The sequence below is a fragment of the Furipterus horrens genome, unplaced genomic scaffold, assembly GCF_987537825.1.
Source record: "Furipterus horrens unplaced genomic scaffold, mFurHor1.1.pri manual_scaffold_8, whole genome shotgun sequence".
Taxonomy (NCBI): Eukaryota; Metazoa; Chordata; class Mammalia; order Chiroptera; family Furipteridae; genus Furipterus; species Furipterus horrens.
The window spans coordinates 39,760,630-39,832,718 of NW_028327178.1; the positions used below are offsets into that span (position 1 = coordinate 39,760,630).

General features: G+C 42.2%; 1 non-coding gene and 1 pseudogene across 1 annotated transcript; both read right to left on the reverse strand.

The window, feature by feature from the left end:
• Positions 1 to 37,687: 37,687 nt before the first annotated feature.
• LOC150002773 (U6 spliceosomal RNA) lies at positions 37,688 to 37,794 on the reverse strand. The gene has a single exon (XR_016512813.1). It is a non-coding gene; the product is annotated as a U6 spliceosomal RNA (small nuclear RNA).
• Positions 37,795 to 38,542: 748 nt separating this feature from the next.
• LOC150002774 (heterogeneous nuclear ribonucleoprotein A1 pseudogene) lies at positions 38,543 to 39,279 on the reverse strand (annotated as a pseudogene).
• Between the last annotated feature and the right edge of the window lie 32,810 nt (positions 39,280 to 72,089).

Genomic DNA, 72,089 nt, shown 5'->3' on the forward strand with positions numbered 1-72,089 from the left:
CTTTTTCCTATATCCCACGGTCCATTAGCAAGTCCTAAAATGCCTTCATTTGTTTTCAGAACCCATTCCATATTGCCCTGCTTCAAGCCATCATTATCTCTTACTGGTTTTACTGCAAAAATTTCTCAACTGGGCTCCCCACTTCTACTCTGCCCTTCTTGACCCAGCAGCCAAAGAGATCCTATTAAAACTGAAGTCAGGACATGTCATTTCTCTGCTCAAAACCCTCCAATGGCTCCCCATCTCATGCTGAGTAAAAGATGAAGTCCTTCTATGTCCTACAAGGCCCTACCCCACGCAGCCTCCTTGTGCCTTTCTTATTTCATCTACTGTTTTTTGTACCCCCTTTCTCAGTATTTCTGCAACCACACTAGTCTCCTTTTGGTTCCTCAAACATCCTAAGCATGGCCCCACCTCAGGGCCTTTGCACATTCCATCTGCTTAAATGGTTCTTCCTCCAGATAGCCAGATTATTTACTCCCTCATTTCCTTTAGCTCTTTCTTAAAATCCTTCCTGACTGCTCTATTTAAAATTGTAACCCCTGCTCTCATAACCTATATGTTTATTTCTTGATTTATTTTTCTTCATGTCAGATGTCACCACTTAACTAATAAAGATTTGATCATTTCTTTTGTTGATTTTATATCTCATCTTACTGGATCTCACTAGAATGTAAGCTGCAGGAGGGCAGGGGTTTTGTCTGCTTCGGTCCTATATCTCCAGTGCCTAGAAAAATGCCTGGCATCCAGTTGAAGCTCTGGTCATATTTGAGCTCAATAAATGTATGAATAAGATAAATGCCTGTCATTCAATGCCTTGGTCCTGTGTGGGATTAACATAGTCACTCTAGTAAGATGGGAGTCAGAGAGAACTGATGTTGAATTCTATTGTCCACCATTCACAAGCTGTATGATCTTGAGTACAACACCTAACCTCAAAACCTTGGATTCTCATCAGTGAAATGGGGATAATAACAGCACCCACCTCATGGGATTGTGTGTCTATCCCATTTGTAGAAAGTGCTTTGTGCAGTACTTCGGTAAGTGCTAGATATATTTGTTGTTATTATTATTCTCTGATGTCATAAACGCCCAAAGTAAAACTCTTTAGGAAGAAAAAGAACATAGAATCCTTTATTAAACTAATTACCAAATAGAGCAAACAGCTACAACTTTTGGCTAGGAACCTGTTGGATTTCTCATTAGAAATTGCTGAATTATCAAGCACACCATCAATAACTTCTTCAAAGAAGAAAAAAAGAGGCCTGGTGGGAATTTACAATATATTTTCCAACCACTGTGGATTTCAAAATAGACCCCCTGCATTAATCAAGTGTTTTCTTCTTCCAGTGGGATAATCTCAAGTACATGACACAAGATAAACACAGAGCCATGCTCCATTAAACTTATGAAAAGATGTTGTTTCTTTTTATCACATTTATTATACTTGAGAGATATCCTTTAGTCCTCAAATCAACATCAGCATGCATGTTTATTTCTGGGTTGCTGAGTGCTTTCACAAATAAAAAGGACTGATCTTCTCACCTCTTGTAGGCACGTCACATACCAGAGGGTGAGGGCTTAGGATGGTTAGGCTGGTGGTGCACCGTAGTGATTTGCTGAGGGTTTGAAACAGCTTTTTCTGGTGGTTTAAGGCAGCCTTAAATTCTGCAAGATTCAGAAAATGGGAGTGGGGAGTGGGAAGTGGTTCTACCTGCCAGGAAAATGAACAATTCCATTAGGCTGTCTGGAGCCTTACTGAGGCTTCTCCTGAGTGGTAATAACACTACCCAAAATTCAGGGAAGTTTGGTGCTCTTCTAAGAAATACCCCTACCAGCACCGCTACCTTCCCTTCTGAATAAGCCTAACAAATGCAGACATCCTAGCTAGGACACAGAGGGGGATCATGCACTTGTCCCTTTCCAGCACCGAGATTCTGCCTGGTGGTGCCTGCACACTCACACTCCATTTCTGAGCTGAAAAGGGGATCGGACAGTTGGTAGGCAGTGAAAAGTTCTCCCTCTTACATCCTTCACTAACCTCTTCATAGCAAAAGTATTAACATTGTTTTAATTCCAAATAAAAGTAAAACTGGAATCTCAGATATTTTTACCTTGTTGTTGTTTTCTGGAAAGACAATTTGGTAGGGTTTTTAATGCCCTAGAAGACTTCAAAATATTCTCCAAATCCTAAGCAACAGACACAGCATGACTAAAGTACTGAGACCTGAGGGGACCTGCTTTGGGTACTTGGGGATTTCTGTGTCTTGTTGCTCAAAGAACTTCTTCTCTTAGCTGGGTGATTCTGTAAGCTTCCTCCCCTGATCCTATTCCCATTTCTAATAAATATCCTTTCCAAAAGATTTAGTATAGGACCAGACCAGTATCCCCCCACCTCTATCCCTGCTGGTATTATCAAATCTCCCCATCCTATAGCTCATCTCAAAATCTACCTTCCTGGACAGTCACACCACAGATGCCTGTGATCGGGTCCCCCCAAAAAAGTCACTGCTCCCAACACAGTATTGATTAGTGAGTTTTCCCAAAGATATTCAGTCTGTTCTCAGAAAAGGTGCCCCTGTTGTGGAAGGACCAGCTTTCTAGTCTGAAACTTGATGGACACCACATATTTAGAGTTAGGCCATAACAAGATAATGACCAGCATCTGGAAAAGCTAGTCTTAGTCATTTACTTTCTAAGAAAAGGCTGGGTCTTCACATTTCACTTGAAAGAAAAGGTCATCCTGGAGAAATAGGACACTGAGAAATAGACATTCTTCACTCACACCTGGGAAGGCTCTCATCCTGAGTGAGACACTTCATGATTAAAACAACATTTAAGATTAAGAAAAAGAAGCTTGAAACTTCCTGGATGTGCTAAGAACACTTGGGGAACTATGTAAGGCTGTGTTTCTTTTTTTCTCTTTTGTCTTCTAATGCTCCTGGGGCCCATATCATTTTAGGGATGAGACCCATGTGCTGCCAAGCACAGTAGACTCGTTCTACAGACTCGTAGTCCTGACTTGGGAATGTCACTTCATCAGCCCAGGCTTCAGTGTCCTCAGCTATGAAATAGAGACATTGGGATCATGAGCTTTCCAGCCCCTTCTCACATCTAAGTTTTGTGATTCTGCTAAAGCAGTTACTTCCCTCGTTATCCTTTCCATCATGGAGGGAAGTCATCAGGGTGGTAACTGGTGACCCTTGAAATCTAAAAGGTCTTCTCCAGAACTATGTATCCACCACTCTCAGAACTGGCCCTCCAGGAGTGAGCTCCACATGACCCACCCAAGACCCCCAGGAAGGAGGGAACTTCCCCAGCATTAGCGATCCCACCAGAAAGGAGACCCCCATGAGTTTAGCACAGTGTTGTCCCTGGTTTATTGATCAGAACCCCTGAGATAGGGCCTTCCTTGTCTAACAGCTTGGTCATTTAATCATACTCTTTTCATTTTTCTTTTTTTTTTCAACTACCAGGTTCTTTCCCTGAAACTAAATGTGGGGAGTAACTGTGGGTCAGAGGCACAAGAACAAAGAACACTCTCCTCCAAAGAGGAAATATTGAAAGGATTATCCTTTTCCAAAGGTGTAATAATGAAATATTTTCCTTTCCCTAAACAGACAATTTTATCAGGGTTCATGGAAGGAGGAACAAGATTCTATTGTTTTGATTTAAGTGGCATAATATATCTCCCCCCCTCCAAGTGACCCTTCAGATGTTGCTAAATACTTTCTATAATATTTGAAGGTGAAACCCTTTTCAACTTGATGCCTTTCATCTCACCCAGGATCCTCATGGGAGCCAGTCAGTTGAGACAGTCCTTGCTTTTGCCAGCATGTGACTCCTTCCTGAGCTGATGGATGCTGGATTCCAGGGTTCTGGAAGACTCTCTGGCCCTATTATCTCTAACCCTCACCTCCACACAGCATGGACACTAGACTGGTCAACAGGGGATCAGTTCCTATGAAAGTCACAGAATTCCAAAACTAGAGTCCTTTCTGGATCTTTGCTGAAACTTCAGAGATGTAGTACAGGGGTGGGGACCCACAGGAGGAGAATTTTACATGAAAACCCTGATCTTTCTGTGCCTTTGGAGTGGAAGAAAAGAAAGAGTTGAGTATGTTATCAGCACAGAGTTCTGCTGTCCAGAGCTTGCGTGGTCTGATAGATCTTCCTCTGTGGTCTCTCTCCTTTAATGCTCTTGCCAAGCACTGGCCAGCTGTCTCCTCAGCCAACAAAGTCAGATTGGCTCTACCAGGGCATGGCTGAGCGGGTGGCCACCTTTGTTACCTACACCATCTTCTGGCTAAGAGAACATGGAGGCAAGCTTTCAGGCATCATGGCTACCTGCCTTCTCCTCTGGGAGTCTTATTTCCAGAGGGACTGGAGAACAGAGAAACTCCAAAGGGGATCAGGTGGTGTGTTGGAAGGTGTAATCTTACCAGAAGAACAATGGGAAGTCCAAATATCAAGCAGACAGATAGCAGAAGACACTTGCATACAGAGCCACACTTTGTTCTTGGACCAATTCTTAGCTTTCTTGATAACTGAATCCATGACTAATGTACCTTCTACCCCACCCATCCCCTAATCGAGCATATTACTGAAGAAACTCTTAGATCTCAAGTTAGAACTTCAACCCAATAATAAGTTAATACATTCCTAAAGGTCAAATAAAACTTACTCAGGTTACAATTCATTCCCGCCATAATACCTCTTCCCCACCCATCCCAACCACCCCATTCCAAAACAAAAGAGAGAGAGAGGATTGAATATCTAGGTTTTGTTTGCTTGTTTGTTTGTTTGTTTTTTATCTGGACTTTCTGATCAAGAGCTTCTCTAACCCAACGTGTCATGACTGGGCTTGGGCATAAGTGTCTCAGCAGCCCTATTCCTGGTGTGCCGTGAAACCGACAAGAAGACCAGGTCTCTGAATTGGACAGTTAAACCCAACATGAATGACCCCAAATAGACAGCAGGCTTAAATGTCAAGGTTCAAAGGTGTTTACTTCTTGTGGTGTTTGGTTTTTTGGGAAGTCTGGTAAGCTCAGAAAGACAGTCAAAAATACCTATAGAAGCAGAGGAATTTCTAACATTTATTCCACCTTTTCAATTGAAGAGCACCTTTTACCAGAACTAAACTTCACATAAGATATCTAAGGATACCTCCATAAAAAATATATATATTTATTTTATTTTATTTTGTTTTTATTTTAAACTACTTCAAGAAAAGGAGCTTGTTTTCTGCATTTGGCTAGAAGAATATGATGAAACTTCATTTTAAAATTTTAATTCTGGAACATAAGATTACATCATAAGCTGCTCAGGATAAAATCAGTGGCACTTACCTATGTATCAACCTGCTGTGATACAGGTGTTTTGACCTAAAGGAACTTTTCCAAAAGCTCTACTGAATCAAGGAAAGGTTGCATAGGGTCATGTCTTAGCAAAGCTCTCAGGCTTCTGATTGGAAATGAATCCTTCCCTTTGAAGCCTTCTCCAGACTATGTGAGCAGCTTAGAAGGTAGAGTGATAGTCCCTTCATTATAAAAAGATCCTGGAGCCAAAGTTGTCTCAGGCCTAAAGTGAATCCCACCTTATACCACAATGATGTGTAGCCCCCATTCACATTCCAACATACAAACTCCCACAGAGCCACAAACAGTCATTAGCTGCTCTGAGAAGGGATATGGGATTAGAATGGAAACATGTCTTAGTTGTAAATTATGGGTTTGGCCTTCCAGTTGTAAGATAAATAAATCCTAGGGATGTAATATGTAGCATGGTAACTATAGTTAACAATACTGTATTATATATTTGAAAGTTGCTAAGAACATAGATCTTAAAAGTTCTCATCACAAGAAAAAAAGTTTGTAGCTATGTGTGGTGATGGATGTTAACTAGACTTATTGTGATAGTCATTTTGCAATGGATACATATATAAAATCATTATGTTGTACACCCAAAATGAATACAATGTTACATATCAATTATATCTCAATTAAAAATATATGTATATGGGCTTGGAGCTGAGCTTCATTTAATGAGAATTATAGTTCCCATCAAGCCTTTCCCTGCCAGCAAACCAAGGTTGGAGAAGGATGTGGGACGGTGGGGAGCTGTTAATATCCTCCCTCAACCTGACTCCACCTAGAAAAGGGTTCACATCCACCCAGATGCAGCTCCAGGATGAAGGATAGAGGGGAGGGTTGGTGCCCTGGTTCTAAGTTTTGAGTAAACAAATTTACTTTTCTTCTCTAATACTTTTTACATTTAACATCTCCCAACCAGCTTCTGTTCAGGTCTTCCTCTCTTTAAACCACAAATAAACCCATCAGTAAACCTCTGTTCTGCCCAAAGGGTTAGGCAATGACCCTCCTGACTAGGTGATTGGGTTTTTCTCTGGCAGCAGGCCTGCTACATGAGAAGAAAAAGAGAGGATGGAGGGGCAGACATGACAGGTTTACCTTCCAAAACCACAAGACAAACTTCATAGGTCTTTCTGTGTTTCAAAATATGATTGAAAGTTCATTTCAGAGTCCTGCCCATGAAACGATGTTAACTATTTTTCAAAAAAGAAAAAGAAAAGCACAGCTATTGGGTCTGAGAGCAAAATCCTGTTGTAGAATGGAAACTGTAATGTTGTTACCTGATAATAAAACAGTAAACAATGATGAAGTTCCCACGGCCACATAACTGGTGGTTTTCACTTGGAACCATTCTGTCCACTCCCAGGGTGGCCAAGGACAGTCTGCTACTGCTGCTGAGCAAATGGACAACTCGCCACTTCTAGGCAATTGGATATCCGTTATCTTCCACAGATGGGGATGACCTTGATTATTCTCCAAAATTCTGACTCATTCGGATGTATGTATTTTTATATTGCCACTTACTACTACTTTTTTCTACCACCAAAAAATAATGTTTCATAAATATAAAGTCGTATTACTTAAAATTTTCATCTCAAAAAAATATTTTAGGCATCAGATTTTTATTTTCTTTTCCGCTCACCCAGGACTCTTTTCCACGAAGGCTGCTATACTCTGCTCTTCTTTGTTGACAAGCTTCAGCCTTTCTGCTGCCCTCCAGGGCACAGTCACAACTTGGTTCTCCTTTTGCTTTTCCTTATAACAGGAGTGGGTTAGTTCCCCTTTTGTAGACATCTAGAACTACCACTGACCTCTTTTGTCATGAGGCTAATGCTCTTATTTCCTCAAACTATCTTTTAGGATTTTGTTGCTTTTTAAATACTTCTTCAATCACAGAAAATTAACATACTAATTCTAGACACACAGTTACTAGTATTTATGTGTTGATTACAAAAAAAAAAAAGTGGAGGTGGGGATGGGTTGTGAGAGAAATGTTAATACCTGAGCATAGATTGGGGTTGGGGGTTTTAACATATTGTTTCCAAAAATGTGTTCTCAAGGGAATTAACAGTAAATTGTCAAACCCTTTTGAGGCTACTCTTAACTAGCAAGTTCCATAATTAAACAATTTGTCTGAGGAGAGTTTATACCCAACATTTGTTACTTTAATTGCAATTTGGTTATTTAACACAAGGCAATGGCTCCAGCCTCTAGGCCAGAGCAGTAATTTTCAACCAGTGTGCTGCAAGAATTTTTAAAGCATGCAATATCTGACTATGTATTTAGTTAGTTAGAGGCACTGGCCTTTTTTCCCTTAGACTGCTAAATAAAAAAATAACAACAGCCAACACAACAATAGCCATCTGGTGTGAATGAATCAAAATTATACCTTTTGTTTGTCAGATTGACAAAAATCATATTTTTTGATGTGCTGCAGAACTTTAGTAATTAGTTTGTGTGTGCCGTGAGATGAAAAAGGTTGAAATCATTGGGCCAGGGTGATGGAGGGGAAGCAGGAGGCTGAGTCAGCCACCCACTTCCCATCTCAATTTGTTGTGTCACTGGGTAATTCATTTACCTTCCTGGGTCTTGGTTTCTTCATGCAAAGTGGACTTTCTTTCTGCCTACCCATAACTCAGGACCATTGCAAAAGTAATAGAAGAGTGGTTGCAAAGCTGCTCAGAAGAAACAGGAACCATTAACTTACTCATTCAGTCAATGTTGCATGTGGACCTGAAGTATCAATCAGACACTTAGCCTGGCACAAGGATGAGGAGATGGGGTGGGGCCTGGAGCCTTAGACTGTCTTGCTGTCATCAAATGGGCTTCCATCAGGTCAGAGAAATTCATGGGGACAGTTACAGGAGAGAAGAGAGCTGACTATTTGGAGCAGCCCCAGCTATGAAAGCAGGAGTTCTACATGTGAGCAATTGTTCTGCTTTTAATCCTTCTGAGCTGTTGTCAAATGATTATCAAATAAAAGATCATCACTATCAGTTTTAGATGGAGGTAATTTGGGCACTGCATCCTGATAAATGACCAGTCTGATCTGTTGTGGGTCCAGCCACAATAGACTATCTCCTTGAGGGTAGATACTTCATTCTTTGATTGATTGATTCATTCATTCATTTACGTTTACCTCTAGTTTCTAGCTCTGCCCCAGGCATTTGGTAGCTGCTCAAAAACTGTTGAACTGACCTGAGGTCCGAGTTCTGGGAGGTCCAGGGTCACATGGTCCCCACAGGCCTCTATATCTTTCTGGAGGAGCAGGAGGGAGCCTTGATATCCTTAACATTGGAGGTCATTTTGTCCTCCCATCTCCATTTCATAATTGATGTTATAAGGGAGGTGCTTTCACTTATCTACAGAAACTGAACTCCAGGACATAGTATGTCCTTTCCTTCAACATCCCAGCTTTTCTAATCACAAGGATTAGGCTGAGCTCTTGGGGAAAAGGCTCCTGGTTCTGTGCAGCCTATCTCCCTGGTTCTCCAGCTCCTAGTAGCCTCTCTGAATGAATGAATGATAAATGGTGGGGCCTAAAGTTCTTCCTCCTCTTAGGTTCTGGAGTAAGGTCCAAAGGACACAACAAGAACCCCATAACCCAAAGTCACAGTGCTTAGAAGGATCCCACACTTGGCTCAATATTCTGCTGTCGCTCTCTTGAAATTCTTAATAATTTTTAAATAAGGAACCCTGCATTTTCATTTTGCACCGGGTACTGTGAATTGTGTAGCCAGTCCTATTTCTCAGGCACAGGGCATTAACAATGAAAAATTGAAGGGCAAAAATCAAAGTGTGCTTATCAAACAACGTCTTTGAAAAGAAAAGAGGCCCCAAGTTAACTTTCACCATTGGCTGATGGTGAGCACAGAGAATGCATACTTTGCTGCATGTAATACTTTTTGGGTTTGACTTAGAAGTTTGTTGGCCATAAACATAAAGAAATTTAAAATTTTAAAGTTGTGGTGATAGGGAAGCAGAATTAAGGAAAATTTATTTTGCCTTCAATTTTAAGAATTTACCTTTACTTTAATAAGAAACAGACATTTCAGTGGAAGAATCATGGGCTTCAAGGAGAATAGCAATGGAAGGTAACATAAAATGTACTATGGGTTTAACCTGAGCTGATAGACACTTACTGTTGTACTTTTTTAAAAAATACATATTTTATTGATTATGCTGTTACAATTGTCCCAATTTTTTTCCCTCTGCTCCCCTCCACCCAGTGACCCTCCCTCCCTCCAGTTGTCCCCACCCCCTTAGTCCATGCCCATTGGTTGAGCATATAGTTCTTCTCAACATCTTCCTGTCTACTCCACTCCCTCCTACTATGCGTCTTAATTCCTGCATCATCTTCCTCCTTTTTCCCCCTTTCCCCTCCCTGCTGACCTCCCCCCAATATGTTCCCCGTACCTATAATTCTTTTTCCACTCTCATTGCCTACTTATTTTGCCTTTGTTTCAATTCCCTAGCTTCTGTTGGTTATTGTGATACAGTTTTCATTTTAATGTTCATAGTTTTGATCCTCCTTCTTCTAAACAAGTCCCTTTAACATCTCATGTAACAGTGGTTTGGATCTAATGAACTCCTTCAGTTTTACTTTGTCTCGGAAGCATTTTCTCTGCCCTTCTGTTCTGAGTGACAGCTTCGCTAGATGGAGTAATCGTGGCTGTAGGTTTTTGATTTTCATTACTTTGAATATTTCTTGCCAGTTCCTTCTTGCCTGCAGAGTCTCCTTTGAGAAATCAGCTGATAGTCTAATTGGGACTTCTTTGTACATAATTCTTTTCTTCTCTCTTGCTGCTTTCAAGATTCTCTCTTTATCCTTAATTTTTGACATTTTGATTATAATGTGTTTTGGTGTGGTTCTCCCTGGGTCCAGTTTTTTTGGAACTCTCTGTGCTTCCTGGACCTGCAAGTCTATTTCCTTCCCGAAGTTAGGGAAGTTCTGTTTCATTATTTTTTCATATAATTTTTCAATTTCTAGTTCTTCTTCTTCACCTTCTGTCAACCCTATGATTTGGATGTTCATTCGCTTATAGCTGTCCCAGAGGTTTCTGAGCCTCTCCTCATGTTCCTCACTTTTTGTTTCTTCTTTCTGCACTGGTTGACTGTTTGTTCCTTCTCTATGTTCCGATTTGTTGATTTGACCCCTGGTTTTCCTTTCCTCACCACTTGTCTCTTATGTGTTTTCATTCATTTCAGCATGACTAGCCTTCCTTCCTTCCCTGTCTTGTTCAATATTTTTTGTTCATTCTGTAAGCTGCCTTATGACTATAGCTCTGAACTGAGCCTCAGAAAGATTATCTATTTGTCTATCAGTTAATTCACATATTTGTTTTTTGGTCAGCTGCATGATTGGTATTTCAATCTTGATTCTTGCCATCCTGATTGTTTTTGTTTATCTTTCTTTCTTGGGCAGAGCTGTCACACCTCCGATGCTATCAGGGGCAGAGCCCTGTGCACTCATCACTACTGGGTGACCCTTCTCACCACACTGTGGCATTTTATGTGGGGGTCCAAGATGGATTCCTGCCATTCACTCTCTGCTGAGAGACCAGGAGCTTCCTCCTCCATCCCCACACCCTCAGAGGCAATGAGGGTCTGCCTTCCCCAGTGTTGGAATCGTGAGCTGTTGGGTCTGGACTGCAGCTGGGGGTGCTCCTCTGGCACTTCTCGCCTCCCCTTAAATATGGGTGTCTATGCTTATCGCAGTCCTGCCACCCATTGCTGTGGCTGCCACTGACAGCACAGCTTGATATCTCCACCCCGGCTTCACCCCTCCTACCCACCCAGACGAGCAACACTTGTTTATAACTTCATAGGTTGGGCTTCCCTGTAGCTTTATTTTCTAGAACTTCTGGTTATTTCTGTTTTTTTGTAGTTGTAGTCCTTTTTAGTTGTGGAGGGAGACAGAGCATGTCAGTCTAAGACACCATCTTGAGCGGAAGTCCTACTGTTGTACTTTAACCGTGCAGTTCCAGAAAAGAAAAGATGGTGATAGAGATGAGGGTCCAGGAAAACTTGGCTGGTTATATCTTTAATGATTATCAAAGGAGTTGTGAAGTGTAACAAGGAAAAGTTATTTGAAATTTCTAGAGGGACTTCTTAAGATGTGTGTGTGCGTATTTTTTCAGGTTAAATTTCTAAGCCACAGAAAAGAAAACGCTACAATGTTCAGTATCAAATAAAGGGAGATGGAAATCATTGGGGATCTTGGTACAGAAATTCTTTTTGGTCAGCTCATTCTTTACACCTGTCCCCATGGAGTGCCTTTCATCAAAATTGCCATAGAAACGTTCATCACCTTCTATAATAAATTTCATAGCATTCACTCATCTTTTTTAAAAAGTTTTAAAAATAAAATTTGTATTTTAAAAATAGTTTTAGACTTATAAAAACATTACAAAGGTCATACAGAGAGTTCCCACATACTCTTCATCCAGGTCCTTTATTGTTAATATCCTCAGTCATGGAAGGATGCTGGAGGGACAGGGGCCAGAATAGTTTAGCTCCTCCTCTTTGCAGGAGAAATATTTATGTGAATTATCTGGAATTCTACAAAAAAGCTTTGCGTCTCCTCCTCTCATTTATTTTTATCAGTATGGATTCATAGATATTTATATTATCCTTTGGGTTATAACACAGTAGTACATTATTTATTGCTCAAATCTTTCCAGCATTGGCCACTGGGAGCTCTTTCCAGTTTTGCTTGTGTCCCTTTGACATGCCCCATCCTCCTGTTTTGTCTTCTTTTGTTTTAGTACTTTCTTACTTTCCAGCACTACAAGATGCTTCAGGCTTACCATGTATTTCCCTGTCCAGTTTTAGCATCAACCTTTTCTGCAAGGAGCTCTTGTTCCTTTTACTGGAGAACAGTATTAGAAACCAAGCTCTGCATGCTGGGTTCACCTGTCATTTTGTTCCTGTTTAGTCACCAACCTAATTTCAATAACTCCTCTGCTTAAAGAAATCTCCATGGATATAATTATCTGCAGAACAATGTCCAGACTCCTTGGCCTTGTATCAAGGCTCTCTCAAAATTAGTTTACAATTCAGCTCCCCTAGGTCTTTCTTACCTCAGCCAGATACCTTATAATCACAGGGTCTTAAACTCCCCTTATCCTCTTCCACCTCCCCAAGTTGGCTTATTCAATTCCTGCGACTTAGTCCCTCCTTTTTCTACAATCTCATAGTATCAAAATCTTCCCCGCCCCTCTCCCCCACAAACTTACCTAGGATAATCTCTCTTCATCCACTAGCCTTTGGAGCCTCCCCAACCAGAAATGACTTCTTTCTTTAAAATCAGAGATACCAGCTTTACATCTGAAAAGCATGAGCAATCTACAAAATATTTTAATATCTCTGGTTTCATTTAATTCTTTAACAAGTTATTTTGCAAGTAAAAAATTAAAGCCCAGGATGATTAAGTAACTTTTCCAAAGTGACAGCTAATAACAGGCCAAGCAAGATTAAAACTCAAATCTTTTGATTCTGTATCTGATGCAGTTACTGTCAGTTCATTATACTTTGCATTATCTTTATTTTGAACATCTTTGTACTTTCTTACTTAATTATAACCTTTATAAAGATAGGACCTGTAACCCACATATTTTTATATGACTCCTTGCACCTAAAATCATGTTTGAATATAGTCGTCGGCAGCCGTCCGTCTCGAGAGACGATGGTTTAGCTTCTTAAGAGTCTATCTGCACCGCCGAGAATGGCTGTGCAGTCCGACTCGGGAGTGACACGGTATCTGTCTCCTCCCGTGTTGAATCGACATCTTGCGATGACGCTGGAGTGTCCTCTCCAGTGAAGCTGAAGCTACACAGCCTGGGCAGGGTGATATGGAGGGTCTGCTGTTGCCCATGCAGCAGACCCCCCCTCTCTTCGCAGCTGAAGGATCCAAGGGAAAGACGGAGTCAATACAGCTTGGCTTCAGGTGCGCCGCAGGAGTTGCTGGTGTTGACTACAACGTCAAACCGCCTTAGGGACTCCGGCGCCGGATTTTCTGTTGGGGTTTACTCCCTTAGCCTTTCCCCTGAAGAGGTATGCCGCAAGGCAGCGGAGGTTTTTTGGAATCAGAGTTTTCCTTCTGTGATGTGCCTTGACTGGAAGATCGAACCAGCGACACTTAGCTCGCAGGCCGACGCTCAATCCACTGAGCCAAACCAGCCAGGGTTGTTTGAATATAGTAGAGACTTGATAATTATGACTAATTAAGGAATAAATGAAATATCTCTAAAAATAAAAAGGACATATTAATTCACTTTTCCACAAGGACTGTTATGAGCCTGATTTTCTGGTTTTTATTTTTTCTTGCCAATTCTACAGACAAAAACAAAGTTGTGTGGTTGTCTTAGTTTGTATCTCTTGATTACCAATGACTTTGAACATCTTTTGTGTATTTACTGGTAGTAGAAAATTCTATTTCATTCCCCTGTCCATTTTTTCATTAAGACAATAGTGATTTTCATAATAATATATGAGAGTTTTTGCTCTTCTTATATTAAGAGCATTTGTAATTTGGGGGGCAAATTTTGTCTTCTTTATAAAAGGTCCACACCTCTTAATTATATTTATACTTTTAGATGTACTAAGTTTTTAATTTATGGGGAGAATTTTGGTCACAGTATAATTATAAGAGAAAAACTGGAAACAGTATAAAAATCTAATAATAAGGAATAACTAAACAAAATGCAGTGCATCCATTTGACCAGGATGTTCATTGATATTTTGAATGTTTTTTTAATAAAAGTAAAATACTCATATACCTTTTCACAAAATATTAGATGGAAAAGTGTATATATATTTATACACACGGACACACACGCAAACACACACACACAGAATGGCCCCAACTTAAAATATATATTCAATATAATAACAATTATCAGCAATGGTTATTTTGGGGTTATGTAATCATAAGAAGTTTGTATTTTCTTTAAGTATTTTTGTTTCTAAGCTTTCTACAATAAACATATATTTACAAGTGAGGAAAAAAATGGGGTGTTGTTAAACACCACCAAAAAGTGTGTGTCTCAGGAGCATGTTTGAGAGTGACAGGGTTATTTGGAAGTGCCTATAACTCCCATTTGCCAAAGAGAGAAAACCAAGGTCCAGGGCAGCAAAACATCTTTCCCAAGGTGAGCACAAGTATAAACTTTGTAGCCCTATATTTTCAGTGTTGCTTGGCAACCCATGCCCTCCTCCAAATCTCTCAATAAATATATTCTCACACATCATACACAGGATACATCTAGATAAGGAAGCAACCAGTGTCTGTAAAACTGAATCCAAAAAAAAATTTAAAAAAAAGAAGCAATCAAATAAGAGGTGTAGAATAGACTGCAGATTCCCAGAATCTACAGTGTCCTCATACCCAAAATGTCACCATAACCCAGTATTTACCATAATAAGCCAAATAATTGTACCTCTTAGTTAACAAGACAAGCAAAAGTCACATTTCTCAGTGACCTTCTGGGGAACTCATAACTTGCTAATCCCAGCCAGAGCATTCTTGGAAATGTCACCTGCTTAAGCCAACCATTCTGAGAACAGAGACACAGATCCCAGTCACTGGTGAGGGAGCTCCAGAAGTTATTTAGGGATGAGTGTTTCTGTGAGAATATTGGTGCCTGGTGAGTAGCCCCTATGTGCGTGTGGCTCTGTCTGCACTCAGCACAGGCTTGGAAGAATCTCATACCATTCTTTGTCCAGGACTCAGGCCTTCACCCCTCCTGCAGCTTTCTGGTTTTCAGAGAAGGAATAAGTCCCAAAGCAGGCTTCTAGAAACACGGAGCCAGAGAACTTCTCACTCTCCCCTGCTCTGCTTTAAATCCTGAGTATGGTGAGAGTAGCTGACCCCTGCAGGCTGTGTGTTCCCAGGATCCGTGTCCTTCGGCTTTTGTCTGGGATCAGCAATGGTCAAGGAGAGGTTCTGCTGGGAGATGGGGAGGAGGAAGAGCATTTCTCTCCCCCTTTCTCAGCCAGTAGAGGATGTATCTCCTCCAGCTCTAGCTCCTTGCTAGATGACCCCAGCTCTACACTCAAGCAATGCCAACTCTTTCTTTTATCCTTCCAGCCTGAGGTGATCGTGGCTTCTTGCTGTAGCTAACCCCTTGGCTGCCTTGCTGTCCCCTGTTTGGCTTCTCAGCCATTCCTTTGCCTAAATAAACAATTTCTGCCATCGAAGTCCCTCTGTTGGAAATACTCTATTGTATCCTATTTTGGCTAATTGGGCACTTTCCCTGGCAGGAATAGGGGATACCGTCTCAATGGCCTTCTGTCTGTTTTCAGTACAGAGACCCCAAAGTGGGAAGATGTTAGTCTGGACTAAACACTTTGTGGACAAGGAGGCCTTCCAGTGAAAACCAGCTGCTCACTGGCCACAGCTTTCTCATGACTGAAGTATTGAAAACCAGCATCAGGCAACCAGCACTGCTGTCATGCAGAAATCACCTCATACATGAAGACCTTCTATATATAACCTACCTGCAAGAATTGGGTCAGATAGGTGGCTAAAAATGTTTTTGAAAATCTGTCAAGATTTTTCTTCCAAGAAGTCTAAGAAACTAGAAAAATCAGTTCTGTGGCTGATGGTTTGGAAGCGTCCATCTGAATTCAGTACCCTGCACGGCCACCCTGAAGAATTTCCCCTTGGGGAATCAACTTTGGCACCTTCCCAAGTAGTGGGTGAGGGGTTGTTCAGCAAAGGTTCACTGTAACCTCATGGAGGAGGAAGGAAGGCAGAGGGGTCAGGGAAGCATTCATAAAGGCCAAGTGCACTCCAGAGCCTCTGAAGAGGAGAGCCAGGGACGGCCTCCTCTGCCTCTGGCGTTTGCAGCCCTGAGAACTGGAGTTGAGGGAGGCCGTAGCCCCTTGGCGGCCCCTTGGCGGCCCCTCAGCGGCAGCCACGCTGGCTCTGGGTGGTGCACCAGGGACACAAGAGGAGGCCTATTCTGTGCCGGCAGATCTCCCGGACCAGGAGGAATAGCAAGTGCAGGATCAAATGAGTTTCACCTTCTCTAAAGTGCTCTGCTGACTGAAGATGTTTGAAGCCAAGGCCCAGAGGGCACATTTGTCAAGCTCTCAAAAAATAGAAACCAAGATCAAAGCAGAAGCACTTTCCAAATATAAACATTTGTCACCTACATTCACTTTTGATGTGCCCCATTTTGAATACATTTCTCCTTTATAAGAAGGACAGTTTAATCTTTCCGTACACACACTTGGGTCCTTCAAACAGAGCCCAGAGACAATTTGGGGTGGGTGGCGGGAGGTGAGAAAGGAAGTTCCAGCCAGGTAAAATAAAAGAAAGGAGGAGAAAAATCCCTCCAGAGGAGCAAAACAGGAAGGGAAAAAGGAAACCAACATTTATGAAGCCCCTGGCATTTATATCTCACCTCATATTTCCCTGCAGATTAACTTTAGAAACAGGGAATCACTCCCATTTTGTTAAGTTTAATTCATATATCCAAAACAGCTCAAGCTTATGAGAATAGATGCTCAATGTCTTCCTAGCTGACCCTGCAGTCCTTGTTGCCACCTGTAAGAGGTGGTCAGCTAAAGAAAGGTAAGTGACCTCAGGTGGTCGGAATGTCTGTTGGACACTCAGTGCCTACTGACCTCTAGGTATCTGGAAGCCATGTGTTTTAGACCCGGAAAGTTCCTTGATGACCCTCTAATTTAGCTCTTATCCAAGACCTACAGCCCAGTTCCAGAAGGACAACACTTTAGTTCTACTTTTAAAACCTCTCAGTTCTACCACATGTTTCTACAAACTAGAGCAAAGGATCTACATCTACAACATAAGCACATGCCTGCCATACTGGTGACATGGCATTTCTCCATCTGGAACACCCCCTACTTGCCCATTTGAACCCTACTTACTCCCAAAGGCCCAGCTCAAGTATCAATCTTCTCCACAAAGCCCTTCCGACCATTTAGCACCCATAGACCACTCACACTCACTTTGAATTCTGCTGTATTATATCTGTTTCCTAATGAATTTTATAGATAAGCCTTTAGGATTGTAAACACCTTCAGGTAAGTGGAGCAAAGGGAACAAAATTGAGGGGAGGTAGGCCCTTCCCTGCTCAGGACCAGGCTGTGTGGTTGGAAGCCATGGGAGCTGGTATTCAAGAAAATGAGCAAACAAGAGTAGAGGAGGAGTGGTGAGGGGTCAGGCCTCCTGATAAGTTTGGTGGAGTCACCGCCAGTGACTGGCTTCTCCTACTTGTCCTAGCAAGGGGAAAAGGAAAAATTTTCTCTATCATACATCAAGAACCTCGAGAGCCTCTTTTCTAAAAGAATTAGGCTCTAGAAGGTTGGGAGGAAGTTTCTTCCAACCTGTCTGTCTGGCCAGGCATGGTTCTGGTTGCAGCCTTCCCCAAATAAGAAACCTTCCTCTTTGCATTGCTCGAATTGGAAATTATCTGGAATATTCATTTAAAGACCAATCCAGAGAGATTTACACTCTTCTCATTGATATATTTCTCCTGATGAAATTGGGAGATTCATAATTATAACAAGAGATCAAGTTTAATTTAGGAAATCGGATAATTGTTCAGCATGGTTAATCATCTTTAAAGTACACACACTTACAGTCTTTGAGATAAAGTCCATTCCCCTGTGATGAGGTCGTTTCATGGAATGCTACTAGTCCCGGGCAGGATTTCAAAGCCGTTAAGTTTCCCTAGGTGAGATAGAGCTGCTGGGGTTTATGGGAATGTTGGCACCCAGGTGACACGTTGGATAATCTTTAACAGAGGAAGTCTGTCTGGTGCCTGCTCTTTGTTCCAACTCCACTTTCCTATTTGAGAACCCTTGTGATATTCTTGCTATTCACAGCCGCATTGTGGCCAGTCATGAGCATGGTCTGGCTTCGGATGCTGTGCAAATAAAGAGCCTCCCACCTGCGTCTCCCTCCCTGAGAGACAGCAAAGCAAAGGCGGAATTTGCTCTCCATCCAGTAATATTTTGCAGATGCAGTGGGGTGAATTTTCTAAAACATATTTCATATCATTGGCTTATTTTTTTTTTTTTTTTTTTTTTTAGGTAAAACAGAATATATTTGGGGCTCAGAACACGTTTTTCAAGTTTGCCTGCTTTTGTCTCACAGCATCTCTCTTAAAGGGGGCAGTTTCTCCAGAAGGACATAAAGTCTCATCCAGACAATTTCTTGAAGATTGTTAATAGAGAAGGATGCACAAGACAAGTCAGTGTCTTTATAACCAATAGAGGGTCTTGGAAAAGAGTGTCTGAAATGACAAGCTATTTGACTTGAAAGCTTTGAGTTTTTCGCTCCCCTGCAGGGAGAAATTATTTGAGATATGCAGAGAGTATACACATGAATTGGTGGTTAAACCAAGAATGACTAGACCAACCATTACTCTTCTCCTACATGTCACCTAATACCAGCTAAACTTTACTAATGGCAAAAACAATATCTGAGATGACACTGAAGTCATTGACTTTCTCCCAATGCTCTTCTGGTGAAGATGAGGGTCTAGTCTCTATCATGATGCCATTGGTGAGCGCATTCTGATTGAGTTTCTCTAATCTGTTTGTCATATCAGTTAACTGGAAGTCCTTTGAGAGCAAGAAATGCATTTCCAGCACTACTCTGGCATCCCTGTTGTATGGGCTAACAGACTTCTTACTTAATAAATGATTGAAATGAAAGGCATGTTTGTTTGTTTTTCTCTCACAGATTTAAATGGCCATTTAGCATCACACTGGTGACAAGCAGTAATTAAAGGACCACCCTGGGTTAAACACAGGGATTCAGAGATAAATGAGACACAGTTACTGTCATCCAAGAACTAGGGGCAGGCAGGCTGGGTAGCAGTTATGAAATAATTGTTACAGAAAGTCCCAGCAAGGAGTACAGAAGATGGCTGGTCCTCTCTCCCTGGAAGGAGAACATGGCCCAACTCACTACTAGGTTCTTGGGCCTGTGGAAGTGGAGGGTGCCGGAGGAGGCCCCCCACACACCCCATAGAGACAGTATAAATAGAGACTGAGGCCTGCAACTGGTGCCCATGGACAGAGGCAAATGCTGTCAGCAGCCTCAGAGCCAAGTGGAGCAGCAGAAGTCAGACTGGCACACTGAGTGTGGGAGCCAGTGGACTTGTGCCTGAGCATGGGGTGGGGGGAGGGGAAGAACCCAGGGCCATTGACACTGTCCTCAGAGCCCCTGTAGCACCACCCCCTGTAACTTGCACCACATGCTTGCCTCTGGGGGTAAGACTTTGGGATATTAGGGGGCAGGGAGCAGAACCTAAAAGTACGAATGATCAATGATTGATCAATGATACAGTGAGAGCCAGCCCAGCCCACTATACCTTGAACTCAATGCCTGGGGGGTGTGGAATAACAACCTTCCTTGCACAACAAACTTCTCTATCAGTAAGTAACTTTGCTACCAAAAATAATAGAGGCCATTATGGAGATAACTTAAGGGGTTTCATTAGACCACCAGCTCTGTAGAAAAATAAATGTCGTCGTCGTCGTCGGCAGCCGTCCATCTCGAGAGACGATGGTGTAGCTTCTTAAGAGTCTATCTGCACGGCCGAAAATGGCTGTGCAGTCCGACTCGGGAGTGACACGGTATCTGTCTCCTCCCGTGTTGAATCGACATCTTGCGATGACGCTGGAGTGTCCTCTCCAGTGAAGCTGAAGCTACACAGCCTGGGCAGGGTGATATGGAGGGTCTGCTGTTGCCCATGCAGCAGACCCCCCCTCTCTTCGCAGCTGAAGGATCCAAGGGAAAGACGGAGTCAATACAGCTTGGCTTCAGGTGCGCCGCAGGAGTTGCTGGTGTTGACTACAACGTCAAACCGCCTTAGGGACTCCGGTTCCGGATTTTCTGTCGGGGTTTACTCCCTTAGCCTTTCCCCTGAAGAGGTATGCCGCAAGGCAGCGGAGGTTTTTTGGAATCAGAGTTTTCCTTCTGTGATGTGCCCTGACTGGAAGATCAAACCAGCGACACTTAGCTCGCAGGCCGATGCTCAATCCACTGAGCCAAACCAGCCAGGGCTAGAAAAATAAATGTATTCCCTATGTATCATGACAGAGGGGATACACATTTTGATACACAGAGGTGACAGATACTGAAATTTCATGAGACGAGGCTTTCTGCTTCCACAGACTGTACACCTGTGGCCCTTGTACCCTTATGTGTAAAATGAAGGGTTGAACTGGGTGATCTCTGAGGGCTCACATTTTATGTATTAGCTTCTCTGCCCTAACAAATCGTTTCCCCAAAGTGCTCTATCAGCAAAGCCCAACACTGGCCTTTCTTTCAATCGCTATTTGTCTTCATCACTAAAGGCCTTTCTCAAAGGCAAAGAAAACTTAGAGGAAAGAAAACGAAAGGAAAAAAAAAAGACTGAATAATCTCCTCACCCAGGTATTTATTCATCACGGTGCTTTATGTAGAGAGCGATTTTCCTGTTATATTTAGATTATAATCAAACTGTAAAAGAACTGTTATCTCCCTGTTCCTGCTTTTTACTTTAAACTCGGAGACCTTTGGCCTCCTATATTAGAGAAGCTGTAAATAGTACAAGAGAATGTTTACATTTAAAAAATCCATTTTCCTTGATCATTTGTAGAAGGAAGAAAAAAATCTTTGTACTAACACACCAATTCATCTTGACATTGTAAAAACCACCCCCTCCCCAAGAAAAACTGTTTCCCAGAGAAATTACATTTTGCACAAAGTCACCTGAAGGCTGCCCTTCCATTCATCAGCAGTTCTTTTCTTCCAGAGGCTATTCCATTGGGCAATCTTTCATTCTCCCAGCTTGATAGCACTCTCCAAGATGGGAAGGAGAAAGGCAGAACCTGCCCTTGTGAACTTGGTATAGACCTTGTGAAGGATGTGGGCTCAGGAGCTAATTGTGTTTTAAATATGTAATTAGTGTTAGTGTCGAACTGATTTCTAGCCTTTTAGAAAAATGAGTTTGGTAGTCTTTCCTGAGAATTAGAAAAATCCCAAGCTGGTGATGAAGAAACCCAATAGCAGCTCTCACTTGGTCAGTGGAAAAGCAAGCACCTTGCCAGAGAAGCCTCAATGGCCAGCAAAAGATAAACTGAAAGACACGCAAAAGAAATCCAAGTGAGTTGTTTAGCGGGAGCAGCCAGGTGAATCCCCTTCCCAGCCCTGCAGGAACAGATTTGTGAAGGTCTGTACTTACTCTGCCCTTGTGCACACGCCCACAGCAGGACACTCCAGAGATATGGAGCCAGAGCATCCACTGACTCATATTTGTTCAGAGCACCCAACCCTGCAGGAAACAGCCACATGTGAATCACATACAGTGAGTGGAGCCAGTGAGGGCAGGAGGGCAGTGAGGTCATAACTCAGTTGCCAAACTACTCAGGTCCTCACTGCCAAGGAAGCAACTGAAGAAGGTGTTTCTTATCCATTACAAAACCAGCTGGAAGAATTTGATAACACCATGTGACAAGCCATAACTGGAGGATTCCCCTTCACTCTAAACGCTCTGCCCAACTTTCATAGATGTCATGAATTAGAGATCACTGGTAGGTCAAAATAGATACCTTTATCCACATCCAGAAGAAAATTTGTGCCTTGTTCACTTTACCAAAAATATTGTTAATAAGACCCAATTCAGTCAGCCACAATATTGCACGTGACCCTGTGAAAAGCCCTTAACTTTTAGTGAAGGGCCAAGGGTAGAAAGCAAAAAAGGCAAAAGTCAGCCACAGCTCTCAAGAAGATAAAACAAAAATAATTATAACATAGCATGAGACCATGGCTCAATGAGCCTGGGACATATTTGAGGTGCTCAATAAATATTTACCAAATGATGAGTGATTAAATGCTAAGAAAGTATTTTAGAAGCACAGAAAAGACAGGGATTGCTTCTGACTGGGGTCACCCGGAGACTGACATTTGAATATGACCTTTAATAATGGGTAGGACTTTTCTCAGTGATAACGTGAAATCCATCCATTCCAGATCAAGAAAGAATGTAAGAAAAGAGTAGGGACTAAAGAATGTGCGCATTTATAGGAGAGTAGCTAGTGTTCTGTTGTGATGACTATTTAAACAATACCAGTGGAAGCTGTTTGAGTTTATAACAGGCAGTTTTGAGTTTGAAAAAGAAGCTTCGGATGCCAAAGCAGTTGAGACTTGGCAGGACTTCCTTTTTTTAGGATAAAGCCTTTAAGATTCACTTATTGATCAATCTGTTTGCAAAACAGTGTTCAGTTCACTGCTTTAATATCTTTATATATGTTGACCTGAACCATTCCAAGTGTGTTCCAAGGCCCTCAAAACAATCCTGTAATTAACATTTGAGCCAAATTGAGCTTACTGCAGTCAATGTGGCCCACGTCATGAAGGGTGGATTATCAGGGTGAAATAGAAAAGGGCACAGTTTCTTGACCCAGCATGGATGAGGAAAGGGAGAAACTACCTCCCTCACAACTCACAGGAATCCCAAAGCAGCTGAGGTTTCCATTGAGTTCAATCTAATTAATAGTTGTTAAAAGCCCACAATGTCATGGGCATTCTGATCTATGCTACCGAGGGTCCTTCAAAAGCCTATAGTCCAATAGGGGAAATACAACGCAAATAGTAACCATAATGAGCTACCACTCAAGAGGACCATTAGGGTGTGGATGCCTTGGACAAGAAGTTAGGAAGTAAGTGATATATCTTAGACAATAGCTTAGGTCAGGCAGAAAGGACTTCCGATCAGGAACACCAGCAAGGCCTAGGGTGGTGTTTCCCAGCACTAGTGCATATTAGAATCACCTGAGAAGCTTTAAAAATTATGACTCTCAAGCCCATCCCAGAAATTCTTATTCAAATGATGTTGGGAAAATTCTGGGAATCTGTATTCTTAAAAGCTTGGTGATTCTAATGCATAGCCTGGATTGGTAACTACTTCTTGGAGCAGAATCATGCCGGGGCTTTGAGGGAGGAGAGAAGTTGAACATAGCAGGTGAGCAGGAAGGGGCAGAGCCTGCAGACTTGAATACACCAGTTGTTAGCGGGCCTTGGTGCCTGTTATCCAGTCCCAAAGTTTTCAAAGCACCTCTCTTCCCTGTTGCCTGGGACAGAAAACAAAAGGAGAAGCTGCTTTACACAACTCAAACCTAGAGAGAGTCCTATGTTGGTAACTTCATGGCATATTTTAGTACTTTTCCCGAGAAATTCTCCAACCAGCACTCACAAGTAGTGAATAGAGAGAGAATGCAGAAAGGTATTTTATTTTATCTTAGCAAGAGAAGAAACAGCAAGCAGTAGAGAACTAAAGAGCTGAGGTTCCCACAAAGTTCTTTCCTCTCTCATCCACTCCCTATACACCACCAAATAATGAGTAACAGAGCATGATTACTCTCTTTGGAGTGGCTGTTCCTTAACATTCTACAGAACCCAATGTGTTTATCTGGTATGAGGGGAGCAGGATGAACCATTCAGATTATATGAGGCTTAATTTATGAGCCACAGGCTGTACAGATCAGGTTAAGTTTTCACTCAGCAAAATTTACTGAACATGTATTCCGGGTTCAGTGTTTCTGGGGTTTGAGAATACAGTGCTGAGCAAGTCTTGGCCCTGCCCTCAAGGAGCTTGCCATCCTGGAGGCAGACATATAAACAAACACTGAGCTTGGGTATCACAGATTTTACTGGGGCACCCAGGAGACACATCCCAGCCAGGCCAGGGAGATGAAGTAGCTGGACTAATGGGTGGGCTGGGGCGTATGAAACCTGATAGAGGACATAGAGGATGACCAATTACAGGAACTAGAAGCAGTTCAGTTAAATACAACAGAACTTAGAATTCCAAGGATGAGCTTATTTTTTAAAACGAGACTATGGAGAGAAGCAGAGTGAAGTCTAGACTTTATCTTGGAGAGTGAGAGGTCAACAAAGGTGCCTAAGGAGAGAAATGACATGACCAAGGTTTGTGTTTCAAAAAATAACTCTGTGGTTTGGAGGGTGGATAAAGAACTGGAGGGAGGGAGAGCAGAAGCCGGCCAGGGAGGAGAGAACTGGCCACATCCACACAGATCCATTCATTGGACCAACAAGAGTGGATCAAGTACTTACAGGCACTGGGTTCAGCAGGGATGAAGGGTGCATAAGACCAATGGGGGCTACTTTTAGCAGGCCTACATTTTGGATTTCAAAAATAATTACACAAAAAAATAATTACAATTATTATACATGCTAGGAAGGAGAGGTAGAGCATGCTGAGAAAAACATATAACCAGGTGCACCTGCCTAGTGTAGGTCTTTCTTCTGAATAGAATAGGCTTCCTAGGGAAGTGATAAACTAAGACTAGAGGTTGATTTGGCAAATATATGGGAGGGGGGTGGTGCAGATGGAAACAGAAGGGCCTGAGGGTGAAGGGTAGTGGGGGGGATGTTGTAGCAAAAGAAAGCACATGTGCAAAGGCCAGAGCATGAAGGGCAAGTGGGTAAGATGAAGCTTGAAAGATAGTCAAGAACCTGATGGCAGGCCCTCAGGGCCATTTTGAGTGGAGACTATGGTCAAGATCCCAGGAGTAGAGGATAAGTTTGATGGAATAGAGAATGAAAAGCCCAGATCTGAAGATTGCTCTTGTTGTTGGGTGAAAAGAAATCAGTGGGTTTTAGAAGTATAAAGGAAGTAGAAATAACCAAAGTAGGGTCTAGGAGGGACACCAGGAAACAACAACATATAAGGGACCATGAGAAAGAGAAGAGAGAAAATGAAGCAGCAACTGGAGAGGCAGGAAAACAAAAAAACAAAAAAATAGGAGAGTGTGAGACCTAGAAGCTAAGGGAAGAATGTTCATTGTGAAGTCAAGATATGATAGGGACAGAAAAGTATCTGATTGATTTTGCTCCAAGCAATCCATAGGTGACCTTGGCCAGAGAAGTTCCAACTGAGTGGTGGGTCCAAACCAGATTTCAGCAGTTTGAGGTGGAAATGGGAGTGAGGAAGCAGAGACTTGAATATAATCAACTCTAGCCTGAAGCAAGGTGATTAAAGGGATAGGGAAATAGCTTGATTACTCCTGCTCCTGCTCCTTCTGAGGGTCAAATGAGATAAGGCAAGTGCAAGGACAGAGGAAACTCCAGTGTTCTGTATCAGACTTGTTCCTTATTATCGGAGTGAGGAGTGGTGTCCATGTCCGCACTGCTAATAGCATCTTCCTATCTGCCAAGCAGGGCTTTGTGCTTTATGTCCACCCACTCCTTTATTCTTCACCAGAGCCTTATGAGATCAGGGCTACTTTTCTACTTTAAAATGATAGCACTGAGGCTCAGAAAGACACATGCCCTCATGTTATTGAGTTAGAGTCAGAATTTAACCCAGGTCTTTCAGCCTGCAAGATGTGTGCTTTTCCCATTACCCCACAGTGCCTCTTGGTGCAATGGCAGCATCTTCAAGCAGATGCCTGAAAACCCCTAAATTCCCATGCAGGTGTGGCTACAGTAACTAGACTCCCTTAGGTTAGTGAGGTTAGGCTGTGCAGTGTGATGTACATGAAATTTGAATTCAGCCAGACCTGTCTTTATCACTTATTAAATGTAAACTCATTTGTGTATTGAGGGCAGGAGGAAGTCAATGAGAATTTGTTTTAAATCTACAGGTTTTATGGAGAAAATTTAATCATAGGTTTAGGTGGCGGAATGTTTGTAAAGCATTTTGCCCAGTGCTGATACAATAAGCACTCAGTAAGTGGTAGTTATTAACATTTATATTGTTACGACACTTCTTCCCCAACATACATGTCTGCACATAAACCTGAACCCAAACATTCTCTCCAATAGCATAATTGACAAGAACAAAGTGCTGCGATAGGTCCCCCCACATATTAAACATGAACTGTTTAGACTTGAACCCACACTGACCACCTCATGAGTCATTTCAAGGAAGTTCTCTGACCAAAAGGGTCTCCTTCACCATCACCTCCTCCACTAGCAGGCCATGATTTTAATTCTTGGAAAACCTTCCCCATCTTCCGGAATCCCCTATTCAAATGCAATGAAAGCAAGACAGTGACCTCTGACAGACAAGAAGCAGGCAGGAGGCAGAGAAAAATCAATCATGTCACTGCTAATGTTAGAGTTTTAAGGTCATGTACCTTAACCCTACACTACCCCATTACATGAGGGTAATTTAGTACTCAAGCCACTCCAAAAATATTATGTAAAAGTGACAATTCCCTCTTCTGTATCTCATTCTCAGGAATGAACAGTCCTTCATTTGATGTGTATCCTAAGTTACATGCAGATATTTGAGGACGATACTATCCAAATTTTTCTCCAGCTCACTTCCTCACCCAATACCATGGACATCTATCATGTTAGAAACACAAATCTCCTCCCATCTTATTAATAATTGTTATATCATTTCCTGTGGTGTAAGTTTACCTGGGTCTTTTAACCATCAGTTCCAACATATTGTTCTCAAGAACTGCATTTCCATGAGATAGAATACTAGAAGTAGGATTATTTGGTCAAACTCATTTTGAAAAGCTGTTCAGGCAAGAGTGCTCTCTAAAAATGCTTTCCTACCCCTCCCAGGTCTGGAGCATGAGGACTCTAGGCCAGAACGGCTCCATGATACCTAGATGCAATGGTGATCGAGCACAGTTTCTCCAGGAAAACAATGGAGCCAACCAAAAATAGTTAAATATAGTTGAAAACCCTTTGTTTAAGAAGGCGCATAATACGTATTGAGAAGATTTGTGTTTAAAATGACTGAGGAAACAATTACTCAGCACCTGTATTTTGCAACCTCTGTGAGGTGCTGGCGATAGGAAGACAGATTAAGACACCATGCCTGTTCTCATTTGTTCAGTCTGAAAGAAAAGGCAGATGTGGTCCCAGTAGAACATTCACATGGGAGCTGCAGAAGGGTGTGACACAGCCAGAACTGACTTGAAGAAATCTGCTGTGTGAGTGACAGGGGATAAGGAAAGGGAGAGAGAGGAAGGTTCCAGATCCTTAAGGACTCTGAATGCCATATAAGGGTGTTTAATGTTTTCCCCAAATCTATAAGAAACTATTAAAACCTTTTCTGGCCTGGACCAGATAGTTCAGTTGGTTAGAGCATTGGCCCAATGTGCCCAGGTTGCAGGCCCCTGGTCAGGGCACATACAGGAGTCGATCAATGAATGCATAAATAAATGGAAAAATAAATCGGTGTTTTTCTCTCTCTAAAATCAATAAATTAAAAAAAATTTTTTTTAACCTTTTCAGCTGGGGAATGACATATAGATTTTCACTTTAAGAACCCCACTCTGGCTGAGAGATGGAGAATGGATTGAAGGAGTTCATACTAAAGATGAGGAAGTAAACGAAGATGTCACTGGTTGTGCATATTAGGGACCTAACAGCTTTCAAGGCAGAAGAATGGTGTGGATTTTGTGTCTTATTGGACAGGGAAGTGAGAGGCAAAGGATAGAGATGCAAGAGACAGTTTCTTAAAAGGCTACATTTTAGGTCACTAGAGAATATTCTGGTTTTACTAACATATCCATCACCCCTGATGAGGCTTGATCAATGAGGAGCTGTAATGGATCCCTTAATCTGTTGAAAGCAAGTCCTATAAGAATGTGATAGAGAGTACATCCCAGGGCAGAGCCCCAGGTGATGATAGTCCCTGAAAGAAAGTGGAAGGAGATTCAAATCTGACCGGGCTATTTGCCTGATGGAGGCTGGCCTTGAGTCCTCTTTGACCGAGGGCCCTACCTCCTGATCTAGCTGATGACTTCCCTTTTCTCAATGTGTAATCTCTTTAGTAGGACAAAGGGCCTGAAAAGCCCAAAGCCTTTCTGGAGGTGAAAAAAAAAAAAAACCGTAGCGAAACAACTACTGAAGTTTTTCAACAATTAAAGTAATTTTGGAAAAGATGTGTTTCAGCCTCACATATTTCACTGCCACATATATTTTGGATGAACTCTTAGACTCCTAGTTTTCCAGGGACCCAACTCAAAGAAATATTGCCTTGGACTCACCGCAAGGAGACAATGGACTCCTCAACAAATCTCATGCCTAAAGTTTTTCCTCTGCCCCAAACCTAGTCAGAAGCTTGTTTTCTGAGGTCCAGGAATGAGCTCACCCTCCAGGGGTGTAATTCAGTATCACACCAACCAAGAAGGATCACAGGACACCCTCAAGCACTGGCCAAGCACTCCCAACACACTCCAGAGACTAACAGAGGCCAGCATTGTAGTTCCCATCCCCCAGAAGAGTCAATAGGAGCCAGTCAGCGTAAACAGATCCTCCTCTGCTCCAATGAAGCCACACAGGAGCATCTAAAGGAGTATTAACAACACTGCTTTGTGAGGCTGCTGGCAGGGCGCCACCTTGCTTCTCACTCCCAAGAGGCGGTGAATAGTGTCAACTGCATTTTTGTGCATAAGCCTCACTACACACTTGGGAAACGTCCACGACCTATTTGAGTAGTTCATTTGGGGCTGCAGGTTCACCCTAGACAGAGGCCAAAGTCCCACATCATGGAACGAATATTACCTCTCTTCTGTACAGGGGCCACTTTTTTATATGTGTGGACCTGTGTCTGGTTTCGTTTGAATGAAAGAAAGCAAAAATAGATGAGTTGAGGCAGGGGGCCTACCAGACGGCATCCTGTGTCTTTTTCCACCCTACAAGCCTTGAGCCTCACACAAAGACCCTCCTTCAGGCAGCCAGTCTGTGCCAAATGAGTTCTGTTTTCACACCTCTGTTTAGAGATAAGAAGTAATGCTTGGGAATCACATAACCAAGTTGCGAAATGAAACTGATCAGCTAAATAAAATTGACCATTTTAGGTGCCAAAGTGAGAGCTAGTTTGGTAGGTCCTCAATGGGCCCCCTGTTTTCCTTCCTCCTCATCCAACAGCAGTGCATTTCTATCAGCCTCTGGATGGCTGGCCCATTGGCTAAGTTTGAGAGAAGGCAGGGACCTGTGCTCAGTCAAGTGCACCGATGTTCACTCGCTGCCTTTTGGAAAGTACTGGAGTTAGCTGATACCAGGAAGCCTGCCTCTGACCCTTCCAACAGTGCAGGTAACTGCTGTTGGCAGGCAACACCTGTCAGAAACTCAACTACCTGGACTTTGAGGGCTTTAAGGGACAAAGGCTAGGTGTGGAAGGGCCCTTGGGTCTCTGATCTCCTGACTGCTACTTGCTGAGACATCCACAGCTCAACAAAATATATGTCAGAATCTTATACTCAAGACCCACTCTCAATTCATACTTGATCCACTTTCTGAAATAGGATCGGAGACAACTCACACCCAGGTATGTAAGCAGAAGCATAGAGAGGTACACCCCTGGGAGAGACCATTGTCTCAGTCTGATCCGGCCCAGACTGCTTCTTTACACTTAGTTCTGGTTATAGATTTGCTTCCTCCAAAAACCACTGCTGCCTGCCCATGCCAGCCTGGCTCCTCTCCTAGCCAGTTGGGCTTAGGAAGCTTTCAATCCCCAGGCCAAACACTAACTAATTACAATTCACCATAGAAGTTATAATAGTGCCAGAGTTGTCATCCCCAATACTACATTGAGCTGGTATTGCAATGTTTAGGGAATTATCAGCTTCACAAACCTTGGGCTTGGAGATGGAGAGTCTCACAGTTCCCAGGATCCCTTACAAAAACAGTGTTTGTTGAATGAATGGATGGGAGAATGGGCAGAAGAAAAGAAAGTTGTTCCTATCATTAAAATCCAATGAGGTTAAACACCAGCTCCTATACAGAACTAATCTGAATGTGGCTTTCTTGGGCTAGAGCAGGGTGGGAGCAGGAAAGAATAGGTGTGTGTAAGCCTGCTTAGCTTGCCCTTGCAAATACAGTACTATTCATGCATCGGTGGGTAGCAAATATATATAGGAAGCCTGACAGACTCAAAACAGCTTCTTAAGGTTGGTTGCAACAGGTGACTGCCACTCAAAGACTATCAGAAGAGTAGCAGAATACCTCTGTCACACCTCTTTTCTCCCATGTTCTGTGGTCTTGACCATGGTTCTCCCCTGGTAGAAGGTGACTTTGCCAGGCTTATGCCTCTCCCCCATGTTTTTATTTCCTTTTGCTTAGCAGAATTTGATTCTCCTCTCATTTATTCAACAAGGTTTTTAGAACAGGAATTCCAATATTTGCTCAGCCACTATCTCACCATCATGTACTGAGGATCCTGTCTATCAAACAAATTGCATTTATCAAGTAACACGTCCTTGCAATCAGTGTAGATGACCAGCGTCATCACATTGAGTAGTTGCAATTATAGCCCAAAGGGAAGTACATGACTTTCTTTAGCTTCTGCATCTTATACCATGTCAATTCATTAATTTTTGCCATTTGTAATATTAAAATGACATTGAGGACTTTCTCTCCCCCACCACCCACCCACTACTACTCAGAGATCCCAAGTTAGAATTAGAGCATAAGTTGAATTCTTAAGGGAGTGAAGCTTTTGGAGCTTGAGAATGGGAAGAATTCTTTCCTTCTGGTTTTCTGGGATAACAAAAGCTAATGCTTTTAGAGAAAGATCTTATGGAAATTCTCCACTCCCCAGCCTCAGGCCTGACCCAACCAAGTTATTTGATAAATCAGGCTACTTCCTCCCCATCCTACAAGGACCAGGTGCTGGCTTGCAGAAGATGATCCCACAGAGGTGAGCTCACTTCCCTCCTGTGTGCCTCTGATTAGCCCGCCTTCGCCCACCTCAACTAAGAAGAATTTGTGCCTCAGGTGGGGGAGTTACAGTAGCAGGGACATTAGCAACATTTAAGGCCCTCTTATCTGGCCCTAACTTACTTTCCAGAGGAGCTTATCTCTCCCCCACACACACTACTTATTTTGCAATCAATGGTCTAGGGGAAAATGAGGGCCCAAGGCTGGGGGTTAACTGTGGTGGTGGTGGGCAGGTGTGGGGGAGGGGCTCAAAACTTCCTGGGAGGGGTCAGTGTAGTTTGTATGATAATTTTACACGTGGAAAATGAAAATAAATTCCTCTTGCTGTCTCAATGTAAATTACAAAAAGAAAAACTCCCCAAAATCTTGGCTAATGGAGAGCTACATAAGATAATCAGGAGCTGGCCAATTTTAAAGGCATAGATCAGTATCTCCAGCAGTGTGTGTGGAGGAGCATTTATTCAAAGGAAACAGAGTTAAGCAAGACCTATTTCTCTAGCCAGGGGTATGCTCCCAGTCCCCACCAAACCCTGCATATTCTTCCCTCCAGCAGATATTTTGTTAATGCTTTTCTCCACTTTCCACCCCTTCTGGCAGCCCACAAGCTATCTCAGTTCCCATCAGCCCTCTGAGACTCCTGCCCTCTGAACACTGGTGGCCTCCTCATTTCCACCAGTGTTGAGGGTGTTGTTGAAAAATATCACATAAGTGTTTGTGGCTGGACTCCTTGATTTGACTTCAAGTTATTCAATAACTTAATCATCTCTAAAGTCTTAACAATAAGCCCCTAGAATAAGTTCAAAACTTTTTAAATGATCTCATAGCACCTTACATCTTTTCCTTGGAAATGCTAATATTGATATTTAAACTTTTTTGTACACCTGTTTGTCTCAGGTTTTCTCTTCCACCAGGCTACAGGGACTGTCTTGTTTTGATCACCAGTACAGCAGAGTCAGTAGTTACTACTTACTACGGCCTTGTTAAGTACACTCTGCATCAAGTACTGCATGCAAGAAGCTTTGCAAACAGTGTTCACATCAACCCTATGAATTAGATGTTATTCCCATTTTGCAACCTAGGAAATTCAGTCCTCAGAGAGGTTACCCAGAGCAACCCAGCAAGTGCACATGAACTAGAATTCAAACTCTAGTCTGCCTGACCCCAGAGCCTTTGCTTTTTCCCTGTGCTACCTGCATCTCCTCCCTTAGCTGTGAATACTATATTTGTTAAGTGAAGAAATTAATGACATGGTATTTAACAACTTATCCTCTACATTCCCAGTGTGGACCACATCATTCCAGATAGTGTTTTTTTCCTCTCTTTTTTATAGATCATTTTTTCAGATTCTCATTCTCAATCTTTTCCTCTTCAGAGGCCCCTCAAGAATATGTATCTTCATAAAATACATAGTGCTGTTTTGTGTACATATTTTTAACTTACCTTATTGAAAGTGTGACTAGAGACCTTGTTCTGTTTCTTGCTGTTTCAACCAACACTATGTGTTCTAAATATATGTTGGTGCATCTATATGAAATCCCTTATATCTAAATGCTGGGCAAAATTCCATAGTTTATATCCACCAGTGTTAACTTATCTCATTCCTTAATGTTTGACATCTCAGTTGCCTCTACTCCCACCACACACACACAACACCCCAGTGCACTTCCAGGTCCATTTGAAGCAGGATTCATTTCTCCATAAGATTGTTAGACAGGTTCTAGATGGGGATGTGGTCTGAATGTCCTTCTGATATCTTTGACTAGGACTAGCAAGATAAGAAGAGGTCTATTAATCCCTTTAGCTTTATGCCCTCAGAATATGAGTCTCCAAGGATACCTTCAGAAAGAATTTTTACTATGTGCTTTGATTTTTCCTTTCTTATGCCTATGAACCTACCCTATGTTCAATTAAGAGTCACTATACATCAATGGTTAAGTGGGAAAATTCTGGAGACATACAGCCTGGGTTTAATATTTTATTTTATTTTATTTATTTTTAGAGAGAGGGAAAAGGAGAAAGGAAGAGGGAGAGAGAAACATTGATGCCTGAGAGAAATATCAACCAGTTGCCTCTTGTAAGACCCCAACTTGGGGCCTGGCCCACAACCCAGGCATGTGCCCTGACTATAAATTGAATCGGTGACCTTTTGTTTGGCAGACTGGCACTTAATCCACTGAGCCATACCAGTAAGGGCCAGCCTGCATTTAAATTCCAACTTTACTATTGACCAGCTTTACTGAATTTATCTTTGCCCCAGTGTTACCATCTGTAAAATGGTGATGACTATAACAATAGTACCCACTACACAGGGTTGTGTTTAGAACAGGGCCTCACTGTTGTAAGCACTTAATAAATGTTAACCCTTATTGTTTAAAATACATATAGGGCCTGAGCCCTCAAAAACACATACATAGGGATAGAAAATTTAAGACATGAAAAAGAAAATAAAGAGAAACAGAAGATGTGTCTGGCTACACCAAGGTAATTCTGTTTTTAATCTGTAGTGACAAGGCCTTTACAGGGCCATTTTGGTCTTCTAAGACCAAACACTTAAGTATAAACAACAGAACCCCAAAGAAATCTGCTTTCTTCCCTCTGTCTGGCTCTGAGAGTTTTACAACTCACAAGTTCTGGCTCCAGAAAGATCTCACTCCCCCTGGTTTGTAAAGATGTCCTTGGCGGTCACTTCCCAGTACTGGAACCCCTGAGGGTTTAAGCTGGATTTGGAAGACACAGAGCGAGCCCCTGGGACCTTGAGGGCTGACAATGGCTGTTGGGAAGAGCCTCCTCTTTCACGTTGTGTGACTCAGACTGACTCAGTCCTGGCAGCCCTGATAGGTCCATACTTAGGAAGCAGCTCTGGTGGGGCTCAAGCCTGAAATTTATGTCTTGTTTGTCCTGGACCCATGCAATATTTTTTCTCACCTTGAAGATGAAAGGATTACTATTCCTCACTTCCTCACCTCCTGCGTTATAACATGTAGGTGTCTGCAGTGCCCCTTTTATTTATCTGGAGAATTAACTTCTAAAGAATCAGCGCATGTCCCCAAATATCCATAGCTGAGGGTCTTGAAATATAAAACAGTTAGAAGGCTTTCTGAGACACGTCCTCATGTTCACTCTGTCATGGTTATTCCCACTCCTAAGACTGTTATTTGTACTGTAAACTCCATGGGAAGGCCTTTAAGTGGACAAAGAGAAGCCAATCCTTCCACAAAGTTATAAATTCCCTGATTCTGAGAAGGGCTCGCCTCTTGTATTTCTTTGATCCCTTACAGCACCTAGCACAGCATCTTGTACATAGTAGATACTCAAATATTTGTTGATTGATAAGATTTCAAGGCTTAGATCGAAGTGAATGGACAACATTTGTCTAAGGAAAAATAAATGGTTTCGTATACAAAACCTCTTAATTCTCCTTATCAGGAGCAGTCAAAATTTTAATTTACACTAAAATATATAAGTGCAAAAATTGCAGTACCTGTGAAAATACTTAATAAGTTTTGGAATCTGCCTACTGAGGTGAATTTGTTTGTTTATTTGTTTCTTGACAGACATTTATCAAGCTCCGCTATGTGTCAAACACTATTCTGGGCCTTAGAGAAACAAAGATGGAGCGAGTTCTTGCCCTAAGTTCACAAACAGAGTGGAGAGACTGGCAGGTCAGCAAGACATAAAAGACTATAAGGTAAGCACTTTGATGAGGGCCTCAGTAGATTTATGGTAGAGAGTGGAGTGGAGGTTCTGAGGCTCGGAAGCTGATCCGGTTTTGGCTTGGTATCACGTGCAATCAGAACACTTGGTTGTTGGCCCAGGGGCTGGGATTGAGAGCTGGGGGTTCGCAGGGTACTGATGCTGAGCAGCAGCAAACTTTGGAGAAGCCGCTGACACTTCAAATTGAGATTTGCTGATTTTAAAATTGTAACGACAACACTAACATTTCTAATTTACTGAGAGTTAAAGTTGCAGTTTGAAAATTGTTAAACATGAACAAATAAATTATCTGAAAAAAGACTAACAGGACCTCTCTCAGAGAATTGTCATAAAGATATACTTATTTCATGCATGGGAGGGTGCTTAAATGCCTGAAGAGCTACGCAAAGATGAAAAGTTGGATATCATCCCTTTTAAAGTGCCTTATTTTTGTACAGGACAATGTGATCCAGAGTTTCACCAAATATAAGGGAGATTTCCATGTGGCTGACTTTGGCCAAATTGACAGCAGCCTTGATTAATATATTTAATCTGCTTGTAATCCACGACAATAAAAATTGTATGAACTATTCTTTTTTTTTAATAATTTATTTGTTTGTTTGTTTGCTTATTTTATATTTACGGAGAGGGGAAAGGAGAAAGAGAGGACGAGAAATATCACTGTGTGGTTGCCTCTCACTCGCGCCCCCAACTGGAGACCTGACATGCAACCTAGTAATATGACCTGACTGGGAATCGAACCAGCGACTCTTGGCTCGCAGACTGACGCTCAATCCACTGAGCCACAGCCATCAGGGCTTTGAACTATTCTTAATGCTAATCAAATTGAGTGGAATTTCACTTGACACAGCTTAATTATCTGGCATATGCCGTAATCTACGAAAATAAAACAAGAGAGAAAATTAGAAAATGGCTTTAGATTCCAAGCCCACAGCCACAACCACAAGTCGAAATGGCATACATCCTTTTTCTAGACTGAGACTAAAAGAGTCCTTGTGTCTTTTCCTGGCCCGGGTTTTCCTTGTTCTTCAGGCCACCTCCGAAGAGATTCTCTTCACATTTCTTTAGTATCATCACTGAAGGGATGACCCCCTTCAAAGTAGGTTAGATATTAGCCAGCCAGGAATAGAAAAAATGCAATGAAGGCATGGAAGCCAATGAATTGTTTGTACTCTCCACCCTAACAGTTAAAAAAAAACAGTAAGAATGAAGGGAAATGGGCTTAAATTAAATCAAATGGGCTTGCTAATATGCCCCCATTTTCTCCATTTCCTAATCCTTTTATAAATTCCATTGAGATAGGATTTGCTTTTAGACTGATTATGTGACTTAAAAATCAGCATAATTACAAGATATTTGTTGAAAGGAAGTTCCTCATCTTGTCTGTTTGGTTTCCTTTCCAGTATTGAGTGGTGGATCACCTGGCTGTAACCAGTTCCATCTGGGACCCCACCTCAGAGGTAAAGAGAACCTTCCTGATAATCTTAAATGAGGAAACCAGGACCAAAAACAATGCAGATGATTTTCCCAGCAACTCAGTGGTAAAGCCAAGAATGAGGCTCTTGGTTTTTTGGTTTTTAGTTGGTGTTATTTTGTTTTATGAATTCATTTAGTAACATTAATTATTGTTCATGTAAAGCTAGAAAAACTTAGTTGAAATATAATATCACACAGCCAATTTTTTAACAGTAACATGAATTAGGTAATAAATAGCTCCCTTTGATCAAGAATGGGGCTCTTGACCAAAGAATTTTTTTGGATAGGGAAAGCACGGGCTTCCTGCATACCTCCACCTCTCTTTTGGCCTCAGAATAGATTTTCTGGGATGTCCCAGGCCAAGATTTTTCTTGTTCTTTCTTTGGTCCTCCAAAAAAGTTTCAGAATTTCTAGCATCAATCATCATTATATTATCAACAACTATCACTTGCTGATTATCATAAATGACCTTTGAAGGGGCCTGAAAGAGAAGTGAGGTAAAGTTCCTGCTTTTACAGAGCTTCAGTCTGGAAATATAAGAATATTTATTATATGTATATTATTATTATATATTATATAATATAACTATAATATAATAAGAATAAATGGTATTGAACCAAGTGTTAAGTGCTTTACTTGTTTGTCTTTTCTCATCTTCACATTCAACCCACCACCCATTTCACAGAAGAGGAAACTGAGACTTGCTCAAAGGTCACAGAGCTTGAGTGATGACAGATGCATCCCTCACTGCAAAGCCCAGGTACTTAAACACTAAGGAGGACTGTCTCCGAGGGGAGAATGGGTGTGGGAGAGTGGCAATGCCTGAGAAAAAGGAATAAGGACTCTTTCCTCAGGAAGGAAAGTGTAGTAACTACAATTTTATAGTTATTATAATAATTATACAGTCTCATACCCCAGAAAAGCCTCTTTTCACAATACTCCTTCAAGTTAATTGGATATTTTAATGTATTAATGTTCTTTTTGTCTGCACAGTTTCATGGAAGATATGTTTTTTAAATTCTTATTCTTAATTAATTAACTGAATACGTACAACATTTCTGAGTACCAAGCACTCTTCTAATCATACAGTCCTCACAATAACCCAAAGAGGGATGTACTGTTATTATTCCTGTTTCACAGATGAAGAAACTGAAGCACAGGGTGGTTAGACAACTTCCCCAAAGTTACATAGCTGATAAGTCATGATCCCAGATTCAAACCCGGGCAGTCAGGCTCCGAGTCTAGACTTTAACCACAAAATAATGCTGCTTCGTACACACAACACCACTGCCTGGGAAATGTTAGATACTGACTCACGCCTGTGGGAAATCAGCTTGCTTTGCTTTGCAGAGCTGTGTAGGGTTGTGATATTGCTTGGAAAAGTGGCACACAAGAGCTATTTCCTAATCAAGCTCACTCCTGCTTCTGTTTCCTCCAAGCCCTCTTAAAGACTTTGGACTGCTTCACAAATTTGCATGTCATTCTTGTGCAGGGGCCATGCTAATCTTCACTGTATCATTCCAGTATTAGTATATGTACTGCCGAAGTGAGCAGAAGAGATCAGTCAAAAAGCTTGTATGAATGACTCATGGACATGGACACGGTGAGAGGACTGACTGTGGGCGAAAGGGGTGAGCTGGGTGGAGGAGGGCAAAAGGGAAAAAAAATGGGACAACTGTAACAGAATAAACAATTTAAAAAATAAAGAAAAAAAAGGCTTTTGATGTCCAGTTGGTTATCAGTGTTATGATCAGACTAGTATATTTAGCAATCAATAGCATAAATGCCAAAAAAAAAAAAAAAATACATTAAAACCCTTTGTTGGCCTGGCTGCTGTGGCTCAGTGGATTGAGCGTCAGCCTATGAACCAAGTGTCACTGGTTCGATTCCCAGTCAGGACACATGACTAGGTTGCACGTCAGGTCCCCAGTTGGGGGCACGTGAGAGGCATCCACACAGTGATGTTTCTCTCCCTCTCTTTCTCCTTCCCCCTTTCTCTAAAAATAAATAAATAAACAAACAAATAAATAAATAGTTTAAAGGGAAAAAAACACCTTTGTTGGAATGCTTTATACTTTCCACAGAACAGAAACTAAATTAACCCGTTATACAATTAGTTACAAACACAGTCCTCAATCTTTGTGCCCATACACATGCATATTGTCTAAAACGTGTCTTTTTTGTAGCAGCTAGGCTTGGCCACCACTGTGCTTAGCTGAGTTTACCAATCTGTGGTGACCTGTAGCTTCTTTGTCACTTCTCTGGTTCTTCTCTCCTGCTATTCATTGCTTCCTGGCAGTAATTAAAACCTTCTGCCACTGTCACAGCTACTGCTGCTGCTGGAACCGCCATAACCATCTTGGTTATGTGGTTCAGCAAAGTATTGGCCTCCACCACCATAGAGGCCAAAGCTTCTGCCTCCAAAGTTTCCTCCTTTCATGGGTCCAAAATCTGAAGATTGATTGTTGTAATCTTAAAAATCGTCCACCACATCTACCACCAATACCACCTGTACCACTAAATGTCCTCCATGACCAAAGCCGTCATTCCCACCACAATCATCTCCAAAATCTCCAGAACAACTTTGACCTGTTTGGCTGGATGAAGCACCAGCCATCTCCTGCTTAGAAAGGGCTTTCCTTATGTCATAGGTGTGGCCATTCACAGTAGGGTATTTCTGAATGACGATCTTGTCTACAGAGTCACAGTCATCAAAGGTTACCAAAGCAAAGCCTCTCTTTTTGCCACTGCCCCAGTCAGTCTTGATTTCAGTCACTTTAGTTTTCCCATACAAGGTCATCTCTTAGGTGTTCTCCAGTGTCTTCTTTAATACCACCGCCAAAAATCTTTTCACAGTTAAGTGGGTACCAGATCTTTGAGAATCTTCTCTTGAGACAGGCCTCTTTGGCGCCACAACAATTCCTTCCCTCTCGTGTGGCCCTGCACTCATGGCTCCCCCAGAGTGGCAGATGTGACAAACCCAGAGCCTCTGGAGCACTTGGTGTTTGGGTCTCTCAGCACCACACAGTCTGTGAGCATTCCTCACCGCTCACAAAGGCTTCTCAGACTCTCATCAGTTGTTTCAAAGCTCAACCCTCCAATAGAGAGCTTTTGCAGCTGTTCAGGCTCTTTGGGAGACTGAATTAGACAGGACAACTGCAGGAGAGGAGACCTCAACGATGCTCACTCGGCAGCGTCCACTGGCAGAAATGTTGTCCAGGTGGTTCTTAATAAAGGGAAACTGAACTGAGTGAGCTAAACTGTTTGTCAAGGTCGATGTTGAAAGAGGTGTCCTTTGGTGTTTCCTTTTACTTGTTTCTTCTGGAAGTAAACAGACATTTTGATTACAAAAAGCTGCTGGGAACGTGGACCAAGGACAGTTAGGGTGCATAGAAAAATGCAGCATTATTGAGAAGGTTTGGGTTGAAAGTGTTTTGGTATTTTTTTTTCTTTTTTTGGAGGAAAATAACAAAATCATTTAATGTATGGTCAAACAGGACAACATTTTTGTTATTCCCTTATAATGCTCCAAATTTCCCGGTTGATTTCTGGTGACTTCTAAAGGTTAGACTAATTTATTTTTATACCTTCAGAAAATGACTTCAAAGTTGAGTGAGCATCTTTGTTATTTATTAAAGATTTTACTTATTTATTTTTTTAAAGAGAGGGTAAGGGATGAAGAGAGAGGGGTGGGGGAGAAACATCAATCAATTGTCTCTTGCACACCTCCAACTGGTCCCTGGCGCAACCCAGGCAAGTACCCTGACTGGGAACTGAACCAGTGACCTTTTGATTTGCAGGTCTAACACACAGCCCACTGAGCCACAACTGTCAGGGCTGGCTGGGCAACTTTGTATTTATGAGAATACCCATGAACACTGAAGCAACATTTGAATACACCATTTTATTCACATTCTAACTTGAACAGAGAGACAGTGCGATTCAGGATTGGCTGGTTTTCTTTCTAACTAAGCCACAGACTCAGCAGTATATCAAGGATAATAATTCTTACCTACTCCCTGCTTTATTCCCAGGATGCTGGAAATGACTGAGACATCAGACAGTAAACTATTATACCCAGGAAGTTAAACAATTACTTGTGTGTGGAGGCTCTTATGAAAAATGGACAAGAGCACCTGAGAGAATTTACTACAGCAAAGCCTCACCTTTTTATGCGTTTTTCATGAGAAAGGTGTGGAAAGAGGAGAGACATGGGGGTTTGGCTTTAAGTTGATGCCTGAATACTTTGAGCCTAGGTAACCAATGGGGAATTGAATAAGAAGGTTGGGCAAAAGAAGCTCAGATCATGATGTACAATTTAATAATTATGAGGAGGAGTAATATTTTATGTGATATGTAGAATTGTGAGGGGAAACACAAGCTTTGAATATTATGTTCAAGAATCTGTTTGAGGCGTATTGTTTACAAAAATGGCTGAGATAATTCCTCCATCCCTGTTCATATATCCCTTTGTACTCTGACTTTGTTGTTCCTCCTACTGACAGCTGAAGTGTATTTCCCTACCCCTGGAACGTGGGCCAGCCTCATGACTTCCTTTGACTTCCTAGTGACACTATGTGACTTCTGAGCCCAATCCTTGAGCTGCCTTTCAGCTTCTTTTCTTGCCCTGTTGCAATGTTGCCGGTCTGAAAAAACCAGACTAGCCTCTTTGAGGATGAGGGACCATGTGGAAAGAGAGGTCCAGCTGCTAGCCAACACCAATCCCAGACATGTTAATGAGGCCATGAGATGGCCAGTCCCAGCCTACCTGCCATCTGACTACACTCTAAGGAACAACCCTAAGTGAGATCAGCAGAAGTACTGCCCAGCCAAGACCAGCCCAAATTGCTGACTCACAAAATTGCAAGCAGATAGGTGGTTATGTAAAGCCACTACATTCTGGGGAGGTTTATGATGCAGCAATAAACAACTGGTATAGAAGTTGGTACTAGAAGTGGAGTGTTGCCATCAATAACCTAAACCGGGTGGCATTGGCCTTAGGACAAGGTGAAGGGCAGAAGCTGGAAAAGAGACAAGGAAATTGTTAGTGGACTAACTGCACTAGAAATGCAGTGAGGAAACTGCTATAGGAGACTGGGGAAAAGACAATCTACTTGATGTAGTGACAGAACAATTGACAAAATGTTGCTTGCAATAACTTGGAAGATAGAAAATGTACCTAATGAGCTGTGGATCTGAGGAAGAAGATTCTGTCTGAGAGAGGGAGCGACAGACAGACAGAGAGAGAGAGAAAGAGAGAGAGAGAAGCTGGAAAAGGAACTGCTCAGTTTGCAAGTAGAATTTAGAGGCAATATAGAATTTTGAATTTCAAATATAGAATACAGAACTTAGAGGGAATTAGGGGCCTGGTATGTGCTTGACTGAAACAGAAAATCATTTTTTATCTCCAAGTCTTTCCAGTTAGCAAAAGATTCTCAGAGTAAGAAACGGCTTCAAGAAAAGATGAAACCAAAGGTATGGCTTAAAAACCCTCTGTCAATACCTGAGAAAACCTAGTAGACCTTCTCAGCAGGACAAGAGCTTTACAAATTTTAAAGGCATTTTCCATCTGCTTAACTTTCTGCCTAAAGTAAAGAGGGGTATGTCTACTGGAAAGGACTACAATCTAATATACCAGAGATTCACAGTTTTTAAAGGATTTGCACTGCCTTAGACTAAAAGGGACAGAGTTGATTCGAAATGAAAAGAAGTTTCTGGTTGTCCAACTTTCTATACACAGGAAGCATACCAAGAAAGCTATTCAGCTGAAAACCTAGGCAATTCTTAAAGACAAGGAAATAACATTTCAGGGAATGGAGCCAAGAGACCAGAGGGCAGAACTACAAGTCAAGGAGAACTGTGGACTAGGGAACTACTTTCAGGGAGCAAAACTGGGTCCTAATCAAAAAAATTTCTGTCTTCAGAGTAGAATGACCTAAAAATATGATACAGTGAAGTTTCAAAAATGTCATAGACGAGTGACCGCTATGTGTCTCCAGTTCCTCCCCTTTTTGAATTTGAATGTCTACATGGTTGTCTGGTCTCTTTCTTATGCTAGTATGTTAAGGAGCAGAATGATGCAGAATCCTGTAAACTAAAAATACAAGTTCTCTGCACCATTCTACCCTAAACATATACTATGGTGCTTTTTATGATGTACCAGAGAAACTTCATCCAGATCTGAGCTGAATTTTAATGACGTATCTCAGACTTCAGGTCTAATGCCCCCTAATGGGATGAACCTTTGGGAGATGAATTTTGTTTGTTTGTTTGTTTTAGGGGAAAGGATGTGACTAATTATGGCAGAGGTGGGCTTTATAGATTATTTGCAAAAATGGACACAATAATTTTTCCCATTGCTGTATGCACATCCCTTTGCAGTAGGACTTAGCTGTCCACCCCCACCCCCCCATCAAGAGGTAGAGCCTGTTTACCCACATTTTGAATCTGAAAAGAACTTCAGTAGTTTGTGGCAGAAGTGCAACATTCAAGTCTGAGCCTTCAAGAGGCCTTGCAGCTTCTGCTCTTGCCTTCTTGGAACACTGCCGCCTTGTGAGGAGGCCAGGCTAGCGTCCCTGAGGATGAGAGAGCACATGAAGAGAGGCCCAGCCAACAGCCAGCACCAACTGCCATACATGTGAGTGAAGCCATCTAAGACCACTTGTCCCAGCTGACCCACCAGTGGACCAAGGCAAGACCAGCTGAACGGTCCAACTGAGCCTAACCCAAATGCTGATCTACAGAGTCATGAGTAAATAAAAAATATTTATTTCTTTAGGCTATTTTGGGTCGATGTGTTACACAGTAGTATATAACCAATATAAGGGGAAAATGTCTATCACAATAGTAAAAGACTTTTCTCACCTTCCTTCAGATAGTTCATAGCTCATTATAAAGTGAGCAAAGTTAGGAGGGGCTCCAGTCTGGGTAGCAAGGCAATCATTGTGTGGTGTGTGGTTTGAGGTTCTCTGACTCAATAGTGGGTAACATTAATAACAATGTGAGCACTTACTACTGTCAGACACAGCACCAAGCGTTTTCCTTGGATAATCTACTTTAACAACGGGTCCTGTTATACCTATCTTTGTAGTCTTAACCACTGTGCTAAAGCTTTGCTGGGACATGGACACAAGCGTAGAGGCAGATAGGAAGTAGTGATCTGTGTGGGGTGCACGATGCTGAAAGTTTAACATAGAAATATGTTCAGACAGCTCTTAATTTGAGTCTTCTCTCTTCTCTGGACTCCCATACTCCTAGCCTGGTGGTTTCACCAGTTTTCTACAGCTGCAACATCTTTTGAAAATTACTTCTAAAACTTCACTTCAAATTTAAAAACACTGGGGATCCCTATTGTAACCACAAAGTAAAGAAAATTAAAGTCAACCTAAATTGTGGAAGAAAGACAACTGCTCATTTATTTCTCCAACACAACTACCTGCACACTTTTGGTCTTTTGCTTCTTGTCAACTTATCAACAAGTAACATGACAGCCACCTCTATTTAATTAGCAGTCATTAAAATCACAATGTGAATTCAGAATTCAGAACAAAAGCAGAGACTTGGGCACATGCACTATAGTGAACTCCACATCTCTCATGCTGGCAGGCTTTGTTTTAAAGGAACTTGATATAAGAGTATAGCTGATGCTTCTGGCTATCCTCTGGGTCAAGTTCAAATTATCTGACTTACAGCTCCAGGAAAGAGTACCAAGAAAAAAGTGAATCAGAGGGAGGAAATTTAATAGTAGAATTAGGAGAAATATGAAAAAAAATAAATAAATAGAAAAAGATGATGGGGAAATAAGATAGGAGCAGAAAGGATTTATTTTAAAGTAAAAAAGGGAAATAAAGATAAGAGCAAAAATATGGAACACTTTAAGGTGAGAGAAATAATAATTGGGCTTTAGCAATGTGATAATATATTTAAAAAAATAAGTTATGTGGATATACTGTACAAATGGTGACAATAATTAACAGTACTGTATTGTGTATTTGAAAGTTACTAAGGAAGTAGATATTAAAAGTTCTTGTCATAAGAAAAAAATGTGTTTAACTACATGTGGTGATAGACATTAGTAGATTTATTGTGGTGATTATTTCACTATATGTAAATATCAAGTTATTATACTCTACACTAGAAACTAATGTAATAAGTCAATTATATCTCAATATTAAAAATATTTTTAAAAACTGTCTCCACATTTCTCCCTCTCACCACAAGGCACAAGGCTAAGTGGAAATATACATTTCTGTAGAATATTCTACTACCAACACACACACACACATCACACCATACCCCATGTACCACACCACACACACACCAAACACGACCCACAACACACCACAAACATGCCACACACACATACCCACACACACACACCACACATACATCTCTACACACCACACACATACAGCATACACCACCCCACATACCACACACATACAACATACACCACCCCACACACCACAAATTGCACACACTGCACTCACTACAAATTGCACACACCACACATACCACATGACAGTACACATACAAACCAAACACATACAGCATGCACCACACACATCATACACATCATACCACACAAACCATAGACACCATATATACCATACCATACCATACACACACAATACACATCACACACATATGAATTATACACCCCCACATATACCATGCACACCACACTGCACAACCACACACACCATACATACTACACACACCACATCATACACACAAACCACATACACCACATATACCATATACACACACCATATCCACTACACATAACACACACACAAGACACACACCACATGCACACCACACCACACACACTCACCACAAATCACACACACACTACACCACCCATATACCCACACATACCATACTCACCACACCACACACAACATATCCACCACACACACACCATACACACGACTCACACCACATTGCACACATACACCACATACATAAGACATACCACACCACACATACCACCATAAACACACAACACACATCACATACCATACAGACAACACCACACACAAACCACATACCACATGCACAGCACATAAAGCACACACAGAGATAAGAAATGGACAGAGAGCCTAGATTCTTGGCAAGCATATTTTGTGGTCTGTAATTCCCTGGTATTCCCTTCCTCTCCAAGAGACCTATAACCTTCCAGGTCTCCTTAGCAAAAGGCAGACATGCTCATCTCTGCTGAGCCATCTGATGTTGTCATCTTCCAAACATTTTCATAAGATAGCAAGTTAGGGACCAGTGTGTTCAAAGGGAGGATTTAGTCTATTTACAGATTCATATCAGTGGGTGGCCAACTTATTTTGAATCTCGATAGAGGACAGGAACACAAGAAGGCTGGCTTGCTTAATCAAAGGTTTTCAAATATCCATTTGGCTATCTGAAATATGTGAAGTTTTGAGGAAAACCCAAACATTTTCAAAGGAGTCTGCTCCTTCATTCTAGTTTCCACATGACCCACAATTAACACTGTGTAAACCTCAGATCCTTTCTGAGGTTTGAAACAAACAAGAAAAAATTCTACAATAGTTACAAAGAACCCTTTAAAAACTATGTTTTGGTAGTTTTTTTAATCTTATTTTAAAGATTTTATTTATTTATTTTCAGAAAGAGGGAGGGGGAGGGAGAAAGAGGAGAGAGACATTGATCAGTTTTCTGTCGCACGCCCCCAACTGGGCACCTGGCCCACAACCCAGAACGGTGACCTTTGGTTAGCAGGCCAGCACTGAATCACCAGCCAGGGCTTTATTTTTTTTTGTAGTTTTAAAAAGCTATTTTTGTCTTTTCTCCTTAAAGAAAAATGATCTTCCCCAAAATGAAAGAAAAAGAAATAAAATTTATAAACTAAATCAGAGAGCTAAATACCACTGCCTTTATCTTCTGATTTTTAATGTTGGCAAAGTTTATCTACTTTTCATCAAAAGGTAGGTTGTGATATACCAAATTTACATAAATTTATAAACTAAAATATCCAGGATACACAGAAAACAAAATAAGAAACACTACAAAAAGCAAGAAACAGTTTTGGTGTCTTTATTTCCTCTGTCACACCACCATCATCCCCCCAACACCATATATAATCCTGGTTTCGTTAAAGTAGACAAGGACAGGGGTCTGAGTGCTGAATAAGACTCTGCCTTTATAATCAGAGCAAATAAAGAAACACCAGCACCATCTGGGTTCTACCCAGAGTCATAAAACTCGAGGTGCTTGTGTGATGTATAGGTTCCCATTGGCCTTCAGCAAACACCACCTTATTCATTATCATGCGCTGTGGGGAAAGGGAGAAGAAAAGTTAGGATCCTCTTTTGGACAAGTAGAAAAAGAAAACAGAGAGGTAAGGAGCTGTGTTAAAGATCACACACATTGTTGGAAGTACAAACTAGCAGCATTGGTGGAGAGTGCTATGGATCCAGAACTGCAGGACCCCTGGTACTGAAATGAGCAGTTGCTAGAAGCATCAAGGTCTCCTGTTACCTTACAAATCCACACCTTGGGTCTCACTGACAGTTCCATCCCCTCAGTGATAAGGCGGTATGACTTTAGAGTGTCCATTAATTCAAAAGTACTAAAAAAGGGGGGGAGGGGGAGGAAAGGATGAAAAGAGGGAGGGAGAAAAAGAGGGAGGGAGGACACTGGAATTTTTCTGCAGGGTTTTTAAGTTTTCCCATGCCATATGAAACAAACGTTTTGTGTAATTTTCCAGTGGCCTTGATTAAAGATATTATGTAATTCAATGTAACTATAGCTTGAAGAAATTAAAGGCCATGCCAGGCTTATCAAATGTTTGGGTCCAGCTAGAGATATAAAAACATTAAGCACTCCAGACACAGCCAGTTTATTTATGTGTAGTCTGTTCCTTCAGGGTCTCTCCTCCTTTTCCTCGTATACAAGGCCTTTTACATTCTGTCCCCAATCACTCTTTCTCACCATGCTCACCACTGCCTGCTCACACATATCATTTGCTTCAGCCAACCTGACAGTGCAAGCCCACCACAAAGCTTTCTGGAGCCTTCCCACCTCATTTCCAGCTCTCTCTGACATTCCCTGCTTATCTGAACCTGGCTGCTTCTTGAAAATCTAGGGGACACACTCCTTGGGGAAGGCTTTCTTCAACACCTTAGTCCTCTGGAGTCTACACATTTGTCCCAGTCCAGGTCAGTCCCTTGATACAGGAATAGATTCAGGCAGCACCTCTTGCCAGCCAATAAACTGGATGCGTCCTTGGCCTCCCCTGAGCCCCTTCTTCAATAACGTGAAAGCTCAATATCCTCCTCAATGAAGTTTTGTGAAGATGAAGTGAGGTAGTCCATGTAAAGTGCTCACACAGCATCTGGAACAATGATGGGCTCCCACCATAAACACATTTTCCTGTCCCCTGTGCCAGGCAGCAGGGGGTTAAGTTCTCAGTGTGTGCCTGACATCGCATATGGGCAATGAGCAGATTCATATGAGTTGGAGCAAGTTTTTTATTCCTCATCTTGAAATTGGGAAATATTACTTGAAATATTCAGTAAGTTTTATCTATAAGGCAGATGTGGTGAACAAGACAGACATGATTTCTATCTTCATAGAGTCAGTAGAAGACAAGACATAAATACATTTGTTCTACAGTACAACTCATTTGGTATTTGACATATGTTATCTTGAGTTGTTAGTTATTGATTTACATGAATTCTTGTTCCCTACCAAGATGGTAAATTTATTGAGGGAGGAGGGCCTTGATTCAATTCTGTTGCATCCCTGCACAACACAGAGTATTGTGTATATGGCAGAAATTCAATATTATTTATTGCTAATTACCTAGAAGGTTGATCTTTCTCCTGCAATAAAATCTTAAATATGAAGATCCTACTCATCTATGAGGATCTGTGCCTTTTCTTGGTGTGTTCAAAGCAATGTGTGAAAAATTAATACCTAACCACAGCACCTCCAAGTCCTCCTACCTGTAAATTCGTTGTCATTTGGTTTACATGCATTAAGCTCAAACACCATCAATCTACAGCTAAAGTTGCGCATTGGTCTTCCTGAATTGCTCTTTCCCGTAAAGTAACAGTAACAATGCATTATCACACTTAACTCTGAAATAGCTATGAAGCAGGGACTGTTACCATCCATTTTTTTTTAAGATTTCATTTATTTTTAGAGAAAGAGGAAGGGAAGGAGAGAAACATTGATGTGCAAAAGATACATTGACCAGTTGTGTCTCACATGCCCACAACTGGGGACCTAGCCCACAACCCAGGCATGTGCACTGACTGGGAATCAAACCAGTGACCTCTTGGTTCTCAGATCGGTGCTCAATCCACTGAGCCACACCAGCCAGGGCTACCATCCATATTTTATAGGTGGGGAAACCAAGGCTGAGAGGGCTAAAGTTATTTGCCCAAAGCCATAGGTAAGTGGTGGAGCTGAGATTTGAACCCAGGAAGTCTGGCACACAGCAGGGAGCACACAATCCTATGCCAGACTGCCTGACTTGGTGACAAAAAGACAGCTTGGCCTCTCTAACAAGAAGGTAACAGTGTCAATATATACGTGTGTGTCTGTGTGTGTGCATAAGTCCTGCATAGTACAATTCTATGTATATAAAAATATGTTATGAAATGTAGTCAATATATGCACGTTTATAAATGCCTAAAAAAAAAATCTAAATCTAAATCTAAAAATATGCATGTCCAAAATGAGGAAAGAACTAATAACAGTGCACATGTCCCCCTGCAAGTCACCAAGGGAACATCTTTGTGGCAGGGACTTCTTTGCTCACAGCTGTGGTGAGACAGACAGCTTGTGTCCACAGGTGGCCGTTTTCTCATGCGCTCGTGGCAACTGGGCTGCTCGTGTTTGTCTGGGAAACACTGGTGCAGCCTCTCACCCTGGGCCCTCCCCAAGGGCCCCCTACCTAAGGTCACTTATCCAGTGTCCTCCACACATGGCCCCCACCAAAGGCCCCCATCCAAGGCCCTTCACTCAGGGCCTTCACCAAGAGTCCCTATCCAGAGTCCCCCATCCAGGGCCCCTCAACCACTGCCCCCCACCAAGGGCCTCTACCCAGGACCCTCACCCGGGGCCCTCTGGAGCAAAGACCCTGACCCACTTCTTCCCTCCTTCCCCTTGTTCTGTGTCTTGTTGGTGACTTTTTCTTTTTTTTTTTTTTTTTTTTAATTTATGATTTGCAGCCCAGCCGGTTGTTAGCCTGCTGTGTTTGGAAATGGTAGATGATTAAACCTCCTGGCCAGGTGTAAATGCAACCTTTGTCATCTGGAAGCTGAGAGAATTACCTTGTTGGGCTGCAACAGCCCCTGGCTTAGAACTTTCTGCTCCAGCAGACCTTCTTACAGGCCTGCAGACTTTAGGCCCCTCAATTGATCTCCTAGCTCTGAGTCCAGCCCAGAAGCCAGAAATTTCAGATGTATCGACCTGGCCATAAAAACACTGAACAGACTTTACATTTCAGAGGAAACGTCACTTGTCTTTCTCTCCCTCTCTCTCCCTCTCTCCCCTCCTCCTTCCCTCTCTCTTTCTCTCTCCGAAAGGAATTTTTACCAGGTAAATAATAAAAATAGATAATCATTGACTAAGCTTTAAAACTGAACCAAAAATACATTTGAATTTCTGTTGCCAATAAACATCCCCCCTAGTTTCTTACTTTGCCTCAGTAGCCACCTTATGGCCCTCAGAGTCTACCTGTCCACCCATTCACTCAGACATGGCTTGTGGTTTCAACCCCAGGGAGTTACAGCCAGGTGAGAATCAGCCCCAAAGCAGCAACTAAAGGAGGCCTCTTCCTAGAAATGGGCTTACAGTTTCCCTTCCCAAAGGAAGCCCTTACAGCAAGCACCAAGCCTTGACCGAACCACAGCCTGTGAGAGGGAGAGGTGGGCCAGGATTCCCTGTGCTATGAAATAGCTCAGCCAGGGACAGGAAGTTCTGGATCAGCATTCAGAGCGCCAGCAGCCCAGTGCTCCTGGACAAGCAGCCAGAAACCCTCTGTTGACTTTTTCAGGCCGAGTTCTCACCAGCAGACATGTGCTTCAGGAAGGTTATTGCTGAACAAACAGCACACAGCAAGTGTGTTTTCCATGCGTATTCCCGGCGTGCTGAGCTTGGCTACTGCTCAAGGTGAGCTGAAGGCAGTGAAACCTGTTCTTGGCCTGCTTCAGTTTGACCAAGTCCTCTCTCAGGGTTGGGTGCCTTTCATTGAATTTCAGTGTTGTTTGGGCAGAGAAGGAAAGTCTACTTGGGAGTTCTCTGTAGGCAGTAAATAAATGTTTGTCAAAGACAGAATGAATAAATCAATAAATGTGTGTTTAGTGAGCATCACCCTGAGCCCCTCCTGAGCAACACTCTGTGGGAGACTGATGACCCTTCAGCAGCAACAAATTAGGGGGACAAAGCTAACATCTGTGGGATCATTTGAAACAACCCTACCATCCCCGCACTTAGAAGTTCACTTTAACTTTGTTCCATTTTGGTCTTTGCAATTCACGTTACAGGTCACATACCTCTGTGAATTTTACCCAGCAGCAGGATGGTAATGGTCCACAGCAGTGACAGGTGTGGTTGATATGCAAGCAAAGAAGGAGATAGGAGGATGGGTAGGATGGGGCTCATTAATTCATGGTAGGGTGCAGGTACCCAGAAAGCAGAAAAAATAACCCCAGGCAGGAAGAGGGGAGGGAGGCTGCCTGAGACTGGAGACAGCTCCATAAGCTGCAGTGAAAGGTTTCTTTCAGGGTAGAGTAAGTGCTAACACTTCTTTAACTGGGGAGAGGCATCATTAAAGGTGTGCGTTTGGAGGGCTGGACCGTGGTGATAGGCAGAATGGATTGTAGAGGAGAGAGATGCAGAGGTTGTAAAGTGGTGGAGTGGAAAAGAAAGGGCTGATCTTAGAGCTATCCTGAAGAAGCAAAAGACAGAATGTGACACAATGGGTGACAGGAAGATAGTAGTGGGGGGAAAGGAGATGGCACACTGACTGTATTCTGAGAGATGGGGTGGGGGTGAACAGAATCAGGAGATATGGAAGGGGTGGAAGGGTGACAGTAAGCAGGGGTGGGGACTTCACTCATGATCTATTGGGTCCTTGGTCCCCGGTATCCTCTGAGCAGGCAGTAGGACTCCTAGTCTTGCTTTTCCCCTATTTTGGGCCTCAAAATCTCCTTTTCTCCTGGTTCTCAAAGTAGCCTTGTCTTACCCCAGATGTCTGTTCTATTCAGTTTCTCTTCCTTTTCAAATGTCTGTTTATTTATTTTCAAGGAAGAAATTATATTGCTGAAAAAAAGACATGGCCAATGAGATTGTTCTCAGCATGGAAACCACGGATACCATGGGCAGGTTTGTCTCTAAAGGGTGCAGTGGTCTGTCTCCAAAAGGCCACCCCTCAGAGCACACCAGCTTTTTATGCAGGGAAAATCTGACTAAAAGAATACACAAGAAGGATTTTAGGGGGAAGATGGCGGAGGAGTGAGGAGAGGTTGCGGTTTCAGGCTCCCGAGACCCGTCTGCGGTTTGGGCTAATTGCAGACAGAACATCCCAGTGAGCAGCTGGACACTGGCAGGAGTCGGGCCAAGGCACTGCTGGATTAGAGAAAATCCATCTGGGAACAACCTGTTTAGTGAGGATAGCAGAGGAAAAGGGGACAAAACGGGATTCCTGACTGGGGCGGCTGCCCGAGCTGCGGCTGGAAGTACACAAAGGCTTTTTGGCGACCACAGGCTTCCCCAGAGAGGAGTCAGGAGGAGAGCGGATCTGTTCCCGCTGGCAGAGACGGGACTCGACCAAGTGGCATTGGCGCTGAAGGACAGGAGACAGCGTGCTGCCGGGCAAGTGAGAACATAATTCTCCTTTATATTTTTCTCTAGTGGACGGTGGAGAGGGGAGGAAAGTTTGGGGGTGGTAGGCCATTCTTGAGAAGCGCAGGCGCAGTGGCGCGCTCATCCACTCCCCAACCCTACCCTTGGGTCGCGGGTGCGCACATAGGGAAGTGCTCTCACTCACTGGCCCAGGTGCGCGGGGCCGTGAGTCCAGGCATCCCTCCGACACTCCCCAACGGACATAAGATCAGTGCCCTAACAGGCACAGGGAGGGCCCACTGAACATGCAGAGGACCGTGCGCAGATACCCCTAGACAGCTCCCATGGGCGCCGGGCCCCAGGCCGGAAAGCAGACCACTAGCGCAGGCTCTGTTCGTGCCCGTCCAGACGGGTAAGGGAAGGCGGGCGGCTGCAGCACGGGAACAGCGGGCGGCAGCGACTCACAGAAGCTCACTTCCACTGTGCACAAGTGTCTGCAGCCCCGCCCTAAGAGGCGAGAGACAAACTCCTGGAGCTCGGCTCAGCGGGACTAAGGGCACGGGCACGCGAGCGCGAAAACACCTCAGCCCGGGGACAATAGGCACCAATCGCGGGGCAAGTTCCCGGGCTGCTCACTTACGTGCAGGGACGCGCCGCAGGGACACCTCGGTGCGAACGTGGAAACACCTCGGCCCAGCAACAATAGGCGCCAATGGCGGGGCAAGCTCTTGGCCGCCCCGCCCGTGCAGGGATGCGCGCGGGGACACCTCAGCGCTATCACAGAAACACCTCGGCCCGGCAACAATAGGCGCCAACTGCAGGGCAAACTCTCGGGCCACCCCGCCCGTGCAGGGGCTTGTGCACAAGGACACCTCAACTGGCTCCAGAGGGCAGCAAGGGAGCGCGCCATGCCGGCAAACGCGGGCGCGCACCATTGCGGCAACCATGGGCGCACACAATTGCTGCAGGAAACAAGAACCTCTGAATCGCCACACTAGACCAGCTGCGGACGCAGAAAAAGAAGGTGACACACCAAGGCTAAAACAGAGTAAAAACATCGCTTTTTTTTTTTTTTTCAATTTTTTTCTCTCTTCTTTCTTTCTTCCTTTCTTCTTTTCTTCTCTTTTCTTGGGTTTTCTTTTGGGGGGGGTATTTTTTTTCCTCCCCTTCCAAAAAGAACAACAAACTTTATCTCTAACATGTTGCATATAACCTCTCCTCTTCATCCTTTCTCTTCAATCGTTGTTTATTTGTTTGTGTGTCTAGTTTAGCCCCCCTATCACTCTAAATAATAGAATATAATTACTATATAAACCCAATACAATACAATCCTACTTTCTTACTATATTATGCATTTTTCCATCCTTTTCTTCTATTTTTATTAACATACAATGTAAATATTACCTACTGGCTTGCACAGTCTCAACTATTATTAATCTATCACCCCCTCTATCAAAAATTATATTTTTCCTCCCCAAAAAAGACTCTTATCTATTCTTCTTATAGTATAAAGGCTCTAATCTCTTTACATTTATATTAATACGGACTCATTGGCTGACAATAGCGGGATAGAGAGTGGGGGATACTTTTTGAGGGTGTGGGTCTCCTGCCTGGGCTGTGTGTTTATGTTTTTAACAGCATATCCACAAAAGAACTCAAGACAAAGTGGATAGAGTGACTCTCAACCAACTAGCCAGAAGGAAGATCCTAACAAAAATATCTGAAATATAACCAGACAGCATAAACAAACGACATAAAGGGTAACTCAAGAACATCAGGCTCAGGATATCAAAGAGACTGCACCACTGAAACCCCCAGATCTCCCATAAAGAATCTCACACCACAAAGGAGGGAAGTCAAAGCAGACCACCCCCCAAAAAAAACAAATAAATAAATAAAAACAAAAAGAATCCAACATGGTAAGACGCAAAAATAACCCCTCAATGAAGAGAAAAGAGGAATCCTCAGAAAGAGAGATAGATGAAATAGACATAGCCCAAATGTCAGACATGGAATTCAAAACAATGGTGGTAAAGAAGCTCAATATACTCGACATCCTTAAAATCAACTATGACAACCTCCAAGGAAGTTAGCAGCAGTTCCAAGAAAATTACAGGGAACTTGCAGAGAACTACACCAGCATAAAAAAAGACATAGAAACTGTTAACAAGAACCAGGAAGAACTGAAGAATTCAATCTCTGAACTGAAAAACACAGTAGAATCAGTCAAAAGCAGACTAAACGAAGCAGAGGATTGGATTAGTGAGTTAGAAGATAATGTAAAGAAAAACTCCCAGACAATACAGCAAAATGAAAAAAGATTGAAAAAATATGAACAAGATGTAAGGGAATTACAGGATAGCATGAGGAGAAATAATATCAGTATCATAGGAATTAGAGAGGGAGAAGAAAAGGACCATGAAATTGAAAATCTGATAGGAGAAATAGTGACAGAAAATTTTCCTAACCTGATGAGAGAAAAAGTTATACAAGTTCAGGAAGCACAGAGAGTTCCAATGAAGAGGAACCCCCAAAAACCCACTCCAAGGCACATCATAATTAAAATGGCAACATTTCAAGACAAAGAGAGAATCCTAAAAGCAGCAAGAGAAAAACAGCAAATAGCATACAAGGGAGCTCCGATAAGGCTATCAGTTGATTTCTCAACAGAAACATTACAAGCCAGAAGGGAATGGTCAAAAATATTTCAAGCAATGAAAAACAAAGGCCTACAACCAAGAATACTCTACCTAGCAAGGCTCTCATTCAAAATAGAAGGTGAAATAAGGAGTTTCTCAGACAAAGGAAGACTGAAAGAATACATCTCCACCATTGCAAGAGATGCTAAAGGGAGTGTTCTAAGAAAAAAGAAGAAAAGAACAAGAGAGGAGAGGAACAGAGGTGCAAAGGGCAATGAATAAATACACGTCAATAATAACCTTGAATGTAAATGGATTAAATGCTCCAATTAAAAGACATAGGGTAATGAAATGGATAAGAAAACAGGACCCACATATTTGCTGTCTACAAGAAACACACCTGAAAACAAAAGATTTACACAGACTGAAGGTAAAGGGATATAAAAAAATATTCCAAGCAAACGGACCAGAAAAAAAAGCCAGGGTAGCAGTCCTCATATCAGACAAAACGGATTTCAAAGCAAGGGCAATAAAAAGAGACAAAGAAGGACATTTCATAATACTTTAAGGAACAACCCATCAAGAAGATATGACTTTGATAAACATATATGCACCCGACATAGGAGCACCCAAATACATAAAGTAAATACTAGAAGACCACAAAAAGGATATCAACAACAACACACTCATAGTAGGGGACTTCAACACTCCATTATCAACAATAGACAGATCATCAAAGCAAAGAAACACCAAGGATATACAGGCATTGAACAACACACTAAACCACATGGGTCTAACTGATATATATAGAACTTTCCACCCCAAAGAAGCAAAATATACATTCTTTTCAAATGCACATGGGACATTTTCAAAGATAGACCACATGATAGGTCACAAAACAAGCCTCAACAAATTCAAGAAAATTGAAATTATATCAAGCATCTTTTCAGATCACAATGCCTTGAAACTAAAAATCAACCTCAGAGAAAAAAATCAAACACACCCAAACTCATAGAGATTGAATAACATGCTATTAAATAATGAATGGGTTAACAATGACATCAAAGAAGAAATCAAGAAATTTCTAGAAACTAATGATAATGAGCACACAACAGCCCAAAACCTGTGGGACACAGCAAAAGCAGTCCTGAGAGGGAAGTTCATAGCAATACACGCATATCTGAAAAGGATAGAAGAATCTCAAATTAAAAACCTAACCATACAGCTACAAGAACTAGAACAACAACAACAAACAAAGCCTAGGGCAAGAAGAAGGAACGAAATCATCAAGATCAGAGCAGAACTAAATGACATAGAGACTAAACAAACAATCCAAAAGATCAACAAAACTAGGAGCTGGTTCTTCGAAAAAATCAACAAAATCGACAAGCCTCTAGCCAGTCTAATCAAGAAAAAAAGAGAGAAGACACAAATAAACAAAATCAGAAATGAAAGAGGAGAAATCACGACTGATACCTCAGAAATACAAATGATAGTTACAAATTACTTCAGACAACTGTATGACAAGAAATTTGACAATCTAGAAGAAATGGACAAATTTCTAGAAACATACAACCTTCCAAAACTGAATCAAGAAGAAGTGGAAAGTCTCAACAGACCAATAACAAAGAAGGAAATTGAAACAGTAATCCAAAATCTCCCAGCACACAAAAGCCCTGGACCGGATGGCTTCACAGGCGAATTCTACAAAACATTCAGGGAAGAACTAACTCCTATCCTCCTCAAACTGTTCCAAAAAATCCAAGAAGAGGGGAAAAATCCCAAACTCTTTCTATGAAGCCAGTATTATCCTAATCCCCAAACCAGGTCAAGACACAACAAAGAAAGAAAACTACAGGCCAATATCACTGATGAACATAGATGCTAAAATCCTCAATAAAATATTGGCAAACAGGATCCAGCAATACATCAAAAAGATCATACATCATGATCAAGTGGGCTTCATTCCAGGGATGCAAGGATGGTTTAATATTCGCAAATCAATAAACATAATACACCACATAAACAAAATGAAAGACAAAAACCACATGATCATATCAATAGATGCAGAAAAAGCATTTGATAAAGTACAACACCCATTTATGATGAAAACACTCAACAAAATGGGAATAGAGGGAGCATACCTTAACATAATTAAGGCTATATATGAGAAGCCTGAGGCCAACATCATACTCAATGGACAAAAACTGAAAGCATTCCCCCTGAACTCAGGAACTCTGTTGGTGGGAATGCAGACTGGTGCAGCCACTATGGAGAATAGTATGGAATTACCTCAAAAGATTAAAAATGGAACTGCCTTTTGAACCAACGACTCCACTACTAGGATTATACCCGAAGAATCTTGAAACACCAATTCAAAAGAACTTATGCACCCCTATGTTCATTGCAGCACTGTTTACAATAGCTAAGTGCTGGAAACAACCTGAGTGCCCATCTGTAGATGAGTGGATCAAAAAACTGTGGTACATTTACACAATGGAATACTATGTAGCAGAAAGAAAGAAGGAACTCCTGCCATTTGCAACAACATGGATGGAACTAGAGAGAATTATGCTTAGTGAAATAAGCCAGGCAAAGAAAGAAAAATACCATAAGATATCACCTAATACAGGAAACTAAAGAGCAACACAAACAAAGGAACTAAATAGAACAAAGAGCAGAATAGCAGTCAATAGGGGGGAGGGGAGAGGGAGAGAAGGGGGATAAGTAAGGGAAGAGTTTAGTCAAAGAACCCGTATAAATGACTCATGGACATGGACAACGGGGAGGGATATGATTGCGGGAGAGGGGGTGGGTTGGGTGGGGGAGAGAAATTGGGGGAAAAGGGGACAACTGTAATTGAAAAACCAAAAATAAAAAATTAAATAAATAAATAAATAAATAATACACAAGAAAGAAAGAAGGAAAAAACAACCTAAGGAGGTGTTCAAGAAAGAATCCTGGGGCATTGGTGGCAAACAAGAGAAGGGCTGAGATGTTAGGCTTGGGACAGCCCCCAGAAGTGATCTTTGTATGTAAAGTTTCTGTACAGGGGAGAGGTAGGTTAGGAAGAACAGATACCAGCCTGGTAATGGCTGATGGATGGATGGATGGATGGATGGTTGGAATAAGGGAGGGAGTGGTTTAACAGTAACATTTACATATTCATTCAGTCATATTTGTGCCAAGCACTGTGCGAAGGTGGGGGGCACCTATAAAGAAAAAGAAAACACAATACTTATCCTTTGCAAACCCACAGTTAATGTGAAGAAACACAAAACAGGTAATCTTAACAATGTGAACTGTCCTGTAAAAGAAGTATAATAACAAGGGATTGCTTCTTCCTAAAGGAGATGAGGAAAATTCCATGGATGAAGAAACATTTCAGCAGGATCAAGGAGGGTATATACATGCACATGTGCACACACTCACACACACACAGAAACATATACAGACTAATACACATATAAGCACATGTAAACACATAAACTCACAACAAAGATGCACTCACAAACACACCTGCACACAAACACACATATACATACACATAAATGCAGAACACACCAATTATGGAAGCGCATTGCAGGTCATAGGCTGGGCACATTCAAAAGCAGGAAAGTGTGACAGTGTCTGTGGCATTCTCAGAGAGCTCAGCAGAGTCCTGAGAGGCTGGGACACTGAGTGTGACAAGAGGAAGCCAGGTGGGAGGCCGGTTGTCCCCTGAAACCGTTAACTGATAATGTGTACACGGGGGAAGCAACCTGGATGAGGCAGGAAGTTGGTGGCAAAACAATGAATTCTGTCTGAAATGGGCTTTCCCATCACCAAAACAGCCTGAAAGACACACAACCCCCTCCCAAAGTTTATCCCTCAAGCTACCATATTTTCCAGAGAGCAAAATGGACAATTGAGCATGAAACAGGATTATTCTCACAGGAGAGTTTCAGATGCCAGCGTTTTAACTTACAGCCATCCTTTACTTTTGGAAAATGACTCTGAAGTGGTCAGTATTCTGTCCTGTCCTAATGTGGCACTTCTAATCTTCAGTTTAAATTATTACTAGGCTCTGGCAAAGGGACAACATGATATTCTAATTATGCTATAAATTTGACAAGTGATGGTATACATTAAACAAATGTTTGTCAAATGAATGACTGCAATGACTCCATGCCAGCCCTGTGAGATAGGCTACAACAAGCAAAATACAGGCCCTGCCCTCCGGCTCTTCACAGTCTAGTGAGGAAGACAGGTGTGTAAACAAATTGTTACAGTGAGATTGCTGTCATAGAGAAAATCAGACATATAATAAGACCTTTTTATTGCTAAAGTACAAGGGGCAAGGGGGCATGAGGCCTAGGCCCACACAGGGACACGGGTGTCAAGCTGAAGAGTCTGATCTTTGTCAGGGAAGCAACACAGAGCCACGACAGAGCTTTAGGCTGAGGAGTGACATTATCAAGACTGCATTCTGGAAAGATCACTTGGGTTGTGCAGGCAATAGCTTGGTTAAGGAAGATTGGGGAGAACCTAGGCCAGCTGGGGGGACATTTCATAGGTTCAGATGATAGATGTTGACTTTCTGAACCAAGGGAGTACCAGGAGGGGACAAAAAGGAAGGTACACATTTAAAAGGTATTTGGAAGGTGGATGTGATTGAGCTCAGTGACTGATATGGTATAGGAGGTGAAGGGTGAGGGTGTGTCTAGGGCGCCTGTTTCTTATTTCAGTAACAGGGTGCTTGGTGAAACATTACCGAGAGAGGAAACCCAAGTCGGAAAGGAGTTTGAAATGAGGAAAGAGAAGAAGGAATTGTGATTTAGACATGATGAGGCTGAAGAGCTAAGAGGCAGCTGGATATTCAAGACAGCAGGAAACAAAATCGGGGTCAGCGGAACTCATTTGCTGCATGACTTGAACAAGTGCCCCAGCCTCTTTCAGCCTCAGAGTCTTCATCTGAACAACGAAGGAGCAGATTTATATGAGATTCTAGGGAGCACAGAAAGTACATCCCTGGGGTGCCACTGAACCCTACAAACAAGGTTTACCTCACAGATGAGGGAAGACCCCAGACCCACCAAAGCCTTCTTACACCGTGCTACACAAAAGAGTGTCTTGGGCCTATCTTTCATGAGGAGGAGCCCCAAACGCCCGTTACCAGGCTGCTGAAGCCAGCCTGAAGACATGCATCCCTCTGAATGCCAAAGTAGTTCTCACTCATCCTCACACAGTCACTGACTCCCACCTGGCCCTTGGAGCACCAGACATTGCTTGCTCCCAGATGCCATCTTTAGTGAGCCTCTGCAAGGTGCTCTGGGAGCCCTCGCTCTCAGCAGCCTTCAGGTAACCTCTGGGAGGAAGAGCAGTGGTGGGCTCGGACAACCTGTGTGAAGCTAGAGTCTTTCAGCAGCCGGGTCCAGGCCTCACCCCCTCTGGAACACAGCAGAAATCATTCGCGTTACTCACTGATTTATTAAGTATCAGAAGTCAGAAGACACATTTATGTTTTAATACATAGAGCTGAAACAATTGCATATCCATAAGCAAAAATAAAAGAATCAACACATACCTTGTATCATATACAACAATTAACTCCCAAAAGATTATAAACCTAAGCATTAATCCTACAACTATAAAACTCTAAAAGAAAATATAACAGAAAATATTTGCAACCTTGGGTTGGAAAAAAGAATTTAAAGCACAAACCATTGTTTTTAAGTTCATAAATTAGAATTTATCAAAATTTAAAATATCCCATATTCCAAAGATATTGTTAAGAAAATTAAAAGACAATTCACAGACTAGGAGAAAATATTGCAAAAGACATAGCTGACAAAGAATTGGTATCCGAAGTATATAAAGAACTCTCACAACTCAACGATAAGAAAATAAGCAATGTGACTTAAAAATGGACAAACTATTTGAAGACACACTTCGCCAAAGATGATATATGGATGGCAAATGAGGATATTAAAAGATGCTCAATACCAGTAGTTATTAAAGAAATGCAAATTAAAACCAAAATGAGATAGCTCTACATACCTACTAGAGTGGCTAAACTAAAGAGAAAGAGAGGAGAGGAGGGGAGGAGAGAAAAGGAGAAGAGAGTGGAGAGAAAAGAAAAAATGGCCAATATTAAGTGCTGATGAGCATGCAAAGCAACCGGAACTCTCATGCATTGAAGGCGGGACTGCAAAATGGCACGGCTGCTTTGAAAAACAGTCTGTCAGTTTCTTATAAAGTTAAGCATACACTTACCATGTGACTTACCAATTCTTCTAGGTGTATACTTATAATTAATTAAGAAACCCATGTTTACACAAAAACATGCCCATAAATGTTTGTAGTGGCTTTTATTCACAATTATAAAAAGCTGGAAACAATCTATTAAACTAGTGAATGAATTAAAAAATAATTGTGGCATCTTTGTTCTTGCCTCCATACTGTTTATATCCATACTACTTAGTAATAAAGGGAACAGCCTCTGGATGCCTGCAGCAAGATGATGAATCTCAGATGTGTTATGCTATGAAAGAAACTGGACTCAAAAGGCCACACACTCTAAGATTACATTTATGAAGCACCCTGGAAAACATATAACTATAAGACAGAACACAGATCAGTAGTTGCAAGGGGCTGGGATCGGGGGCTTGACTAAAGGACACAAAGGAACTTTAAGACTGATAGAAATGACCTAAGTCTTGATGGTGGTGGTGGTGATTACACACTATATGTATTTATCAAAATTCATAATACTGTAAATAAAACAGGTGAATTTTACTGTGTATAATGTATATCTCAAAAAACCTGACTTAAGGGAAAAAAATACACCAAAAAGGACTTTTATGGAATTTTCCATTTTGCTTCTAAGATAATGTGTTTACGTACTTTGTTCACCAACATGACCATGTCATTTGAAAATCAGAATTTTATACAATTCTTTGCACCGCAAGATGGACAAAGAATGGAAGTCTAAAAGACAAACTCCCAACAAGCCTCAACACAGCTCATTTTTCTCAACCATGTTATGAAACCTCAGATGTGTGTGTGTGCACCTGTGCACACATGCACATACACACAGACATGTGCACGCATGCAAGAATTTGAACACAACAACCAAGAGCTGCCTTTACACCTCGTTCGTGCACTGCTGTTGGAAATGTAAACAGTTACAGACATTGTGGAGGGCAACTTGTATTAAAAGCACTAAACTGGCTGAATTGAAGCACATTCACCTTGAAGATTTATGCTAGATAATCAGACAAATGTACAGAAAATAATAGTAAAAATGGTAACTTCCAAGGGTGATACTTTATAAGGTTGTCAAAATGCCTAAAAGCACAGACTCAAGACTTACTAACTGTGTGACCTTGAGGGAAGTTAGTAAACCTCTGTGTGCCACAGTTTCATTATCTGTGAAATGTGGGTAATAATAGTACCTACATGTTAGAGTTGTTAGAGGATTAAATCAGATGATATACATAAAGCAGTCAGCCCAGTTCCTGGCCCATGGGAAGTTTTCTAAAAATACTAGCTATCGTTATGAGCGTAATTGTGTCCCTCAAAATTTAAATATTGAAGTTCTAACCCAAAGTACCTCAGGCTGTGCCTGTATTAGGATCTTTAAAAAAGTAGGTAAGTTAAAATGAGGTCATTAGGATGGGCTCTAACCCAATATGACTGGGGTCCTTATAAGAAGAGGACATCTGGACACAGGCACAGAGGAAAACCACATGAGGACCCAAGGAGAAGGCAGCCAACCACAAGCTGAAGAGAGAGGCCTCAGAAGAAACCATCACTGCTGACACCTTTATCCCAGACTTCTAGCCTCCAGAAATGTGAGGAAATAAATTCCTGTTGTTTAAGCATCCAGTCTGTGGTACTTTGTTACAGCAGCCCAGCAAACAAATGCAGCTACTAACTCTCCAAACAGGGAAACTGGTCAAATACATTTTGTACAGTCATACAATGATATGCCAGGCAGCCATTAAAAACAACACTCTTGCCCTGGCTGGTGTGGCTTGGTTGGTTGGAGCGTCATCCCATAAACAGAAAGGTCACAGGTTGACTCGCGGTCAGGACACATGCCTGGGTTGCGGATTCAGTTCCCAGCCCGGGTGTGGGGAGAGGCAACTGATCCATGTTTCTCTCTCACATTGATGTTTCTCTCTGTCTCCTTCCCTTTCTCTCTCTCTAAAATCAATAAGCGTGCCCTCAAGTGAGGATAAAAAAAAAGAATGTATTTACTGATCTACCATAAAATATTATTAAAGTGAGAAAAGCAGGCCATAAAATCATATGTATAAAATAACACTTTTTTTTGTATACATGTGTATGTATAAGTAAATAATATGTGGGAGGCATGATTATCTTTGAGAGGGAGAGTCGTGTAACTTTTTTTTGGTTTATTTGCTTTTTTAAACTTTCTATCAGGAACAAAGGTTGCTTGCACATTATTTTAAAAAAGAAAGAAAGAAGGAAAACACATAGGTGTTTTTGGAGCCCGTCAGCCTGAGGTGGGTCAAAGCTGATTCTTTCACCAGGGATCCCCAGACATAAGCTGGAAGAAGACAGGACTCTGGCCACAGTCGATGCGTCCTTGCCTGACTTTCGGGCAGAAGGATGTGGGCAATTCATCCCCATTTGAAAAATACCAAATCAATCAAGTCAGGATAATTCATTTCTGACCAAAGATTCAAAATAGAGTTATTCCTCATTTTCTCTTTCACTTGCCACCAGCCTCTCCCTCCTCTGGCCCTGTCTTTCTGGAAAGCCCACAGGTTATAAACACAATGTGCCAGGCTCCAGGGGCCAGGAACAGCCTTCAAGACATTTAGATTTGTCCCTAGGATTAATGACTTCAAGAAGCCTTTGCCAGGAACTCTTCAAAGCTGGAAACAGAAGCCCTGAAGCATTAAATATAAATAAATACTTAGTCGATTGGTTTCTTCCTTGCTTTTCAAAGGGCAATTTACTTCCTGGATTATCATTACAGTAGTCTGCTCTCCGGAAACCAGGATTATTCAAGTGCCACAGCACAGGGTTAGGGCAAAAAAAAAAACAAAACAAAAAAACTAAAGATCACCTTGTTATATAGATCCACTTCCTCGTACTTAGCCTGCCTCTGGAAGGACAGAAGCAAAAGCGGTATTGTTGTGTATACCCCCACCTAAGGCACGTTGTTTAGACTGCAGACCTGTATTTTTCTCCCTTTGAGGTATATTAGTTCCATAAAAGAAAAAAAGGAAGCCCAGTTTCTCTGTTAACAAGAAAGCAACTGTCCCTGTGGTGGGTTTTCAATTCAAATATTTACTGAGCTTCTAGAATGTGCCAGAAACTGCATTGAGGCTAGGGGCAGGGGTGATACCAAGATGATTTAAGACTGGTGCCCATTGTCAAAAATTTTTCAATCCATTGTGTAAACAGGAACAATACAAGGCAGAGGAAATAGTTGTCAAAACAGCACAGGGCCCCTGGGCTATGACCTGCGGAATTTGCTGGCAAAGTTTGTGTGTGTGAGTCTAGAGATCTGCTAGGAGGAGAGGGCCCACACTATCCTCAGTTCTCAAAGGGTGGTGGGACCCACAGGGTAAGCGACTCTGTGAATAAAGGGTAGGAGGTGAATTCTGACATCTCCCTTGCCTCTTACATCATCTTGGTGGTAAAGTGAAGAATCACAAGGCAGGAGTGTGGGATGGGGAGTGTGGCTGTTCTATTCCATCACAGGAAGAGTTCTTCCACATTCTGGTATTTGTCTCTCACATTATCACCTCCCCTCAGGCTATCTCAGAGCTGGCAACATTAGATCTTGCCCTCCTGTGTTAGTGCTGAAAGGCTTTAGGGAAGTTGTGTTTTTTTTTTTAAGATTTTGCTTATTTATTTTCAGAGAGAGGGGAAGGGAGGGGGAAAGAGAGGGAGAGAAACATTGACGTGTGAGAGAAACATCGATGGGTTGCCTCTCACACGTCCCCAACCAGGGACTTGGTCTGAAACCCAGGCATGTACCCTGACTGGGAATCATACCAGTGACCTTTCAGTTCACAAGCCAATGCTCCACCCACTGAGCCACACCAGCCAGGGCTGGGGAAGTTTTAAAAGGTATTCCAGACTCCCCTGGCAACATCACTGCTGCCGTGAAAGGCAGGTGGCTAAGGCCTTGAGAGTCTGCAGACCTAGCCAGGTAGAGAACTCTGCATTTTTTTGAATTCTGTTCAATACAGTTGAAACATATCCTTTTCACTATGTGCCATGCTATAAAGCACAAAAGTGTGTTATGAAACTTAGAGACCTATGGGGTCATCCCCTGCCCCATGATTCTATATTTCCCCTTGCCCTGCTCTACTTTTCCTCTATTTCCCACAGCACTTATCTATTTCTGACATACTATGTAATTTCTTTATTTATTGTGCTCTTGTCTATCTTCCACTGCTAGCTTATCACCTCCATGAAAGCAGGAATATTGGTTGCTTTATTAACCGATGAATCCCAAGTGTCTGCAACAGTATCTGGCACATAATAGGTATTCAATGTATAAATGATAGATAAAACATATATATGTTATATACGGTAGTCTAGGGAAGACAGACATGGAATTCTGCCCACCAATAGTGTTAGCTCTGCCTTTCAGCAAAATTGAAAAATGTGTCTTTTATATTTTCACTCAAATTGCTAATTAAGGTATTGGAAACCATAGGGCTACAAGTATACTGATGCATGTGCTCCAAGAAGTATGTACAAGTGTATGTATGGTCACAAGTTTGGCTATAGCAAAAGATAATATGCACCTGTCAATCAGTAGAGACTCGTTACATTCATGTAAATAAACTATCATGCAGTCATTGTTTAAAAGAAGAGAGGCAGATTTATAGGCACTTATACAACCTGATCGCCAAGGTTTATCATTAGATTAAAATATGGATGTCCCATAAAAAAGAACAAAATCTTACATTTATGACAGCATGGACGGACCTAGAGGGTACTGTGCTAAGTGAAATAAGTAAGTCAGAGAAAGACAAGTACCATATGATTTCACTTATATGTGAAATTTAAAGAACAATATAATGAACATACAAAACAGAAACAGAGTCATAGATATAGAGAACAGGCTGATGGTAGCCAGAGGGAAGGGGGCATTGGTGCTGGGTGAAAAAGGTAAAGGGATTGAGAAGTATATTGGTAGCTACAAAACAGTCATGGGATGTAAAGTGCTGTATAGGAAATACAGTCAATAATGTCTTAATAACTATGTATGGTGTCAGTTGGGTACTGAAGATATCAGAGGAAACACTTTATAAAGTATATGATTGTCTAACACTATGCTGTACATCTGAAGCTAATACAAAATAATATTGAATATAAACTGTAACTGAAAAAAAGAAATGAAATGGATTTCCTTTACATATATATGGCTTATTAAATCCTGCCTTTTGCAACAACATGGATGAACCTTGAGGGCATTATGCTAAGTAAAATTAGTCAGACAGAAAAGCAAATACAGGATGATTTCGCTTATTTGTGGAATCTAAAAAAGTAGAACTCACAGAAACAGAGAATAACGGGGTGGTGACCAGGGGCTGGGGGTGGGAGAGTGAAGAAACAGGAAGGAGCTGACCAAAGGGTACAAACATCCAGTTACAAGATGCATAAGTTCTGGAGATCTACCATGCAGTGTGGTGACAGTAGTTAATAATATTGTATGATATATTTTAAAGTTGCTAAGGAAGCAGACCTTAAATGTTCTCAATGCAAAATAAAAAAACAAAGGTAATTTTGTAAACTGAAGGTGATATTCACTAACCTTATTGTGGTGATCATTTCACAGTATATACATGTATCAAATCATTATGTTATATACCTTAAACTTGCACAATGTTATATGTCAATTACATCTTAATAAAGCTGGGATGAAAATGGAAAGTACATAACAACATTTATTAAGCTTCCATGTTTGTTCGTTTGTTTAATTATGAAGGAATTTCTATATCAGCCTTTCCCCTGCTTTTACTTTTTGCTTTCTTTTCTTTGCTTTGGTTTTTGTGTTTGCAACAATATTCATTTAATGGGTTTGTTTAGGCATAATTTAACAACCAAACATTAATTAAACACCGCAATATGCCAGGCAGGTGCTAGAACCTTTACATTATTTCCTTCTATCTTCAGACATAGTGGTCCCTATTCCTATTTCACAGCTGAAGAAGTTGAGACTTGGTGACTTGCCAGGATCACACAACTCCTGGATTCTACCAGACCCTACCCTCCAACCCAGCCTCTCTTGTGGAGGGCAGAGTTTGCCCCTGCTGTTCTTCTGTGTCACCGCTGGTACACAGGCCATGCCAGGGACCATTGTACTGGAGCAGCATGGACTTCAAGTGCTCTGGCTTCCTGGTTGAAGGGCCTCCTGAGATCATCCCTTCTCCCCTGCAGAGGTGTGACAGCCTTGTCAGAGAGCTGGAGTCTGTCACCTGCCCAGGAAATAGAACCTTGCAGGCATGAACATCTGCCTGCTCAGGTGGGACAACTGCCACCAGCCTTGAGATGACATTCAGGAGACCTGGTGCTGGCGGTCCCACTAGCCCCCCACCAGCAGTTGGATTTCCTCTCATACTTCAGGGTTGCAGAGAGAAGGCATGCCTCATCCCATCAGGGCAGCCCCAATATCAAGGCAAGCTCTGTTATGTCTAAGGCAGAAGGCCAGAATTGAGTTAATTTTATCATTTTAGGTGATTCAACTGGTTTAATAAAAGGAGGAGACCTTGGGCTGGTGGCGTCACAGATAAGGAATGTGGACAGCAGCAGCAGATGGGTGACCTTGTTCTGCTTATTAACTCCTTTCCTTCCCCTCTGCCCCTCCACACCTCCTCCCTTGATTTCATTTTCAAGTCCAAGGTTTTAACACCACTTGGGGAAGGGATAATTAGCACAGCCAAGCCTTGAGAAAATGCTGCTTCAGGGCAATCCACATGTGCTCAGCTGATCACTGGCCTTCAAGCAGTGCCAGGCTGGGTGTCCACAGGAGGAAGAGTCGGCCAGTCTGGCCACCCCCCTACCCCCTGCATCAGGGCAAAGGAACAGGCCATCTCTGGGGCCAGGCTTGCTGTCCAGGCTAAGGCACTCTGGGTGGTATGAACCCAGGTGGTTCAGGAAGTGCTAATACTCAGCCCATGCTAATCCAATTCCATTCGACAAACATTTACTGAGTGTCTGTTAAGTACCAAATTCTATGCTAGGAGTTGGGGATTGGAATTTGAGTCGGACCCCAAACCCGTGAATGTTTGGAAAGACAGAGCCCAACGGGTGACCTGCTTAGGGACCAGAAGAAAATCATTGGAACAAACTAAGAACAAGAAATGAGCCCAAGAAGCCAAATTGGAGGGACCGTTTGGCCCTGTGAAGCCCAAGGTCTATTTGCTCAGATAATAGGGAAGGAGCTGTATCAGGTGAGGACCTGGGAGTCTTGGAGGATTTAAGTTCTATATTGTAAATATTCTATCCCATTATCCCCTTATGGACATCTATATTTCTTATCTGATAGGTCCTAATTTGTGGTTTGAAAACATATGTTCCTGAGATAAATGTCATGTGACAGGGTATGTGTATATGTGTGTGTGTACATGTGTGTGTTGCTAATATGCTTGAAAACATACCACCTCTAACCAGTTCCGTCTCTGACTTATGCCCCAAGATTATTTACCACATACTTCCATTAATTCTAGCCATAGAACTGGAAACCCACTGTGTAAAGTTTCAAGGGTTCTATACCTGACATTTTAAAAACATGAGGCAACTTCATTGGCTTATATGTAAGGAGATTATGATGTACTCTAAACGCATTTTTCTAAAAACAATCATATCCCACAGGTAAATATAATAATTTTTCAAGTTTTCATCAGTGTAAATCCTTGCAGATTTTCAAATAAAGGAATTTTATTTATTTGGTATTATTGGTTTACAATCTGTTCCATACAGTGCCTGCAAAAAATACTTCATTTTAGTTATATTGTGCCTACTAAAATAGAGTGTGCTGAACATTACCTTGATAACTCAGGGCGGTATTCATTATATAATGATTGCACTTTGAGTTGTACAACATGATGTCTCCATGTGCTATTAAAGTGCATCAAACTGCTTTTCTTCACACTAACACTTAATTTATTATTTTTAATTTTATGATTATGTTTTTTATAATTTTTTTGCCTCTTTCCCTCACTGCTAGGCTGTAACTTTTAAAAGTTGCTTTTAGAATTCTAATTTATAGCATCTCTTTTGCTGCTGCTATTAATAATAATAATAACTCTAATATTAATACCTATTTAATTGACGGTTACCATGCACCTGGCACTGTGCTAAGCACTTCAGGAATATTTTTTCATTTTGTCCTTATAAGTCTCCTGTGAAGCAAGTACTATTATTATCCTCCATTTACAGATGTGGGCACAGAGTTTTAGCAAGAGAGATTAACTGGCCCTTTTCACACAGCTGGAGGCCAGAGGGGAAGTCATGTGTCCAAACTCAGAGCTCATGCTGTTAACCACTCTGCTACACTGACTCTTGCTCTGGCCTGGTCCACCAGACAATCAGAATTAGTTACAAATGTTTGTAAAATAAGAGTTCCTAGGCTCCAAGTGAGAATCTATGAAGCTCCCCAATTTATAAAGTCCTTGAGCTTTAGTTGATGTTTTTTCTTCTCTGACATCTTTGTCTTCAAGTTGAAAAATGGAAGCTGGTTAATGAAGATTTGTTTGATTTCTTCCTGCAAAAATACCTTGCTTTTATACAGCACCTATTCTAGAATTTGTTCAGAAATATACATATCAAGCACCTTATTTATCTTTACAACATCACTGTGATAAGGTCTTGTTAGTAAGCATTATTATCATAGCTTTACAACTTTTTAAATGAAATAAAAGAAACCAAATGCAAATGAGAATGCACATGGATGCTCATGCTGACCCCAGCATTTCCTTGACCCATTGTCCTGTCCTGCTTGGCCCTCAGAAGCCTAAGATCTGCTCAGATACCACAGGACAAATATTTGCTCTCCTTTTCTGTTCTTTTTCACTTTTTCCCATTGCTTCCACATGGCCTGCTGACAACGTGTGAGGCCCCACGCCAGGTGCCAGAGGCAGCTTTCTTCCCTGCCACTCCATGAGTGTTGCTGCGGTAGAGCCAGAAGTGGGTGCAGACTTGGTGCATGAGCTGATTGCATATCTTCGCCTTTTCAGCAACTGACTATCCTCTTCTTCCAGTTTTTCGGGCCAAGCCCTTGAAGTCATTCCTGACTCCTCTCTTTCTCTCATAAGCCATCCAATCCATCAGAAAATTCTGTCAAACCTACCCTTCAAAATATATCCAGAATCTAAGGCCTTCTTACCACGTCCATGGTCACCACCTGGTCCAAGCCATCATCATCACCCCCTATGTTATGGCAACAGCCTCCCAGGTTGCTTCCCACTCCCACTCACCCTCCACCTCCAGAGTATTCTTTAATAGCCAGAGTAGGTCTTTTAAAAGTTAAGTCAGACCATGTTACCCCCCTGCTCCAAACAGTCCCACGGTCTCTGTTCATGTGGAACAAAAGACAAAGGCCTTCGAAGGCCTGCACCTCCCTCACCCTCATGTTTTTGGGTTTTTTCTTTTTCTTTCTTTCTTTTTTAATATCAAGCTTTTGACCTGAAAATGAACTGGAAAACCGTAAAGAAGCCTTGGTAGTGCTGGGCTGCTCTTAGACACCCAGCAAGGTGGTCCGACTGGCCCCCACCTTGGGCGTTGGAGGATTCCTCCATCAAGCAGGTGTGCTTGCCCAGCCGGTGCCCACCCCTCCTTCACAGGCCACAGCAAACGCTGATCACAACAGTGAGGACACACTTTTCTTTTTCTATTTACTATAGGTGGCAGAATGCCCAGGGTCAGCCCAGCAATGGCATATTGGGGAGAAATTCTGTACTAAAGAGACACCTAGAGAAAAGGGGGAGCATGGAAATCCCTATGGGCTTTAACAGTTTTCCTTCGAAGCGGGCTGGAAACAAGTGAAGCTAATAGGAGGGCTTCAGGGCTGGCTCAGGCATAAACGAAGCCAAATCTGAGAAAAAGAGCTGGGCACCTGGCTGGGGGCTCCCACCAGGGGTCAACATCTGTGTGCCCAGGCAACTTTTTGCCTGCCAAGGCCAAGTTCCTTCTCCTGCCTCAGCAGTTCTCAGTGTCCAGGGTTAGGAAGGGGTTGGTCAGCCAGCAGGCCAGGTGTTCTCCAGTTTTATAAATTGGCCATGTCTGCAGCTCCTGGCACACAGTAGGCGCTCCATGCATGCCTACTTGTGAAAGGAGTAAGTTAAAGCTGGCCCCACTTCCTGCCTCCTGGCTTTGACCCCTTTTCTTTTGATTAGGAACCCAGGGGACACACACCGTCTGTGTTCTCAAGGCCCATTCCTTTGGCTATGCAAACGACCACTTCCCCTTCTTGCCTTTCTGTCCTTGTGAAGGGACAAAGGGGCCCTGCTCCCAGAAACACTGTCTCCTGGAGTCAGGAGAATTCCTGGAATGGGCAGGGACCTCAGCTGAAAAAGAGAAGGGAGAACGCTTGGTGAAGGCAGAGGGGAGCAGGAGCAGATCAAAGAGAGCCTGGACAGGGTCAGGAGTAGGGAGTGCTGGCAGGGAGACAAATGAGGCTCCCCGAGGGGTCAGCCGAGGGGCAGGCGTGCCTACACTCCGATGCACAGTGACAGGCAGGAGCACCACTGATCATTGCAAAGAGACAATAGATAGAAAAGATAAGGGAAGGTGTAAATTAATGGAGAAAAGGAGCACCAGAGATAAGGGTGTCTCCCTGTAATTAAAAATGTACAGCGTTGCCATCTCCAAGGTTGGTGGTGTCCCAGACTGTCCTGTGTCTGACGTGGGGTGGGAGCTAAGGCCCAGTAGGGGCAGAAATTGGGCCAGTTAATGATTAGCTCCCAGTTGAAGGTTTAGAAGCTGACTCATCTTCGTTCCAGTCCCTGGCAGGAGCAGTGCATGAGCCAAAGTTACGACAGGTGAGGCAAGTGACTTGCCCAACTCAGAAAGAGCCAGTGGGCACCTTGGGGTTCTGACAAGGCTCCTCACTTCTGAGGCCAGCCAGGGCAGGCCCCTTTCACTTTTCAGGCTTTTGTCATTGTTTGGTGTTTGATGATGTTAGCAGTGGTGCTTGTTTTTCATTTTGGTTCTAAAATTCTAAGCTCTGCCTCAAATACTGATTGTATTTGAACTTGATCTTACCAGTTACCCAAACGAAAGAGGTTCTTGATGACAACCTCTGGCAAGATTCATCTGCTGACAATCAGAGCTAATTAAATAGCAGAATGGGAAAGACAATACATTCTAGAACTGGGCTGGGTGGGACCATGTTCT